Raw genomic sequence first — 71252 nt, 5'->3', positions numbered from 1 at the left:
AGGGCGGCGCCAGTGACATTCTTCTAATGCCATTCATGTGGTGCATGGGGGCCCCCCCTTCACTCTCGCCCGCGACTATTGTCCGTCTCCCCGGCCGGAACCGGAGAGAGTAGCTCCTGCCTGGTAGGCGGACAAGCTGCGAGTGGCGAGTGGAAGAATTTAACCTTTTCCCGATGTGCTGCTGCGCGACTCCGTGACCCCGCGACCTCGCGTGCGCCGTACGCAGCACTGCCTCCGCTTCCCAGAACCTTCCTTTCTTCTTACAAGGCGCCCAAAACTGGTTGCTTTTCCCCAACGTTGGTACTTGCTAGAACCAAAAATGCGTTTCCAGCCCCAGCTAGCTTTTTTTTTTTTTTTAGCGCTTGTACTATCCTCCCGTCCTTGTACATTCCCTCCTGGATGGTCTAGACACAAATCACTTCCTGCTGTGCATGCAAAACGCCCAGCGCACCACAGCCATATTCGCACTTCCACATATATGATACATGCTTTGCCCAACTTAGAGCCCTGGGCGTTTGGTTGTGAGTAGCACCTTATGGCGCGTAATGCATTCCCATTAAACAGAATTAAAATATGAGAAAATTCATCGCAAGATATATTTCCTTGTATTCTCCAAGTAAATTACTTCTATACTAACTCCTCCCTTCTGAAATGACCAAAAGATAAAACAACTCAGCGTGTGAAAAAGCTAGGTGAATGCAAAAATACACTACTTTTGTGCAAAATTCACAGGAAGTGCACTTAAATTGCCACAAGTGCATGGCCAATTAAGGAAAAAAAAAACAATGGCAAAGGACGGAGACGCACAACAGGAACACAGGACGACGCCGTGTTCTGTGTTCCTGTATTCTGTGTTCCCAGTTCTGTATCCCCGTCTTTTGCGCTGGTTTTCTTTCTACAATCGTGAACCAATTAACTCGCCCAGCTCTCCACTCTACTGGACCAATAAGGCATCAAGCTTCACAGTGCATTAGTGTTATATCTTACGCTACATATGTTCGAATTGTTTTTGCTGCAAAACAGGTATAAGAGGTCGGCATACACGTCTTTCATTTGCTTAGGAAGAAAGCAGCGCAGTCAAGAAAGTTACTCCCTCCTGCCAGTGAAAATTTAAAAAATGCGGTTTTTTCAGCGCCAGTATAAAATCTTTGCATGCTGACGGCATGTTGAAATTTTCGTTAATGCACCGTAATAATTATCTCATGAAGCCCCAGCTCTTGTGGCCCAGCACGAAGAGTACGATGATTTATGGCAATATTTGAAGTGCATTTTTGAACCAAGTTCTTATTGCTCTAAGTTCTCCTAAGCAAATAAAACTGAAAATTGTGATAATTTTGATAATGCTTTATGGAGCTAACACTACCAGGACGGTATAAATAAACAAAAAATAAATTCTTTGATAAAGGCCTGTACGCTGCACTTGTGCTGCTCATTTATTTCACGCTGTCCATTTTCTCAGTGCAGTGTCTTCTTTGATAGGCATATTTCTGGCTCATTACATACTTTGCTTCGGTTCACAATTCTTCTTTTAGCTATATTTCATCCAATTTCCTGCCATGATCTCTATTCAAACGTAATTTGTGTAATTTTGCTTTGTCCGGTCTCCTGCAATGTTCTAGTATATACGAATGATGTGAAGACCTGTTTCAAGCTGTTGTACTATAATTCAGTCTAACCTCCTCGATCACGATCACCTAAGCCTTTCCTTATCTGTTGCCATACTTTTTTATGGAAACACTTAAAAACAAAGCACCATGATCTATTTCAGTATTGTTTTATTTGCCGATTTAATTTTTTCGAAGATAACATGGAATCCCAACTCCCCTTTAATGTCCCCGTTCTCGTCTCGAAGTCGCGGATTTTTAGATGTGCGCTCAGTATTCTCGTTAGTGCATTTGTGCTCACAAGGGACTATAACAACCAACGCGGCGAATAAGCTAGATTTAATCCTGACAAATCAATCTGTCATAGTCTCACCTATTACATACCTGCCAGGCATCAGCGACCACTTGCTAATGCACTCTGACATTAATCTAGCCACTCCGAACACTAACAAAAAGAAAAAAAATAATACGAGACTACAACGGAGCAAATTTTCAGGCGATAAATAATGAACTATTTTTTTTATCGATGCTTTCCCATAGCTTTGGTGTCCGCAGCATTCAAACCAACTGGAGCATGTTCACAGCTATAGTCACCCAACTCACAGAACAATACACTCCTGAACGCACTGCTACCACCCACTCAATAGCTCCCTGGTGTAATAATCACATTAAACGTTTATCTAACAAAAAGAAAGCCTCTACTGCATCGTAAAGTTCTCGCCAACTAGTGAGTGATCGGACTTCGTATTCAGCGGCTTCCAACATGTATGTTCAGGCGCTCAAAAGCGCTAAAAGCACTTCCACTCACATGTAACCACCAATGTCAAAAATTCTGGCGGGTTATTAATCCTTCCACCGATGATAGTTTTGCGTTATCTGACCCGTTAGGCGACCCCATCCCTTCCGACGTTTGCGTCACGATTCTTTACCGCGCAATCACTGACAACTTGACACCCATATCTGATGTATACATATGCCTACAACTCACTACTTCAACTATGTTTTCATGCCACCTATAACTGTTGCTCCTACTGGTGTGAATAAGCTTATTGATGGACTCAGTGTTCATTCCGCTCCGGGTTATGACTGCGTTACTTAAAAAGCACTGCAGCTTATTCGCCCATTATACTAACCAAACTTTTCCAGCATTGACCAGTCAACGCTGCTACTGAGTGGAAGATCGGAAAGGTGGTTACAGTCTACAAATCCGGCAGCAAAGCATCCCTTATTAATTATCGTCCCATATCCCTTACCAATACTTGACCCAAAATGTTCAAACATATAATATTCACCAACCTTGTTAACTTCTTTCATTGAACAACTTTTTTATGTCAGCGCAACATGGTTTTCGAAAACCTTACTCTTGCGAAACACAGTTAACATAGTTTACACATGCATTGCACTGTATTCTAGATCTATCATCACTAACTGACTGTATATTTCTGGATTTTTCAAAGGCTTTCGACGATGTATGTCACAACCTTTTGGCCCACAAACTAAAACGTCTGGATATTGACTGTAACTTATTGAAATGGATTGAATGTCTACTTAATCGCTCACAATTAGTTTTTGCTGACGGTTATAACACCTGTTTTACAGAGGTGTCTTCCGGAGTTCCACAAGGTTCAGTTCTTGGACCCCAGCTACTGTTCCTGATTTAACATTAATGATCCCCGCTCTCTTCTGGATTCTCATATTCACCTATTCGCTGATGTTTGCGTCATTTTTAGAGAAATAACCAACACTAACAACCTTACATTACTTCAGTCAGTGGCGGTCACAGAGAGTGGTTTTATGGGGAGCGGACAGACTGCTGTATATAAAAAAAGAAAAAATAGAAACAACGATTTATTTTATTTGCACAAAATTTCTTTTGCGCTTTGTTATTGAAAAATAAATGGCGAAAGGTATAGACGTTATACCATTACGCGAGCAATATTCATTTCGATACCAGGGGAAACGAGTCGACGTCTGAGATATCCCGCCACGACATGTCCACTAAGGTCAAAGCACCTGCCCGGACATTTCACCAGTGGGGTTAGCGGCCTTCATTTCTCAGTTCTGGGAAGTGGCTTTGTTCCGCCCTCAGGCCCCTCCTTCAAGGCGGCTGGTCGGCGCTCCTTGTCAAGCCAGAAAGGGATGGTCCCCTCGCTGGTGTCGCTGTGTCCCATGGTGGGATAAAGACATGAATGGGTAGCTCCCCCCCCCCCACACCCTCCGCCGACGAGGTTGTTGGCCACCGCAACCGCAGGTGAATGGCACCGCCGTCGCCGCCGCGCCGGCGGCATGGCAAGACAACGGTGGCGGCAAGGCAGGAACACGATACCTCGACCACGGCCGCTAGATACAAAGCGGAAAGCGAGGTGCGCTTTGCATCAAGCGGCCGTGCCTCGACAATCTCAACGAATTGTGCTCGTATAACTATCAACGTGTAGAACGTGGAATTGTGTGAAATAAAACAGCCGCTAACAAGGTGAACGTACAAAGCAGAGGACTACTTGACGAGACCGCCACTGACTTCAGTGCGAAGAATGGTGAATGCAGCTATATATGAACAAATGAAAAGTCATGCGTGTATCTAGAAAAACTTCCGTCCCACCTCACTACTACATCGATAACATTTCGTTGGAATCAGCCTCATCATATAAGTGCATCGGCGTCCACATTACTTATTATCTTAACTGGTCTCTTCATACCGAGAACATAATTGAAAATGCTAATCGCATGCTTTGCTACTTACGTCGCAACTTCTTTAACGTTCCTTCCAATTTGAAACTACTGTTTTATCAAACACTAATACGATAAAAACTCGAGCATGCAACACGTGTATGGCACCCTGCTCATGACAACTTCATTAATGATCTTGAGCTGGTGCAAAATAACTCTGTGCGTTTAATCCTTGTTAACTACAACCGCACAGCGAGTATAACTACTATGAAGTCTAATATCTGCCTCCGATAACTGACATCGCGTAGAAAAGTGTTTCGTATCACCCTGTTCCACAAGCTGTACCATCAACCCGCTCTTCGTGATCACCTCATCCCCCATACAATTTTCCCGCCGCATTGATCATGATCACAAAGTCGGAAGTATGTCATGCAACAGAAAATGCTGCTCGCAGTCATTCCTGCCGCGAACCTCATGCGACTGGAACCACCTTCCCGCAGATGTTGCCGGCACTGAAAATTATGAGCAGTTCCGCGTAGCACTAGCTAACATTGTATATTCAGGCGCTGTTTAATATTCATGTAATCAACTGTGTTTTTCACTCAGTTTTCGTATATTTACCATTCCCCCTGTGTAATGCCACTGGCTTTGAGGGGTAACGTAAATAAATAAACAGAGTAATATGCAAGCCTCTCACACAACATTCACTAATATTTCTTTCTTTCTGTAATAACGATTTGTAGACAGCCTAAAGACTCATATTTCACTGACGTGAAGGTTCATTTTTCAGTCACAGTTCCATACTGTAGAGCGCAGGATAGCGCTTGTGTTGCATCGTTCTTCTGCGTGTGTCATTGTAGGCGCTATTGTTTGTTGTCTCAAGTACTATGCACCATGTACCCCAAACAGAAGTTCGTCTAAATCTTCTTTGACATTAGCAGTTGCAAATTCAAGCCTTCTGCAGGATTTGAAGGAGGCCCAAGGAGCCGAGGACTAATTTTATGCATATGTAAATGTAAACAGCTAATCTATCTGTACTATTGCAACTTGCATTCTCTTTTTTGCTTTATGTGCTGTTCTTATATTTCGTGCCGTAGTGCTGAATGTCGTAATTTTTGTATGTATTATAGTGTAAATTGATACTGTAGTCTGCTGTCAGTGTTTTCTTTACTGTAATGCGCGATTGTAATGTTTATCTCTTATATTGTTTGGTGTACTTTCCATGTTCTTTTAAAGTACCAACTTGTTTTTCCTACGTTTAAAACTGTCATCTAATGGTCCCCTGGGCCTTGCCAAGCTGTGTGCACAGCTTTCAGCCCAGGGTGACCAGACAGATTTTTCTGGTAAATAAAGTGCATTGACTGATTTATTAATTCATTGATATGCAACTTACAAATGATTGGAAATGAGGGGAACATGTTCACAGGGCGGAAAGCGCGTGGTCTGCCAGGAAACACTGAGGTGGCCCCGAGAAGGTCCTTTTGTAAGGACATCCGTTTTGTGCCTCTTCACTAAGCAGCGACGACACGGCGTGCGCAGTCCTCGTTTTGCCCGAGCTGTCGAAGCAATCCTTGGTAAAAAAATACTCGAGGGAACAAAGTCGTGCTGTGTATGCAGATGCGATCGCCTCGTGGTTCCATTCACGGCGAACAATCATCCGGCAAGCCCGGCTCTTTCGACGGATTCAGGAAACGACTGAAAAGAACAAAAGTAAGGAGCGAAGAAAGGTGCACTGCTTACAGGTTAAAACAGAAAAAAAAACAAAGCTAAGCGCTGCACTCGGTTAACCCATTCAACGAGGCGTGGCGTGAGCTTTAAATCCGATTTCGACAAGGCGTGAGAAGTCGCTAAAGAAGCAAAGGCACACTGCACTGGGTGAATGATATAGCTAGACTAAGCGCAAGTCATAACTTCTCTAAAGCCACACTGCACTCGTTTAACCCTGCAACGAGGCCTAGCGCGGGTTCTGATGTCTGGCGCCGATTTCGACAAAGAGAGGGAACACGGCCGCGAGATTGGATGCCCGCAATCTTCCAGGAAGCAATGAAGCGGCCCTGAAAAGGGCCGTTTGGAGCAGCTCTTCAACGTCAACCTACAGCGGCGTGGCGGCGAGCAGTAGGCCCAGCGTCCGGCGAACAATGACATCGGCTTCCGAGAAGCATATCCAGGGAACGATGCTGCAAAAAAAAAGTTTCGTTACAAGCACCGCAATTTGGTGAGTCCTCAATGCACGAGAAAACTTGCGACAATGTAGTTCAGTCCTTACCTCGGGGTTGAGAATGCGCACGCCCGACAAGCGCGTCAGCGTTGCTGTCAAACGGCGGTCCTCAAAGCGCGCTTGATGCGGATCCTTGTAGTGCCGCGGCAAAAACTTTAAATACAAGCACGACACTAGCCACGTGCTACTGGCGAAACGGCGAAAGCCGCAAGCAAATACTGCACAGAAATTTCAGCTGGCTGTCGCCGACGAGCGCACCACGCACGAACGCCATAGCTGCACACGCCTCGAAACGAGCGCGCCGAGGATCACGAAACGAATGCCCGCTCACCACGCACGCACGCGCGGCGGGTGCACCTAGCGATTCCCCAGGCGCTCTAGGGAGAGGTCGAGAAAGGCGCGCTGACGCCACGTCCGGTTGAGAACGAGGGCGAAGTCAAAAAACGTCACGGAGAAGCGCATCACATCGACCAATCCAACGTTCTGTCTAGAAACGTTGGACCAATAAGCGTTTCCAGCCTGCCTTCCCGCAAACGCTTTATTCCTGACAAGGACGAGAAACAGAAGCGTTTGCGGGACGGCAGGCTGGAAACGCTGATTGGTCGATGGGATGCGCTTCTCCGTGACGTTTTTTGACTTCGCCCTCGTTCTCAACCGGACGTGGCGTCAGCGCGCCTTTCTCGACCTCTCCCTAGAGCGCCTGGGGAATCGCTAGGTGCACCCGCCACGCCGCGCGTGCGTGGTGAGCGGGCATGCCGCATTCGTTTCGTGATCCTCGGCGCGCTCGTTTCGAGGCGTGTGCAGCTATGGCGTTCGTGCGTGGTGCGCTCGGCGGCGACAGCCAGCTGAAATTTCTGTGCAGTTCTTGCTTGCGGCTTTCGCCGTTTCCCCAGGAGCACGTGGCTAGTGTCGTGCTCGTATTTAAAGTTTTTGCCGCGGCACTACAAGGATCCGCATCAGGCGCGCTTTGAGGACCGCCGTTTGACAGCTACGCTGACGCGCTTGTCGGGGGTGCGCATTCTCAACCCTGAGGTAAGGACTGAACTACATTGTCGCAAGTTTTCTCGTGCATTGAGGACTCACCAAATTGCGGTGCTTGTAACGAAACTTTTTTTTTTTTTTTTTGCAGCGTCGTTCCCTGGATATGCTTCTCGGAAGCCGATGTCATTGTTCGCCGCGGACGCTGGGCCTACTGCTCGCCGCCACGCCGCTGTAGGTTGACGTTGAAGAGCTGCTCCAAACGGCCCTTTTCAGGGCCGCTTCATTGCTTCCTGGAAGATTGCGGGCATCAATCTCGCGGCCGTGTTCCCTCTCTTTGTCGAAATCGGCGCCAGACATCAGAACCCGCGCTAGGCCTCGTTGCAGGGTTAAACGAGTGCAGTGTGGCTTTAGAGAAGTTATGACTTGCGCTTAGTCTATCTATATCATTCATTCAGTGCAGTGTGCCTTTGCTTCTTTAGCGACTTCTCACGCCTTGTCGAAATCGGATTTAAAGCTCACGCCACGCCTCGTTGAATGGGTTAACCGAGTGCAGCGCCTAGCTTTGTTTTTGTGTTCTAACCTGTAAGCAGTGCACCTTTCTTCGCTCCTTACTTTTGTTCTTTTCAGTCGTTTCCTGAATCCGTCGAAAGAGCCAGGCTTGCCGGATGGTTGTTCGCCGTGAATGGAACCACGAGGCGATCGCATCTGCATACACAGCACGACTTTGTTCCCTCGTGTTTTTTTTTTACCAAGGATTGCTTCGACAGCTCGTGCAAAACGAGCACTGCGCACGCCGTGTCGTCGCTGCTTAGTGAAGAGGCACAAAACGGATGTCGTCCTTACTAAAGGTCCTTCTCGGGGCCACCTCAGTGTTTCCTGGCAGACCACGCGCTTTCCGCCCTGTGCACATGTTCCCCTCATTTCCAATCATTTGTAAGTTGCATATCAATGAATTAATAAATCAGTCAATGCACTTTATTTACCAGAAAAATCTGGCTGGTCACCCTGGGCTAAAAGCTGTGCACACAGCTTGACAAGGCCCAGGGGACCATTAGATGACAGTTTTGAACGTAGGAAAAACAAGTTGGTACTTTAAAAGAACATGGAAAGTACACCAAACAATATAAGAGATAAACATTACAATCGCGCATTACAGTGAAGAAAAAGAAAACACTTTGACAGCAGACATACAGTATCAATTTACACTATAATACATACAAAAATCACGACATTCAGCATTATGGCACGAAATATAAGAACAGCACATAAAGCAAAAAAGAGAATGCAAGTTACAATAGTACAGATAGATTAGCTGTTTACATTTGCATATGCATAAAATTAGTCCTCGTCTCCTTGGGCCTCCTTCAAATCCTGCAGAAGGCTTGAATTTGCAACTGCTAATATCAAAGAAGATTTAGAAGAACTTCAGTTTGGGATACACGGTGCATAGTACTTGAGAAAATAAACAATAGCGCCTACAATGACACACACAGAAGAATAACTATGCAGCACAAGCGCTATCCTGCGCTCTACAGTATGGAACTGTGACTGAAAAATGAACCTTCACGTCAGTGAAATATGAGCCTTTAGGCTGTCTACAAATTGTTATTACAGAAAGAAAGAAATATTAGTGAATGTTGTGTGAGAGGCTTGCATATTACTCTGTTTGTTTATTTATTTATTTACCCCTCAAGGCCAGTGGCATTACACAGATGTTAGGGTGGGCTAGTCTAAAAGGAAAGTAAAATAATAGAGCCCGGCCCGCACCGCTTAGAGCACAACGGGCTAGTGGCATTACACAGGGGGAATGGTAAATATACTAAAACTGAGAGAAAAATACAGTTGATTACATGAACATTAAACAGCGCCTGAATATACAATGTTAGCTAGTGCTACGCGGAACTGCTCGTAATTTTCAGTGCCGGCAACTTCTGCGGTAAGGTGGTTCCAGTCGCATGAGGTTCGCGGCAGGAATGACTGCGAGCAGCATTTTCTGTTGCATGACATACTTCCAACTTTGTGATCATGATCAATGCGGCGGGATACAGAAATTGTACGGGGGATGAGGTGATCACGAAGAGCGGGATGATGGTACAGCTTGTGGAACAGGGTGATACGAAACACTTTTCTACGCGATGTCAGTTATGGGAGGCAGATATTAGACTTCATAGCTGTGCGGTTGTAGTTAACAAGGATTAAACGCACAGAGTTATTTTGCACCAGCTCAAGATCATTAATGAGGTCATGAGCAGGGTGCCATACACGTGTTGCATGCTCGAGTTTTTATCGTATTAGTGTTTGATAAAGCAGTAGTTTCAAATTGGAAGGAACGTTAAAGAAGTTGCGACGTAAGTAGCAAAGCATGCGATTAGCATTTTCAATTATGTTCTCGGTATGAAGAGACCAGTTAAGATAATAAGTAATGTGGACGCCGATGCACTTATATGATGAGGCTGATTCCAACGAAATGTTATCGATGTAGTAGTGAGGTGGGACGGAAGTTTTTCTAGATACACGCATGACTTTGCATTTGTTCATATATAGCTGCATTCACCATTCTTCGCACTGAAGTCAGTGGCGGTCTCGTCAAGTAGTCCCCTGCTTTGTACGTTCACCTTGTTAGCGGCTGTCTTATTTCACACAATTCCACGTTCTACACGTTGATAGGTATCGTGTTCCTGCCTTGGTGGTAGTGGTTTATTTAAAAAAAAAAGGAAGCAAAAGAGTGTTGCCGGCTGCGGCAATTGCTATCTAATATCTTAAGCACCCGAGCTGCAGCCGGCGGAAACGACAGGGAAAGGGAGAGGATAGTAAGGAGAAGTATAGAGGGGAGCGACAGCAAGAAAGGACAGGGGAGAGCTTTGTACACTATTTACAAAATACAAAAGTAATCAAGTTCCCGCCACCGTTGTCTTGCCATGCCGCCGGCGCGGCGGCGACGGCGGTGCCATTTACCTGCGGTTGCGGTGGCCAACAACCTCGTCGGCGGGAGGGGGGGGGGGAGCCACCCATTCATGTCTTTATCCCACCAGGGACACAGCGACGCAAGCGAGGGGACCATCCCTTTCTGGCTTGACAAGGAGCGCCGACCAGCCGCCTTGGGGACTGAGGGCAGAACAAATTAAGCCACTTCCCAGAACTGATAAATGAAGGCCGCTAACCCCACTGGTGAAATGTCCGGGCAGGTGCTTTGACCTTAGTGGACATGTCGTGGCAATTATCTCAGACGTCGACTCGTTTCCCCTGGTATCGAAATGAATATTGCTCGCGTAAACGTTAACATTCAAAGATTGAGTAATGGTATAACGTCTATACCTTTCGCCATTTATTTTTCAATAACAAAGCGCAAAAAAAATTTTGTGCAAATAAAATGAAAAATCGTTGTTTCTATTTTTTCTTTTTTTTATATACAGCAGTCTGTCCGCTCCCCCTAAAACCACTCTCTGTGACCGCCACTGACTGAAGTAATGTAAGGTTGTTAGTGTTGGTTATTTCTCTAAAAATGACGCAAACATCAGCGAATAGGTGAATATGAGAATCCATAAGAGAGCGGGGATCATTAATGTTAGATCAGGAACAGTAGCTAGGGTCCAAGAACTGAACCTTGTGGAACTCCGGAAGACACCTCTGTAAAACAGGTGTTATAACCATAAGCAATAACTAATTGTGAGCGATTAAGTAGACATTCAATCCATTTCAATAAGCTACAGTCAATATTAAGATGTTTTAGTTTGTGAGCCAAAAGGTTGTGACATACATCGTCGAAAGCCTTTGAAAAATTCAGAAATATACAGCCAGTTAGTGATGATAGGTCTAGAATACAGTGCAATGCATGTGTAAACTATATTAACTGTGTTTCGCAAGAGTAAAGTTTTCGAAAACAATGTTGCGCTGACATAAAAAGTTGTTCAATGAAAGGAAGTTAACAAGGTTGGTGAATATTATATGTTTGAACATTTTGGGTCAAGTATTGGTAAGGGATATGGGACGATAATTAATAGGGGATGCTTTGCTGCCGGATTTGTAGACTGTAACCACCTTTCCGATCTTCCACTCAGTAGCAGCGTTGACTGGTCAATGCTGGAAAAGTTTGGTTAGTATAATGGGCGAATAAGCTGCAGTGCTTTTTAAGTAACGCAGTCATAACCCGGAGCGGAATGAACACTGAGTCCATCAATAAGCTTATTCACACCAGTAGGAGCAACAGTTATAGGTGGCATGAAAACATAGTTGAAGTGGTGAGTTGTAGGCATATGAATACATCAGATATGGGTGTAAAGTTGTCAGTGATTACGCGGTTAAGAATCGTGACGCGAACGTCGGAAGGGATGAGGTCGCCTAACGGGTCAAATAACGCAAAACTATCGTCGGTGGAAGGATTAATGACCCGCCAGAATTTTTGACATTGGTGGTTACATGTGAGTGGAAGTGCTTTTAGCGCTTTTGAGCGCCTGAACATACATGTTGGAAGCCGCTGAATACGAAGTCCGATCGCTCACTAGTTGGCGAGAACTTTGCGATGCGGTAGAGGCTTTCTTTTTGTTAGATAAACGTTTAATGTGATTATTACACTAGGGAGCTATTGAGTGGGTGGTAGCAGTGCGTTCAGGAGTGTATTGTTCTGTGAGTTGGGTGATTATAGCTGTGAACATGCTCCAGTTGGTTTGAATGCTGCGGACACCAAAGCTATGGGAAAGCATCGATAAAAAAAAATAGTTCATTATTTATCGCCTGAAAATTTGCTTCATTGTAGTCTCGTATTATTATTTTTTTTCTTTTTGTTAGTGTTCGGAGTGGCTAGATTAATGTCATAGTGCATTAGCAAGTGGTCGCTGATGCCTGGCAGGTATGTAATGGTTTGGTTTTGGTTTTATGGGGTTTAACGTCCCAAAGCGACTAAGGCTATGATTGACGCCGTAGTGGAGGGCTCCGGAAATTTCGACCACCTGGGGTTCTTTAACGTGCACTGACATCGCACAGTACACGGGCCTCAAGAATTTCTCCTCCAAAGAAATTCTAGCCGCCGCGGCCGGGATCGAACCCGCGTCTTTTGGGTCAGCAGCCGAGCACCATAGCCACTGAGCCACCGCGGCGGCTTAGGTATGTAATAGGTGAGACTATGTCAGATCGATTTGTCAGGATTAAATCTAGCGTAGTAGCCGCGTTGGCTGTTATAGTCCCTTGTGAGCACAAATGCACTAACAAGAATACTGAGCGCACATCTAAAAATTCGCGACTTCGAGACGAGAACGGGGACATTAAAGGGGAGTTGGTATCCCATGTTATCTTCGAAAAAATTAGATCGGCAAATAAAACAATACTGAAATAGATCATGGGGCTTTGTTTTTAAGTGTTTCCATAAAAAAGTATGGCAACAGATAAGGAAAGGCTTAGGTGATCGTGATCGAGGAGGTTAGACTGAATTATAGTGCAACAGCTTGAAACAGGTCTTCACATCATTCATATATACTAGAACATTGCAGGAGCCCGGACAAAGCAAAATTACACAAATTACGTTTGAATAGAGATTATGGCAGGAAAGTGGATGAAATATAGCTAAAAGAAGAATTGTGAACCGAAGCAAAGTATGTAATGAGCCAGAAATATGCATATCAAAGAAGACACTGCACTGAGAAAATGGACAGCATGAAATAAATGAGCAGCACAAGTGCAGCGTACAGGCCTTTATCAAAGAATTTATTTTTTGTTTATTTACCACGTCCTGGTAGTGTTAGCTCCATAAAGCATTATCAAAATTATCACAATTTTCAGTTTTATTTGCTTAGGAGAACGTTAGAGCAATAAGAACTTGGCTCATAAATGCACCTCAAATATTGCCATAAATCATCGTACTCTTCGTCCTGGGCCACAAGAGCTGGGGCTTCATGAGATAATTATTACGGTGCATTAACGAAAATTTCAACATGCCGTCAGCATGCAAAGATTTTATACTGGCGCTGAAAAACCCGCATTTTTTAATTTTCGCTGGCAGGAGGGAGTAACTTTCTTGACTGCGCTGCTTTCTTCCTAAGCAAATGAAAGACGTGTATGCCGAGCAAAAACAATTCGAAAATATGTAGCGTAAGATATAACACTAATGCACTGTGAAGCTTGATGCCTTATTGGTCCAGTAGAGTGGAGAGCTGGGCGAGTTAATTGGTTCACGATTGTAGAAAGAAAACCAGCGCAAAAGACGGGGACACAGAACTCGGAACACAGAATACAGGAACACAGAACACAGCGTCGTCCTGTGTTCCTGTTGTGCGTCTCCGTCCTTTGCCCTTGTTTTTTTTTTCCTTAATTGGCCATGCACTTGTGGCAATTTAAGTGCACTTCCTGTGAATTTTGCACAAAAGTAGTGTATTTTTGCATTCACCTTTTTTACACGCTGAGTTGTTTTATCTTTTGGTCACTTCAGAAGGGAGGAGTTAGTATAGAAGTAATTTACTTGGAGAATACAAGGAAATATATCTTGCGATGAATTTTCTCATATTTTAATTCTGCCTGATGGGAATGCATTACGCGCCATACGGTGTTACTCACAACCAAACGCCCAAGGCTCTAAGTTGGGCAAAAAATGTATCATATATGTGGAAGTGCGAATATGGCTGTGGTGCGCTGGGCGTCTTGCATGCACAGCAGGAAGTGATTTGTGTCTAGACCATCCAGGAGGGCATGTACAAGGACGGGAAGATAGTACAAACGCTAAAAAAAAAAAAAAAGCTAGCTGGGGCTATAAACGCATTTTTCGTTCTAGCAAGTACCAAAGTTGGGGCAAAGCAACCAGTTTTGGGCGCCTTGTAAGAAGAAAGGATGGTTCTGGGAAGCGGAGGCAGGGCTGCGTACGGCGCACGCGAGGTCGCGGGGTCACGGAGTAGCGCTGCAGCAGCACATCGGGAAAAGGTTAAATTCTTCCACTCGCCACTCGCAGCGCACTGCAGAGCCGGCAGCCTTCTCTCTTGTCCGCCTACCCGGCAGGTTCCGGCCGGGGAGACGGACAATAGTCGGGGGCGAGAGCGAAGGAGGGGGGGCACCACATGAGGGGGGGGGGGCACCACATGAAAAGCATTAGAAGAATGTCACTGGCGCCTCCACTACGGCTCAGCTTGTACTATTCTGGCGCAGTGCTGCGTTTCGCCGTAATCGCTTGTCAGCAAAGTGAACACAGCACCGTGCCTTCCCGTGAATAGTACAAGCAGGGACGTCGCGGCCACATCGGCATTCGCAGTATAGCGCCGCCCTGTCGCTTATTTGCTCGCTTATCCTCTAACAAGTCAAAAAGTCTTCCTGTTATGGCACGCCATCCATGGCTTACGACACCACGTCTGTCATTCCCCTTCATACTTCAAGCGTTTCTCTTGCTATGGAAGTATTAGCCGTTGCGGCCACCAATTCAAGCAGCGAGAAAAATTTCAGCGCCGCAGGATTCGTAATGAAAGAGCGCCGCTCTTGTTTCGATCAAGCCATCATCAATGAACAACTTGCATATTTAGAGTGATAAATCTATACCTTTATGCGTTGTGTCTTGTGTATAATCCCAAACTGTGATCTGGAATGCGAGGTCAAAATTTGAATGTCATTGAAATAAACTCATTTTCCTGAAATTCTCTTTTTGTGTCGTCGCCGCTTTGCAGGTCGGGCCGAGCACGAGCGTGCTCAGGGTCCTTCAGTGTCGGGCCGGGCTTCCTGTCGGTAGGTTAAGTCCCGGGCCGGGCGCGGGTTCGAAATTGCGGCCCGTGCACAGCTCTATTCAGAAACCTAATCACATTTCCTTTTGTGAAAAAAGAGCTATGTGCAGAGTTTAAATGGTGCAAGTATGAAGCTACAATGAAGTCAATTACCAAACACATCGAAACATCAGTTGTGATGCCTGAAAAAAGATGTACTGCAACATATAAATACTCAAGTCTCGATAAGCAGGAATACTGAAGGGGAATAAAAACAGTTTTCTTTTGTTCGGGCTCACGCACCTGCTACAAACATATTCTTTATACATAGCAATAAAACTTGAAATAACTGTTTAAGAAGCCTTTTGGTCAAAGTATAGCTAAGTATGACTGAAAGGAGTCCGCAAGAAATGCACGGAAGCAGGCATGCAGTGTGACAGCGCAGCGCGACAGGTGCGCTTTTTAATCTCGCGCGCGCACTGAAGAACATGGGTTTATGGTTTATTGGGGTTTTAACGTCGCAAAACGAGTCAGGCTATGAGGGACGCCGTAGTGAAAGGGGTTCGGAAATTTCGACCACCTGGGGTTCTTTAACGTGCACTGACATCGCACAGTACACGGGCCTCTAGAATTTAGCCTCCATCGAAATTCGACCACCCCGACCGGGATCGAACCCGCGTCTTTCGGATCAGCGGCCGAGCGCCATAGCCACTGAGCCACCGCGGCGGGTCGAAAGACATGACGGGGACACGCCGAGGAGGCAACGCTGCAGTGCACGCTGCCTCCTCGCCTCTCGGCTCCTCGCGAGCAGCCCCGTCCGCTGACGAGCGGTGGCGGGGGAAAATCTAGGGAAAACATGCCTGTCCCCAACCGGACATGACGTCATTAAATATCACGTGACCTATGACGTCACGCGTATGACGTCATATTTTTTTGATTAATCAGCGTTTCCAGCCTGCCGTCCCGCAAACGCTTGTCGAGAAACTGGCCGCGCGGGGGAGCTGAACGCAGCCTCGACGGTGGCGGTGCCTGGCGGGTGCAGGGTGCCTATATCTTGGTGCTCATGCTTGCTGGCGGCGCTACTGTACTGACACTGACGTTACCGTCGTACTTTGGCCGCTGGGTAGGCAAAATTGTTTCGAGCGGGCGAGGTTAGGCTTTGTAGCGCGAGCGCACGGGATTCCTGCGGGTCAGCCGTTGCATTGCACGTGCTGGTGTCTAGATTTGATTGTTACAGTCCGGCGACACCTCTGCGGCTTTTGCAGGCGAGGCCTGCCCACTCGCACGTCACGTAATTCCCTTTGTAACCATCACCGCGACCATAGTAGCCTCGACATATGAACGCATACCGACATAGTAGCGTATCATTCTTTCTTTCTTTCGCCTGTTTTTAGATGCGTGTGAGCATTGTGCGCCGTAATATCCTCGTACTGCCATGAACTCTGGCTACGTCCGCGATTCTTTGAGTTTGGAAAGAGAAGGTAAAGTCAGGGAAGTCGGCGCACAAGCCGTCTGGTCCCTGTCGTCCTGTAAGCCTGGTAAGCTGACACCGCCACTGGCTGTCGGGTGCGTCTAACTGCGGCAGGCGAATCTTGCCTGTTCACCGCATTTCTTTTTACAGGCTTTGGCGTCGACCAGCTCCGGGACAACTGCCTTGACACGTACTGGCAGTCGGATGGGCCTCAGCCGCACCTAGTCAACATCCAGTTCAGGCGAAAGACAACGATCCAAGGAATCTGCATCTACGCAGACTACAAGCTTGACGAGAGCTACACTCCCAACAGGTGCGTGGGTCTTGTCAGTATGCCTCGTTTACGTCCTGTTACAAACCACTTATTAACATCTCCTCATTTTAGTTCTTTATCTAGAGTTTTGTTTGCGGTAGCTGTGTATTCGTGGCGGCATGCTGCGCGATAAGGGAACTATAACTATACATGCACCGATGGGCGGGCACAAGTGTGAAGCTCTGTGTGTGCAATCCTTTTGCGCTAGCAGAAATGCATGACAAAAAGAAGGTAGAAAACTTTAGGGCTCGTTCAGGCAGAAAGTATTGTTTTTGTTTGGCTGGTAATCAGCATTGTAATTCAGGCTAGTTCGTTTCCTGCTTTAATTTCCACCGCCTCCTTTTGCTCTGTAATACAGCACGCATGGTTACAGCAGCAAAATGAAGTTTACTGTGGGCTGTTTGCTTTTCTGTCTGGATGTCTCAAGCAGTCTATATTGAACTCGTGCTAATGACAACTTCATTGTGGTATTCATGTTAAAAGGTCTTAGCTTCAAGTGCATTTGCATAATGACTTGTGTGGCATGTGTGCTGGATATTGAAAGTAGTGTTGGAGGGAACAACTTGTTTCCATGGTACAGCAAAATGCAACGTTGTTGTAGTTGCTTTATTTTGCCATCAGGGTCGTTGCGAAAAGGAAGCTGTGTACAAGATTCTGTCGCGGATTGATGGACTGCTGATGGACTAGGCAGCTATGCAAAGGAGCTAAGCAAGGATGAGAGACTTTTGTCTACATATTGAGGACCTTTGCTGCCTTGTAGCTAACGCTTTCCTCCTGTGTGGCTGTACATGTGCAGGTCCATTCTGAGGCATAGGCAGGCTATCTTGGTGAAGACTAAATATAGAGTTAAATTTTGTCTGTTTGCAGCAGGAATAAAAAACCTTAGCTGGTTGAAAATGCCGTGGCTTAGCAAAGAGGCTTGGCACACTAAGAAAACATAGAACGTTTAGTGCCGCATAGATGATTGGCACACTCTGTATGCCAGATTGTTTCATCAAACCTTGGGTTGTGCTGATAACTCAGTTTTGGAAAGCACTTCTGGTCACATGCTTGTCGAGTGTAGCAAGTACAGGCTGCTCACACCACAAGAGGTACACAAGAATGTCAATACCTAAAATAAGGCACACTGAAGAGAGTTTGCTAATATTTTAGGTATTGACATCCTTGTGTACCTCTTGTGGTGTGAGCAGCCTGTACTTGCTACACTTGACAAGCATGTGACCAGAAGTGCTTTCCAAAACTGAGTAATCAGCACAACCCAAGGTTTGATGAAACAATCTGGCATACAGAGTGTGTCAATCATCTATGCGGCACTAAACGTTCTATGTTTTCTTAGTGTGCCAAGCCTCTTTGCTAAGCCACGGCATTTTCAACCAGCTAAGGTTTTTTATTCCTGCTGCAAACAGACAAAATTTAACTCTATATTTAGTCTTCACCAAGATAGCCTGCCTATGCCTCAGAATGGACCTGCACATGTACAGCCACACAGGAGGAAAGCGTTAGCTACAAGGCAGCAAAGGTCCTCAATATGTAGACAAAAGTCTCTCATCCTTGCTTAGCTCCTTTGCATAGCTGCCTAGTCCATCAGCAGTCCATCAATCCGCGACAGAATCTTGTACACAGCTTCCTTTTCGCAACGACCCTGATGGCAAAATAAAGCAACTACAACAACAATGTTGCATTTTGCTGTACCATGGAAACAAGTTGTTCCCTCCAACGCTACTTTCAATATCCAGCACACATGCCACACAAGTCATTATGCAAATGCACTTGAAGCTAAGACCTTTTAACATGAATACCACAATGAAGTTGTCATTAGCACGAGTTCAATATAGACTGCTTGAGACATCCAGACAGAAAAGCAAACAGGCCACAGTAAACTTCATTTTGCTGCTGTAACCATGCGTGCTGTATTACAGAGCAAAAGGAGGCGGTGGAAATTAAAGCAGGAAACGAACTAGCCTGAATTACAATGCTGATTACCAGCCAAACAAAAACAAAACAAACACACCACAAGAGGTACACAAGAATGTCAATACCTAAAATAAGGCACACTGAAGAGAGTTTGCTAATATTTTAGCGGCTGTGCGCTCTATCAAATTTCTAATTATTAGTTTATTGTACCACAGTTCTGATGCATACTGCTCCTAATAACTGTGCTACATGCATACAGGAAATAGCAGTATATGCTTAAGGACTTATAAATTTGTTAATGTCATTATTTTCGGAGTTAATGCTACGCATCCACATTTAATGTCATAAGAAAGTCACGAGGGCAATGACTGCAAGGCAGTCACAAATTTCACCTGAATATTCACCTAAATATAAACTGTTCTAATGAGCGCAATATCTCGCCAAAGTCATCCTAATGTAATAGAAAATTGTTTAGCAGAAAATGCTCCTGTTCTTGATAAGTGTAAAAAGTCTCCATAAAATTGCGTGTCAGCGCTCAAGTCTAGAGTGTCTATCAGAAGTGGTGGTAAAAATGCACCCTTCACATCGAAAATGCAGTAGGGATGCCTCATGTGACTGAAAGTTATGAGTTAAACATTTGCTACTGGTTAGGAAGTTGTTGCTAAGAAAGTGCCATGCTTTTCTGTGTGTGGAAAGAGACGGAAGTACGCATTGCTTGGGCGAATGAGTTGTGGCAGACTCGGTAGGTCGCAAACGGCAGTAAGGCTAATGCCATGAAATTTATGCATATGGCACCACGTGAATGCCTTTAAAACTTCAGGCAGTAGGCACTTAATGGCATAATGGCATTAAATTTGTCCTTGTGACATGGGTCTAACAATGTTATTGCCCGTTATCATGAAGTGTTGTTGATGACGATGATGAACACGTTTATTAAATCCACAATGCCTTAGTTGAAGGGAAGGCTGATTGGGTCCCTAGTCCGGGACGCCGTTGGTGAAAGCCGCTGCCCGTGCTCTGGCGACGAGGGCTCGTTGTTCCTCGAGGTCCGAGCTGGACAGGGCCGCCTCCCAGCCCTCCCGCGTTGGCTGATTTATGATGTCAGTGCTGTCATTTTTCTGACAAGCCCATACCATGTGGTACAAGTTTGCCTTCTGGCAACAAAATTTGCACTGTGCCAAAAAGGACTTGGGCTCAATGGCGTGAAGCGTAGCTGGGTTATTGAAAGACATAGTTTGTAGCCTGCGAAGGTGACATTCCTCTGATTTACTGAGACCCTTAGCGGGCCTCGGGCGTGTCTGCCTTTCAAGGCGCAAATGTTGCAATATGTCTGAATATGTCGTTAGCGGAGAGGGGGAGCTAATGTTTAAATCTTCTAAGACCCTGCGGCTGATCGTAGTTGTGGCCAGTCGCATTACCTGGCTTGTAAGATGGGCGCTAATCAATTCATCAGCCGTGTTGTTTTTGGCCAGGGATCATGCATACTCTTCTGCTTGCAAGCTTAATTTCGTGATCTTGAGCTTGCGGTTATGTTTTTGCCTTTTCCACCGCCGTGTGAGACTTCTTCTGGCCTCCCATAGATGTAGTAGGTGGTTGTCAATGGCCGGGACTTCTGATGTCTGAAGCGTACGTGTGAAGCGGTCCCTGACTCTCAGCAGCGACTCAGCCCACTCCTCGTACTTTTCAATGGGCGCGTTGAGCGTAGAGTCTTCCGCCTGTCGGAACAACGACCAGTCCGTGAGCCGTGCATTCCCTCGCGGTCTGCGATGCTTATTGTAGTCGAGGCAGATCTTGAGAATGCAGTGGTCACTCCCTAAGGTCTCCTGCGTGTTGTGCCAATCATAGTTTCTCGCTCCTTTAACCAACGAGAGATCTGGACATGTATCTCTCGAGACACTGTTGCCAATCCTCGTGGGGGCTGCGGGTCAGTAAGAATAGTCAGTGCTAGGTCCGATATGGCCGCAGCGAGTCTCCTACCCTTAATATCCTCCTTACTATATCCCCACATGAAGCTATACGCGTTAAAATCCCCCACAATGATGAGAGGTGCACTTTTTGCCAATTGCACGGCCTTTTGAAAAATCTCATCGAAAGACTCACCCCTGTTCTTCGGTCGACTATAAATGTTCAACACATACGCACTTCTGCTAGTGCGTACATTCGGTAAAAGCTGAATAAATGTATGTTTGACCTCAGTGACTAACTCCAGCTCAATTGTCACAGCCGTGCAATCCTTATGCACCAGAATGCAAGTGGATGAGCTGTTTTGATGCGTGCTGTATGGTCTGAGTTTGGCTTCCGTGTTCACGTCCTGCAGTGCAATAATATCTAGTAATTTATCCAACGAATCTACATATTGCTGTAGCGAATCCCTCTTCTTTCTAAACCCCCGGCAGTTCCACTGCAAAATCTGCAATTTAGGAGGGCGGGCCATGTTGAACACTAAAGGAAATCGCACTTCGTGCGTCCGCCCCGGTGTTGGGCGAATCATCAGCTGCAAGCTGCCTATTAGTCACGCGGCCAGTTAATTTTGGAACCTTCGTCCGCGTACAGTGGAGCCTCTGAGCCAGAAGATTCAGTGCTGTACCTTTGAGAGAATGGAAGCGCAATCTTGAGAGGACATGGCACATCTCCCTTATTTCTGAGAAAAGGTTTTTCTAACAGTCCAGCATATTGGTGGTTTTTGAGAAGAGGAAATGGCGCACTGTCTCGTGTATCTCGGTGGACGCCTCAACCATAGCTGTAAGGGAAGGGATAATGGAGGGAGTGAAAGAAGAAAGGGAGAAAGAGGTGCCTTAGTGGAGGGCTTCGGAATAATTTTAGCCATCTGGGGATCTTTAATGTGCAATGATGTTATGGAGCACATGAGTGCCTTTTGCATTTTGCCTCCATTGAAACACGGCTACCGCAGCCGGCTTCAAACCCTGGTACTTTGGCTATGCAGCCAAGCATCCAGCATACAAAATATGATGCAGATGCACAAGGTGCCTGAAGCAGAGCACTGGAGACAAGATTTAAAGCTGAGGAAGGAGTCTCATTTCGCTGTGGTTCAGAAAAAGCAGCTGAAATCGGTAGCGGTCGTGCTTACAATCCTGTGCATGAAATGTGTTTAATGGGAACAAGAGCAAGCTCAGTGCAAGGATGCCGAACACGTACTGGTGATCGAAAACACGCGCTCCGTCGGGACAACCTTCAGTCTGCAGCTCGCCTATCCAGTTACTACTCCACTGAGTCAAATCAATAGATCTACATTCTGATGCATAAAATTATCATAGATGATATCGCACGTAAAAGGCGACAACAAACGACATGACAGCGCAGAAATCTACTTAGAAGTGCCGGTTTCCAGTCCGTACACTACCTGGTCGACTACCCTCTGATGTCACGTTAACGAGTAACTGCGCACAAGATAACCGCAGTACTGTCTGGAAGAGTGAAAATGTGAGTCGTGACGCACAGCACATACACTCATACTTTAGCTGATGGAGCACAACAACGGCAGAAGCGAACACTTAAACATGCGTTCTACACGCGGCGCCAGTGCGACCTGCAGTCCCTCGGGCCGCGCACGCCGACAGATGGCGACTGGTGTCGAGAGTAGGAGCGCGCCCGCAGCCTGCGTGCGAGGGTAAAAAAATCTGGTCTATAAGCCAAAGGAGTGGCATAAATGCAGACTTCTCAACTTGCAACTCTGCTTTCTGGAAAAGTCTGTACTTAACCAACAGCCTACAGTATTGAGGCTACACAGCCACTATGGAAGTAGGTGGCTGGATTGTGTACTTGTGTTAATGCTATGTTGCTTATTTTATGGCAGCAATCTTGCAATCAGTAATATACAGCACAATGGCCTGCTATAACACACTGGTATATGCAGCATTGTGTTTACACTTGCTCCTTTTGTGCCTGCTCCTGAGTGTGTTGTTGCTTGTGGTTGTGCACATCTGGGAGACAGAATAATCTATGCTTTCCGGTGGTATACAGTCTACTAGTGCTAGTCAGAGTGTCAAGCACATCTGTGGGCGTTGTGTGGTCCATGGGAGAACTGCACGCAGCTATTGCCCCAAGAAAAAGGGTTAGAAAGTAAAAAAGATATAAAAGCCCTCATTACCATTTGGTGCTTGTAGGTTCAGTGTGGGCACCCAGTACAACATTGGTCATTGGCATGTCATACTGGGCAGTCCTAAAATAGCTCACGGGTCAAATACCATCTCTGATTGCTGTGGTCAGCCACAACTCAAGAACAAAGCGGCAGATGTTCATAAAAGGAGGCCCTCCAGCCAGTGTGTCCACAGATTTTCATGTCACCACGGTAAATCCGATTAAGCCGTGGCTAACACCCTTTCATCTGCCAACCCCTGTGATTGGTCACTAGTATCTTTTAAGGGGACACTGAGGAGAGCACTATTAATATTTTTTTTTTATAGTAAAATCCGATAGTTCGGCATGTCATGGCTTTGTTGCCACTTGGCCGGCAGCGAAAGATGCATTTATTTCTAAGAAATTTGGATTCGAAGTTGAAAAAGTTTTTCCTGCCGCTCTGATTCAAACTTGGGATTCGTCTATGACGACAGAGGTCTAAGAGACGTGAAACATGACGTGCACATGACGTAACGCAGACTCCGTGATTTCTGGCTGCCAGCAGTGCGGCCTAGCAGCAGCCGAAAAGAAAGCTACCGCCGGCCGCACGTTGAAGGCATCTATCGGCTATTGCGGCCGTCGCTACAGTCGCTTCGATTATGTTTGCACTGGCGTTTCGCCAGCGTTACGATGGATCTCGTTCTCGAAGTCGTCAACGAAGTTCTCGCAAATAGACACCTTTAGCATACCGTGTACCTTGTTACCGCTAGCGGAATACCGGGAGCCCGCCTACCGCCGGAAAACAGGCGCTGATTTGTCCCGATGCTTCAGGAGCGTGCGTAGCAGCCGGGCACGTGGCGCCATCTGGCGACGTCAAGGAGATTTGCTCATGCATTGGCTGCGCCTCAGTGATGCATGGTTTCTCGGTTCCTGGTGTTGCTAGAACCATTCGTTCTAGCAACACTATTTTGTCCTATGATCTCATCACGCTTGTACTTGCGAGTTTGGCCTGTGGCGGCGATACCTGTATTTTGGTTCTTGCTCTTTTCTACGTTACAAGAGCTTTGTTGTCAGTATGAGTGGCGTTTTTGTAATCAGGAGCTGGTATTCTGTCGATACAAGCCAACTTCAATTTCTCCTCAGTGTCCCTTTAATGGGATCAACCAAGACGCCATGAGAACCGGTCGATGCCATGGGCTTGAGGGACTCCTTTGAGAGGCATCTGCCACTTTGTTCTCGAGTTGTATCCGACTACAGATGCATTCACTATAATACCCTGTTCTCTCTCTCTTTTCTTCTCTCTTCTTTTGTCCAGAAAAACTAGCTAAGGTAGGTGACTCCTTCGCGATGCTTGGTGCACCATAAGGCTATGGCCAGCTGGATTGGGATTTAAAAAGAATCTCCTGCAGTTAACGCATTGACATGCATAAAAATTTGGAAACAGCAAGCACTTTTGCACATTTTTTTACTGACCCCTTCAAACATGGTAAGCTATAGACACGCAGTTAAATGTGCAGTTGCTTTCTATTAGTAACAAAAATTCTGGGCCACTGCACAGATTGCAAAAAGCTATACTAGGTCATGTTTCACACATTCAGAACAACACCACAGAAACAGATGAGAGACAGGTCGAACACACACATAAGTTGCCAACTTTCAACAGTTTTTATTTCAGAGACATGCATGCTTCTTATTCCTTCCACAAGAAGCCAGTCGTAGACTTGTGACACATTTTATACAAAGCGGTGAGCGCTATGTAACCACTAACAGAGGCATGAAAAAAAAAACTGCAGTATAATCACTGCTTTTTCATTATAATTCACTACAATGCTTAAGCCAACCGACATCAAGTGTCAGAATGACAGGGAATGAAGGAGCAGCAATTTATATTTGCAGTTTTTCTGCACATCATGTGACCTCTACTAAGCTTTGACATCACAGTGTTGTTAGGCTGTTGAAACCGAGAAATCATGGGAAAAGAATTCACTAACAAGTTATTTACTGGTCGTCGATGCATACCGCATGGCATGTGTATTAATGTCTAACGCATCATTTGAAAGAAGAAAACACGCAGGCAGAAAATTTGCCATCTGTATTCCTTTAAGAAGTGAATATTTCTTTTGGTTTACAGGATTTCGGTGCGTGTGGGGAGCAGCTTCCACGACCTGCAGGAGCTGGAAGCCGTTGACCTGAACGAGCCCACAGGCTGGGTGCACATTGCAACTAGAGACTCGGCTGGTCGTCCTGTGCGCACTTTCTTCATCCAGATTGCTGTACTGTCAAACCACCAGAACGGCCGGGACACCCACCTGAGACAGATCAAGGTGCACTCACCTGTCCAGCAATCCTGTGTCTGTGTGTTGCCAAATGTCAATTTCACCAGTGTTGAGTGCCGCGCCTTCAGCACCATCCGCTGAGACATCAACTTGAAGGCTGCCTGCTCCATGGAACAGAACTTGATGGCATCTGACACAGGGTTCTTGCGCATTTTAGCTTCTGGAAAATAGCTCTTTTCATATCAGTTTGAATTTCAGTGTATTGGTTACCCTTCCTTTGCATTGGTGCAGTTTTTGCTAGAACTCAAGCACAATGGCTGAAGACTTGGAAACTGAGAAAGGAATTATTGTTGCATTGCTGATTGCAGAAAAAGGAACCATGACGGTTCATCAGTTGGAACGGGAGTACAAGTCCTCTGAAGGTCGTGGTCTTCCATATGCAAAGTTTGGTTGTGCTAACGTTCGCGAGTTCTTAAACAAAATTTCTGATTCCGTGAGCCTTCGGCGTGACTTCAGCGGGGAAGAAATTGTATCTGCGAAAGTGAACCGCGATGTTCAGCACATTAGTCGAATGGTCCAGCAGCAAAAGCCAAGTGCGGCGAAGCACAAAAAGAAGCAGGCAAAAATATATACATCATCACAGAGGGGAAGGTCATCAAGAGGACGGCCAACTGGAAGAGGACAAAGCAGTTTCCACGTGGGTACATGGCAGCCAATCACGACGCAGGTTGCACCGCAGCTGTCTAGTGCACCTCGACATCCGCCAGCTTCTTCTGTCTTGCACCAAGAGTGTGGCTCAGCATCATCTACCTCGGCATTACTGCCTAGCCCACCATTACTGCCTAGCCCATCATTACTGCCAGGCCCAACACTGCTGCCTTCGCCTGCATCAACACCTTCAAACGGTGAAGGTCCATGTTATGAGAGGTCCAGATTTTACAACTATCTGTTCACAGAAGCCTCTGCTGAAGCTGCATTGCTCGGCAGTTTGACTCAAGGCATTAAGCGTGAGGTGTCTCAGGAGGCGCGTATGTCAGTTCCTCAGGCTCATCAAACCTTGCAGCCAGTTCCAACCACTTCCCCACAGGAACAGCCAAATACCAACTCTGTGTGCCAGCCTGCGTCTGCAAAGAAACGTGAATATTGTGCACCTCACAACAGCCTTGTAGACAGGTGGAAAGAAGAAAGCAGTATGTCCTTGCCTACCAATCACACCACTTCATTTCCTGTAGCTTTTGCCGCCTTGCACTGCCAAGCTGGTGTGAGGCCTTCTTTGCTAAGCCATTCAATTATGTTTAAGCCTGCAGAGAAAGGTGCGGTGTTTGGCAGTGATTTTTCTGAAAAAAAAACTGTATACAGTGTGCTAAATCCCAGTGCTGCCACGTATGAGCCGCAGCCTTGTAATCTCGATCAAAGAGGTACGACTGATGATAGACTGGATGTCAAAGAGGATGTTGCATGTAAAGAGTTTGCCGATAAGCAAACGCAAGCCATTGTCACTATTGAACTGAAAAACAAGGAAACTTCAACAGGTGATTTGGCTGTCCGTACTCCAGATGCTTTTTCAAACTGTGTGAAGGCTCTTTTAGAGGAGCATGCCCATGGTTTAGAGATTGAAGTGCTACTGAAAATGTGCAGGGACAGAATGGGCAGCAGTGCTGACTTTATGCGTGATAGGCTCCCTCTTGAAATGGTGGGTGATATACTTGCTTCTGTCTCGTCAGTGGGTGTGGTTTGCAACTCTGAAGGGAACTGCACAATCAAGTTGCTCGACAGCACCGAAAAGCCACGTACACCTGCCACTTTGCCTGATGACCTCAGTGATGGACTGATGTCGGTTCTTTTTGACTACCCTCAGGGGCTTGATGTGTCAGAACTGCTCAGCTTGTATGAGAGGCGGTTTGGCAGACACGACTACATCAGCACTCACGGTGGGTGCCCAATTGACTTTGTGCGAAATGTAGTCATCGCACTCCCTCACACGAGCCTCACGTCGCACGGGGGTGGGAGTTACACTGTGAAGCTTTACAGAGAAAATCCGCCAGAGCAGCAGATGTTGCACTTTGGAAGGTCTGCACCACTCTCCAGTGCCGATGAATCGGACACTTCGGAAGACACAAGTGCTTATTCTGTGCAAGCAGTGCCCAAAAGCCAATCATTTTCTGTTGCTTTGGGAGAAGTTTTCAGTCCGTCAGAGTTTTATATTTTGATTACTGAGAATGACTTGTTCTCTAAGCTTGACGCTTTAATGACAGAGCTAGACAAGTTTTATTCCACAACGCCTGCAGATTTCTACTCAGTGGACCGCAAGAGTATAAAGCCAGGTTTAGTCTGTGCTGCACTGTATCCGATCAACGGGAAGCCAGTCTGGCATCGGGCGGTTGTAAAAAGTGTCAGAGCCCGCACGATGTATGTGTCATACATTGATTATGGGACAATAACACATGTGAAAGTGCAGGACATTCGAAGACTTCGGCCCGACTTTTTGGAGCTCCCTGCCCAGGCGATTAAAGCTTCCCTCGCTGGTGTCCAACCCTCGAATGCTGATTCATGGCTACCGGCTGCAAATGATCGCTTTTTAGAGCTTGCCAGGATGGGGCAGTGCACCTGCTCTGTTGTGAGTAAGGAAGAGGACACTTTCATCGTAAAGCTAGAGCAGACTTCAGGCAGCATTACTTATTCTTTTGGGGATGTTTTGATCAATGATGGCTTGGCAGTAAGCACAGAAGAAGATGACTGCAAGAGCTTTGTGCAAACATGGGCCTTATCTGAAGGCCACACTGCTGATGTGATCTCTTGGAAGTCAGTGGAATACATGTCTGGACTAGGAATTTCAAAGTTTTTTGGTGAGCAGAGTGATGTTGTCTCGGAAAAGCTTGCAGAAAAGCGAATCTCTTTTCCAGTGGTTGTTTTAGACAAAGGATGTTATCCAGAACTTCATGATGGGATTTGCTGTTCTGAAGGTGTTCTTAGCAGTGAAAGCATTTGTCTCTACTATTTGCGCAACGTTCCAGACATTCTAAGAGTGTTGGAGCACCCATCGAAAACCTTGCAACGTGAGCTAGAGAGCTTGTCAGTGTCTGGTTCTGTGTCCAGTCTTCCGGCGCTTGTATCTCCAAACGGAAGGGAAGATGACTGTGGCTCCAGACAATCGCTCCAGAAAAAACTAAAGGCTCTTAAGAACAAGAGAGGGGCTCTAATAATGTCGGCATATAAGAACCATGATAGTTCCATCTCACCTGACCTGGAATTTGTTGAAAAACAGTTAGCCTCTGTCCAAAAGCTGCTGGACATGAACTCTGCCTCCCAGGCTGAGGAAGCAGAGGAAGCATCGAAGTCGTCTGGCAGTGATTTTAAATCTCACTCTGGAAGCAGTGCTACTAACAGTTCGCGAAGTGTCGTCGACAAATTCCAAGTCAAATTGCTGGAAGCACTCATGTCTGCAAAGTCTAAGTGAATGACTTTTGCAGAATCACTGTTTGGTACTTCTGTGGTTTTTTTTTTAGCACATTTCCTTCCTTTCGCTGTTTCCTTCAATAAATTTTTGTGTATCATTCTGTACATTGGTCTTGTGAATAAATGTGTAAATAATCGCCTTTCTGTCTGATTAGCTCTTTTGTAAAATGAACTCTGGCTGGCTTGAGTGAAATTTTTGATACTTAAAGGCCTTCTGCAATGCACGTCACAGGATGGAATCTCAGCGAAACAATCTGGCAAACGTGTACTCAGTAGCAACTACTATAGCAAAACTGACTGAGAGCAGTCTTTCTCTAAAGTTGAGTTAGTCTTTGTTTATGGTCTTTGTCACTTGATGCCAGTAATGTGCTTTTCAAGAAGCTCGACTTGCCTGGAAGCCCCAGAGATGGTACACCTGTTTGCACACCATTTGTGCCAAAGTTTATTATTTCAAGTCTTTTTCTTGTTTGTGTATGGCATGGTCTGTGTGGCTAGGCAATACTGGATGCAGCCGCAGAAGGCTAGTAGTGGCGCGTGACCACATTGGCTGTGTTTGTGAGTGGCTGTTTGTTTTCCCACCTGCTGTAGTTTCGTCACGATTGACGTTACGGTCAAATGAATATTATGAGAACAAAAGTAACTGCGCAAAAGGACGGGACAAGAGAAAGAGAACCACACGGGACAAACGCAGACTGACAACTGATTTATTCCACCTACTCCTCTTTCCTTCAGCAGCAAAGCGCATGCGCACCAACCACAAAAACAAAAAACAGAAGCGACACTCATCTCGTGGAATCAAGGAACTCGAACTCCTTGCGGTACAGGTGTACTGAAGCATCGCTAATGCACTTATCAGGCCCTAACCTCGCGATTTCCAAGGCCTCGATAATTTCTGGTTCTTTCTTATCCCTCGAGCGTCCGATAATCTTAGTCCTATCGAAAAGCGGATTACAATCTCTGTCATCATGCTTGCAAGTGTGACAATGCTTAGGCAGATGCTGCCCCCTTGAATCTTCTAAGGAATTTGCGTGCTCTAATAATCTAATGTTGACCTTTCCGAGTCAGCCTTTCCGAGTTTTAATTTTACCATTGAACTTCCTGAAAACTCTTGTTTGCAATTCTTAGATTTAAAATTATTTTTTAACGATCCTGACCACCTCTGCTGGGCGTACATGCCTAGGTCGAAAAAGGCACTCTTACCCTTTAACTCGTGCCATTCGAAGCTGGTCAAGAGGGGTATTGTATCAACTTGCCTCAGGGCTTCATTAGCCAAGTCCTGTCCACATAAAGTTCAGATTAGCTTTGAGGCTCAGGTTGATCGCCTTAGGTCTGCTGGTTTTCCGCTGGCCCTTCAGGCTGTCGCTGAGTCCCTGTTGAAGTCCTTCCGCCCAAACTCAAAAACTCTGGGGGCGGATGCACAGGAGAGGCGGAAGTATGAAGTTATGCCCTATGTTCACAGGGTCTCGCACGGCCTCAAGAGGGTCGCCGGAAAATTCGGCGTTGACGTCATTTTTTCTGCACCTTGTAAGTTGTCGCGTTTGTGCAATTTGGCGAGAAAAGATAAACAAAAGAAGGTTGAGTGTGGCATTAACCACAGGAATAAGTTCGTCCAGTGTACATGCAATGTAATTTACCAGATTCCCCTGAGTTGTGGTAGGTTCTACATAGGGCAAACTGGCCGCTGCGTCAACATTAGATTATTAGAGCACGCAAATTCCTTAGAAGATTCAAGGGGGCAGCATCTGCCTAAGCATTGTCACACTTGCAAGCATGATGACAGAGATTGTAATCCGCTTTTCGATAGGACTAAGATTATCGGACGCTCGAGGGATAAGAAAGAACCAGAAATTATCGAGGCCTTGGAAATCGCGAGGTTAGGGCCTGATAAGTGCATTAGCGATGCTTCAGTACACCTGTACCGCAAGGAGTTCGAGTTCCTTGATTCCACGAGATGAGTGTCGCTTCTGTTTTTTGTTTTTGTGGTTGGTGCGCATGCGCTTTGCTGCTGAAGGAAAGAGGAGTAGGTGGAATAAATCAGTTGTCAGTCTGCATTTGTCCCGTGTGGTTCTCTTTCTCTTGTCCCGTCCTTTTGCGCAGTTACTTTTGTTCTCATAATGTCGTACCAACTAGCCCCTCACCGCACTCTTCTAGAAATAAAATAGATTATTACAAAATATGACCCCTGGTTTACAGGCAAATAGTGCAGTCTGTGGAGTATACTTTTCATTTCAAAGCCTTTCCTGAAAATCTTTCTGCGAGATAAGTTTTCTAAGTAAAAAAATGGCTGCTTAGCTATTCCATTGGAGCTAGTTTTAAAAACAGCTTACCGTTTATGATGTTGCATGATATAATGGCATGACTTAGTTTCCAAGAGGACCTATTTAACATGATAAGAGTTAAAGGTGCACTGAAGAGGAATCTGAATCGTCTTTTTGCCGCGGGAACTCGATCTACACGTTCTGAGCATTCTTAGAAACTTCGATTTATTGCCCTGTGTGGCTGATTTTCCTAATTAAATCGAATTAACGTCCAGCTCCCGCTTTTTTTTTTTAATTCACCCTCGTACGGTGGGCGGAGTCGACCAACGCGTGGAGTGCCTTGCAGCCAGCTCCGTGGAGGCTTTGCTTTCGCTTTATTTGTTTTTTAGTTTCATTCCCAGATATTATAGCCGCGAAATAAGCCCGCAGAAATAAAAATATGCGCGGACAATTTGCTTCTACAGACTACTACGTATTACTCCGCCGATGGCAGAGCGGCAAGCCGCCGCGGGACTGGCTGAAAGGCACTCCACGCATTGGTCGACTCCACCCACCGTACGAGGAAGAATTAAAAAAAAAGGCGGGAGCCGGACGTTAATTCGATTTAATTAGGAAAAACAGCCACACGGGGCAATAAATCGAAGTTTCTAAGAATGCTCGGAACGTGCAGATTGAGTTGCCGCAGCAAAAAGACGAGTTCAGATTCCTCTTCAGTGCACCTTTAAAGGCCCCACTGCCCAAAAGATCCGGTGTCTGTGTGGTCGGCACTGTGAGCGAAAAAATCACTGGCATGGCTCTGGCAGGTGGTCCCAAGCGAGCAATCTAGGAGGCAGCGAGGCACGTAGGTCACGTGACCTCGCGGCATCATTGCAACCTGCCCACCGTGGCAGTCGATGATTGGTCGCTCGGGAAGAGCAGTGTGGGCCGCATGAAGTGCACTGCTAAGAGCACCTGCCATTGCAGGGCAGTGGCACATTGCTTAACCGTTGCACCACTGTGCCAGGAGGGGTACGAGGACTCCCAGGGACCTAGGAATGTAAAGTAGAGAATGACCAATTCTACATATATGGGAATTAACCCATTACATTATCGCTTCATATTTTTCATGAATTGCATGCAGCTCACAAGAAAATTGTTGCAGTGAATAATATGGCAAAATACACACGTGCCATTTGGCAAAAAGTCTACAAGCAGCATGCTATTCCTTCCTGCAGTATGTATTTGGTACAGATAAACTCCGCCAGATTAAATTGACATTCATTTTGCAATACCTGACATTCTGCACAGATTTCTGCACATTGCTTTTGTGCCTTTTGAATTTACCATGCACTTGAGTCAATCTGCATGTATGGGTTTCATTACGCGTACCCTTCAGTCCAACAATGTCCACTGCAGTTCGTCCTTGCTCCAGTTCCTCTTCCATGCACTTAGCATGCCTGTGTCAAGCTCTCATGGAAGAGAGGAGCTTTAACCCATTTGCTTCTGCTGTTTTGTCTGCAAGGGCACAGCACAGCCTGAGTTGCTGGAAGGAATCGACATTAACTCGAGACGATTACAAATCTAGAGCAAGTAAAATCTTTCTTTGTGAAAAATCTCGAAGCATTCAGGTGTGTGAAGTGCAAAGTGGCCCTTGTCTCACTCCCGACAGCTTTTGATGTTTTTTTTATGGGCTTTTCATTCCAAGCATTTGTGTAATGCTCTCTGCTGTGCTCTCATATTTGGCGATTAAAATGGTGTAATTGACATGCCTGTAGACGCGTGGGATGGAGCTACATCCGGTTCCCAGTACTCTTGTTTCGGGACAACACAGCCACTTGAAAATCTTCTCGAAGAGATAAGCTGTCCTCTTGGTGTAGCATCCTTTTTTAGACTCGTTTTGGTAGAATATGTGGCTGACGTTAAACAGCCAAATACATCATACTGACATATATTTCCCTGCAAGCTTTAGGATTTCCTAGCCGGGGCTCAAGCTACGTTTTGAAGTGCCAGGCTCGGAGTCGAGTCAAACCTCGCCTTGCAGATCAAGTCACCGCTTTCAGTTTCATCTAAATATATTGATTATTCGCAGTCTGCATCTGCCTCACTGCCAAAAGGCAGTGCACGAATTTCAGCACCCCTGAAACTTCGGTCTTCGTGCAACCTCTTGGTCATGTTCAAAATTTCGGCGAGAGAAGAATTCTTTCCTTCTATTTTCCGTAAATTTTTGGGTGCGTTTCTTTCTTTAGAGTAGTACAGAAGACAATAGTGTATGTGAGTCATGGAGTGAAATTTATTTATGCCAAATAAATAATTTATAATTTAACTTTTTTTCATGCCATTTTGGTTTAGCAGCTGAACGATGGCTGTGATGTCACAGACGAGTTGAAGTCGCGTGAGTCATGCAAAAGTTGCTGCATCATTGCTGCTTGTTCATTTTTTGTGATTCCAACTATTAGACAGACTTGTATAAGCGTTGGTGCGAATTAAAGGGAACAAAGCAGTGACCATACTGCAGTTTTTGCCTGCCTTAATGACCTCGCATAATCTGACGTCACAGCCGTTGAAACTGAAACATCATGAACGAAAGGAATTCAATTACAATTTAATCGCGGGTTGTTTGCGCAGTCCATATGGCTGTCCTTGTTTTCTAATGTGCTGCACAATTAAAATTTGGTGTCTCTACTCCTTTAAGAAACCTGCTGATTGTGCATCATGAAATTCGGTGCCAACAAAATATTCTTCATATGCAACTTTAGCTGCATTCGCGAAATATATTGACCTTGTGAAAAAGTCATTTTCAGTATACACATGTTTCTAACTGCGCAGCAGAATTGCCCACAAGACAGGAAAAAAGTGCAGGGCCTAGTTCCGTTAACCACTAGAAGATGGTTTATAGAACAATTCCAACTGGGACCAATTCAATTCTGTATTGGTTCCAACACGAACAAGCTGGAACCAACTGGGAATTGTTTCACAAACCATTTGGACTATTCTCTTTAAGGTTCTCTCCAGTGCCAGTACAGAAGTCTGCTAGCCTGCACTGCGAAAACTCCCACCACGGATGCCCGACCTGTTTGGGGGGCAGAGATGTGGTGCAGTGCTGAGGCTTCTGGGAGAGAAATGTAGTGCACTTTCCCGGCACGTTCCTGCCTTGTAAAGAAAGCCTTAGGAGCAATGCAAAAGGGGAAAGCAGCTGGTGAGGATCAGATAACAGCAGATTTGTTGAAGGATGGAGGAGAGATTGTGCTCGAAAAACTAGCCACCCTGTATACGCAATGCCTTGTGACCTTGAGCGTACCTAGAGCTTGGAAAAACGCTAGCATTATCTTAATTCATAAGAAAGGAGACGTCAAGGACTTGGAAGAATTACAGACCGATCAGCTTATTGTCTGTTGCCTACAAGGTATTTACTAAGGTAATCGCTAATAGGGTCAGGACAACCTTAGACTTCAGTCAGCCAAATGACCAGGCAGGCTTTCGTCAAGGATACTCAACAATAGACAATATTCACGCTATCAATCAGATGACAGAGAAATTCGCGGAATATAACCAGTCCCTATGTATAGCGTTCATTGATTACGAGAAAGCATTCGACTCAGTAGAAACCTCAGCAGTCATGCAGGCATTGCGGAATCAGGGTGTAGAAGAGTGTTATGTAAAAATATTGGAAGATATTTATAACAGTTGCACAGCTACCATAGTTCTCTATAAAGTGTAAGCAATAAAATTCCAATGAGGAAAGGTGTCCGGCAGGGAGACACGATCTCGCCTGTGCTATTCACTACCTGTTTACAGGAGGTATTCTGGGGCTTGAAATGGGAACAGTTGGGGATTAAAGTTAATGGAGAATACATAAGTAATCTGCGATTTGCTGATGACATTGCCTTGCTAAGTCACTCAGGACATGAACTGCAAAGCATGATCGATGAATTAGACAGGCAGAGTAGAACGGTGGGGCTAAAAATTAACATGCAGAAAACCAAAGTAATATTCAACAGGCTAGCAAGAGAACAGCAGTTCGCAATTGATGGCACGGTGCTGGAAGTAGTAAGAGAATATGTCTATTTAGGGCAGGTAGTGACAGCTGATCCGGATCATGAGAGGGAAATAACTACAAGAATAAGAATGGAGTGGAGTGCATATAGCAGGTTCTCTCAGATCATGAATAGCAGTTTACCAATATCCCTCAAGAGAAAAGTATACAACAGCTGTATCTTACCGGTACTCACCTATGGGGCAGAAACGTGGAGGCTAACAAAGAGGGTTCAGCTTAAGTTAAGGATAACACAGCAAGCTATGGAAAGAAAAATGATAGGTATAACGTTAAAAGATCGGAAGCGGCGGAGTGGGTGAGAGAACAAACGCGGGTTAATGACATCCTAGTTTAAATGAAGAGGAAGAAGTGGGCTTGGGCAGGGCATGTAATGCGAAGGGAAGATAACCGCTGGTCCTCAAGGGTAACGGAGTGGATTCCAAGAGAAGGCAAGCGTAGCAGGGGGTGGCAGAAAGTTAGATGGGCGGATGAGATTAAGAAATTTGCGGGAATACGGTGGCCGCAACTGGCGAAGGACAGGGTTAATTGGAGAGACATGGGAGAGGCCTTTGCCCTGCAGTGGGCGTAGTCAGGCTGATGATGATGATGATGGTGCAATGGACCTTGTAGCATGTATGCTTCTCTTTGGCTGAACAATAAATCGTTGCATAGAAAGCTAATAATATATAGCAATAGGTAGCTAGGCTTTACTACAAGTTTGTGTGTGTGTGTATTTTAATGCAATAGCATTAGAAGCCTCATAAAAAAAAAATTGTGTCTCATATTTTCCAGGTTGCAGGTAATGTGGAGGAAGGAGGGCAGGGAGCACCCTGGGGTTTCACAAGCCCCAGCATGCGTGCAGTCACATCTGGCAAAGACATTAACAACATTGAATGCTATCGCATTGTCAGCAATGTAATTAGGTGTACGTGTGAATTTTTCTGCAAGTGGTTTTGACTGCTCTGCTGCGACAAGAGCGATAACTTATTACAGATTTTCGTCGTGGATGTGTCCTAGAGGGCACCGCTGGTCTTTGCTGGAGCCCAGGTGTTGTCCGGCCACTATCCTCGTCTGGATGGTGGGGTCTGAGCTCGAGCTTGAGCAGCATAGCTTCCCACTGCTTGAATGTAGTTGTAGACTGTGAATTGTCTTGGCTTAGCAAATCGTGATAACAGTTAGTTCATATCGTTGCAAGTGGCTATGTTAACTGTCGGGTACCTGTGGGAAAGTATTGGAGAGCTGTCTCTTGGCCAGTTCCCTAGCCTTGGAGAGAGACTTGTGTGCTCTTGGATATTTAGTTCTTTGCAGTCTGTAGTGCTCTAATAATTCCCTGTAAGGGATAAGAAGGGCCGCTAGAAGCCCCCCCCCCCCTTTCTCCCCTAAGTGACAAATTTTACATGGGAGAACCATTTGAGAAAACAAGTCCAAGAAATATATGGTTCATAAAATGGGATTGCACCCCTTCCCCTTCCTACAAATGTTCAATCTCGGAGTCAGTGCCGTGGTTCATCCAAAGTGCAATGCCGTCCATGTACAGACTGAAATTTTTCCTCTCTATGTTCTAGTTGCCTCGGCCGGGAGCTCGCACATGGCCGTGCACATTGTCGATTGGAGAGCAAGACTGGCACCCCCGCCAGATCCCTCATTACATAATACGCAAGCAATTGCTTGGAGCCTACTCCGTACTTGCACATTCTCAAACCTGGTCCTGGTAATTATATAACCATATTTTACCGGACGTTAGATCAGATGGGTGTAAAACTGCAGGTGGAGAGGGTCCCTCGACCATATAATTTGGAAATGCCCCCATTCTTCCAGGGGGGGGGGGGGGGGGGGGGAATTATAGACAACAAAGAAACCTGGGAGACCCTGCTGTGAAGCCCAGACCCTGAGCTCCAGCTCCTCCTCGTTCGACTGGCCGAAAACACCGCCAGGGTACAAGACCTTCCAGCCTGCGTCTAGGCGGCGCCCTCCGCCCCTTTGGCCTTAGCGGTCTTAGCTGCTGTTTTGACTGTAGGATGAATGAAAGGGAAAGTGCACGGGCCTGCCCACTGGCTCGGGCTGAGCCACACTCGCTGCCACGTGCAGATATAAGAGAGTTGAAAGATGTGAGCGGAAATATTGAAAGAAAAGACGCGCGTCACAACCTAGCCTTAGCGCCGGGGGCCAGTACGCTTTTACTGTTGGGCAATAAAAGTTTACTCACTCACTGACTCCGCCCATTCCAAAAGCGACCCATAAATCCGCCTCTGCACGTATGTTCATCATATTTCCCGTACCAAGCGCTCGGTCCGTTAAACCTCGCGGCATAACCGAGCTGCATTTTTGGAGCTCGTAACATGCTCTTAATTACCACCTGAGATTGCATTGAAGCCAGAGTCAAAGCAATGGTCATCTCCTCCGCTTCCTTTGTGCGTAGTGCTCGCGTTGGAATTTTTTTATGTAATCTACGACAACCGCAGTAATGGAACAAAAACTGCGGAGGTCGTATTATCATCATCATTGACGGCGAGCTGGAGTTGCGGCGGCGCTCGTGAGCATGCTCCTGGGTTTGTTTTTGACAGCTAATACACGTGCTCACCGTAGCTATGCCGTAATAGCGCCGTGGCAAAGTGGCAGACCCGTTAACTGTGGGAAACTGCGCTGTAGCAGAAACCACTGGTGGGCTCGGAGTGAAAGCAGGTTGAAGGCGAAGATAAAGAAATGGTGACATTGCATGGCTGTATGGAAGCAGTAGCTGAGCGGTACTCATCGAAGATCGCTGTGGTGTACGACGATGGCACGGAGAAGACCACGCACACGTATTTAGAGCTGTTGCGTCGTGCACAGGAAGTTACTCTATTTATCAATGGACTCGGAATTTCGCCCGCTATTATAGCTTGTCTATGTAAAACAACAGCCAGTGTCGTAGGTCTCATTTTAGGGTATGTTGGTAGCATCAGCACTGACTGACTGCAGTTTTTGTGTGAGAAGTGCCGCTAATCCGTGCCGTGAATTTGCATGCGCAGGGTGTTGAAGTCCAACTCTGCGTTCGCTTTTCTGGCGTTGCAATGTCCCGAGAAGAACATCAAAACGCTCACGAACACCGCTATGAAAGTTTATATATTGGGAGAACAATCGCTTTATGAAAAGGTATGATTACGTCGCCACTTTTGTCGTTTTAGCATCCGCTGCCTGTTGAATTTTCTCTGCGTATGAATAGACTTGAACCCTGCCTGCATTGTTCATGTCTTGCATAAAACTTCACCGTGAGTAATCACCCATGTCGCATTATCGATGTTACGACAACGAGAAATTGATTTGAAGCGCTGGAATGTCTTCCATTGATATGGATAAGAGCGTTGTCACCACCGAGTGGTAGCCAGTGGCATTATGTAGTAGCGAACACAAATCTTCTCTTGTAATATTTATCTTAAGTGAGCACCCAGCCCGAGTATGATTTTTTTTTTTTTGTCGCTGGCTTATGCGAAGGCCATTATGTTTTGAAGGCCTTAACGTTGTGATTTTTGTTTTTTTGATGTACATGAATGGAGCATAAAAGCTGAATAAGTATCTGCTATTGATTTATTACACATCAAAGGTTCTTGTTGCCATTTCAGTGCAAATTCTCCACGAATGGTGAATGGACAATACTCGGCACCCTTTGGGACAACGCATTTGTATTGGCAAGTTTTAATGGCAATGCAGCCAAGCACCTTGACAAGGCCACCATATTTACAGAGCCACAAATGGCATATGTGATGTTTACATCAGGGACAACTGGTGAACCAAAGGCAGTCAGAGTGCCTCATGAATGTGCCTTGGTCAACGTCCAACATTTACGGTAATGACTTGCGTGTTTACAGCTGCCTGTAATTTTATTGAAATCAACTGGCATCGAAACAAGAAAACTATCCTGTTCATGAATGGGGTGAATTTTATTGATTACCATAAGTTCCAGTATACAGTCTGCACCTCAGTTCTCGTTAGAAGAACAATTTTTTTCCTGGATTTTCTGCACTTAGTACATAACTCGCAGGGACTAAGTACAGTCAGCAAACCCTTAAGGGCACCTAAACACTAATGTTTATATTAGCTTTCAGTTTTCTTTGGTGAATATACTTCTTTTTGCAATTGTCATAAAATATTACGCAGTTACTGAACCCATGATGATTAGCAGTGTCCGTGGCTGTCGTAGCGCACAAGACGCATTATTTCTGTATTGAGAGAAAGGGCTCGTCTTCATTGTCTTTGTCACTGTGGAGAAGACGTGCAGTGTTCTCAAATGGTGACAGCTTACAACTAGTAATCATGCTTGCTGTCATGTGATAGCAAGAAACGCAACTAAAGTGCAAGTTTGACCGTAAAGAACCTCTTGAGAGTGAGAATTGCGTTAGGCAAAGCACATTATAATAGGTGGTTTTAAAAGAATACTGTATATAGGGGACTATGGAGAAGGGGGGGGGGGGGGGGGGGGGGGGGGGGGGGGTGCAAGAGGGGTGGTTACTCCCACATTTCAGTGGAGGTGGCACTCCCCCCCCCCCCCCCCCCCCCCTCTTCAGCTGCTTGTATCCAGGTCATAAGTTCTGACAAACACTTAAAATTCTAGGACATTATTGTCATCAAGCACAGGTGCGTTGAGCTAGGTGGCTTCGTAGTCAATCATAAAGTCATTTCAGTAGCATAAAGCAATCCTGTTCCAGCAGAAGTCATTCATTGACTGACATCTTTTATTGAGCATGGCTAGCAAAATTGAAACAGACTGTGCGCAAACTTTTCTAATGCAGTCGATCACTCCTCGTGTGTACACCTCTGTAAAGCTGCCCATTTCAACTCGCTAACAAATACACCTTTGACTGACTGATTTATGGGGTTTGACGTCCGAAAGCAACTTAGGCTGTGACCTTGTAGTGGAGGGCTGCAGATAATTTCGACCACTTGAGGTTCTTTAACATGCACTGGAAACACACAGTACATGGGCCTCTAGCATTTCGCTTCTATTAAAATAGTACCGCCGTGGCCAGGATTGAACCTGCATCTTTTGGGTCAGCAGCCAAGCACCATAACCACTGAATGGTGCAAAATAAGGGAAAATATAAATAAAATAAAATTCAATAAAAGTTGCAATAAAACATGGATTAAATAACAAAACAAACTCAAAGTCTTGCCTCTTCCCACTACAATAAAGTGCCTGAGTCCTTGACTGTATAGTACACACCAGTATATATAGTTTGTGCAGCATAGAATTTTTACCTTTAAACATGTATGATTTCCGGACTGAATACCAGAAGTTTTGATACATAAATTTAACAGTTTAGATTTAGATACATAGATTTAGACACATAGAGCAGCAATTAAGAACAAATAATGTTAATTTGCTCCAAGTGGGTGAACTATGTTGAGCTCAGCATCAGTAGCTGTGTTTTGCTGAACTTGCAGCATTGACATGGATATGTCTGGCTCAATTTAGACAACTTTACATGCACCTTCATTCTTCTCGGATCATCATAAGCATGTCATGATATTTTTGCTTCGGTTTAGAGGTATAGCCTTTTGGAAACGAAATATCCATGTAATTTCATGAATGACATGTTGATTAACATGCTCCATTGTTTGCTGTAAAAGCATTAATTCATTGTATGCAGTTAGCTTATGCCTAGCAAGGGCTGTTTTCTTAATAGAGCAGCTGCGAAATGTGTTGCTGGTGAACAAAACACAGTCTAGGTACAATTCGGCATTAATTAAAGCCACTAATGTGTTTCAGCTGAAAGAACACCATCATTACCTCAGTGAAAAAAAAGCCGGTGTTACAGATTTGTTTTTCACTTTAAGATCAGTTCGCTGAGCATAAAAAGGCATGTTTATTGTTGAGGAATTCACAGTTGGAAATGAAGGTTTTTCTCCCGCCACTGAGTTCAAACTCTTGACGGTGATGGCGTTCAGTCTGAGGGACTCGGTGACCTTCTCTGGCTGGAACTAGATTGCAGTGCGATCTATCCTTTGAGATCTACACACACAAAAAGTAAAGTATCTGACGCTGTTACAATTTGCTGGGGGTGGCCAGTGACGGTAACCTGTCTTTCACTTTACAAACTTTTCTAGTTTATAACAGCTCTGTTTAAATGAAAGTAGCCTCTCTGTCATAAGAATGCATTAATCAATCGGTATAAGCCAATTCAATTTGTCCACGGTGTCCCAGTAATGCCAGGGCAGTGTGCTTGTGAGTAGTAACTGCTGGCCCATGCACTGGTCCTCCAGTAGCATACCTAGGGCACTGAAGGCACTTGAAAACAAGTGTGACAATTATGAGGTATCAGGAAAAAGCGAGAGTGGTTGATAACACCAATCTGGTGCCCATATAATATCAAATCTCAAGGTTGCCACATAGGCACCACCATTTGGCCTGGCAACAACTCTACTCATATATGCAGTCAGCTGAGAATCTTTGACGCAGCTGCTATTTGTATTTGTCTCTTTTGTACCACTTATGCACTGCACTGAAATTTCTTGTAAAGTGGGAATGCAAGTAAGACACTATTTTTTTGCCACAGGTCCATCTTCCATATCTCCGAAGAAGACATAATATTTCAGGCAGCACCGCTGACATTTGATCCTTCTGTGATAGAAATCTTCCTGGCTCTTACATCTGGTGCACAGCTAGTTTTGACTTCTGAGGCTGTTAAGCAGATTCCTCGAGCTGTTACGCAACTTCTAGTTGACAACTTGGTGACTGTAATTCAGGTAGGATGTTGGTTACACTTGTCTTCTTCACATGTGCTACCAGTTTTCTTCTCCTTTCTTATTCGGGTGTATAGCACGTAAGCACGTTTTAGAGTGATTTCCTTTGGCCACTATGACTGTTGAGGTTGATGAAAGCATGCAAGAAGTCATGGGTAGGAGTAGCACATATTGGGAACAATTCATACAATGAAGTTGGTGCAACTGGCTAGGTCATCAAGGACATGCAATGTGTCATGGTAGATCAGTGACAATTGCAGTGTGGAAGTTTTACTTCTTGCTGAGCACGCCTGCGATTACTTCTGATGACACTGTGCAAGTGGGGCTATTGATATACTTCCATTCAGTGCTTCATGATCTCTAAGCAATGTTCTGGTGCAAACTGAATTCCCATAAGTCAGCCATTTGGTTGGTAATTCGTAGCTTTGCAGGTTTGACAACAGATGAGGGAACAACTATTACAGTCAGAGCAGTAGCTAAGCATGTGGCATGTGGCTTATGTAAACGTTCATTCCTATTTTGATGTGAAAGTGAATATGTGAGAAAGATATATTAGTTGTGCATTTTACAGTTAATTCTTTCTAGCCTCATGAAGCAGAAAGTTTATAGCACACTGAACAACAAGCTCTTGTGCAAGAAGATACAGATCCTAATAACATTGTTATAATCTACAATTTTATTAGGAGCTGCTGTAGACTATTATAATACACTGTTTTTGTGTAGTAGTTGATACAGTACAGCTAGATACATGTGTCTTTACCTGTATTGTCTCCTTTCTTTTACCTCCCTTACTACAAAATCTTCACTGCTCCCTTACTACAAAATCTTCACTGCAAGCTCTCAGTCTGACTAATGCTATGCAAAAGAAGGTTAGTGCCATAATGTTCAGAGATGCTTTGTTCAGTGGTCGTTCTTGTTGTATGAAGTACTATGTTCTTAAGTTGGCTGTGAAAAAAACCTGGCGCCAACTTGTTGCTTTACAGGCAACACCGAGTTTTATTCGCAGTCTTGGTGCTAGTCGCATCAGAGAGTCGCTACTTAGTAGCGCTTCGCCACTGCGGGTCTTGGCATTTGGGGGAGAAGAGTGTCCCTCTGGGGCCTGCATAAATTCCTGGAGACAGCAGGGAAATGGGACAGGAATCTACAACCTGTATGGAATCACTGAGGTGTCCTGCTGGGCAACATGCCACAGGATTGGTTCTGCAGACGTGGGGCATGTATATTCTTTTTTTTTTGTTTTGTTTAAAAATGAATGTAAACACACTTTTTTGTTGCCTGTGAAAACGGCGTTAACCAGCGATTTCACTGACATAGCTAACTGGTTCACTCCATCTGTATAATCTCTTGCACCTTCAACACATGTTGTACTGGTGTCTCAAGGACCTGCTTGCATATTGCTCATTGATTCAACCGCAAGCTTGCTTCTTGATGCTGTGCAGCCATCCTTGATCCATAGTTGTGGGATCAACCCTTAGAAAAGTTGAAGCATAGTCAAGCTTCAAATCTTTTATTCCGCTGATTGCCAGAGGCGCACTATTCTATGCTCAGTGCTTATAAACAGGCTGCAGATGTAGCACAAACAAGCGTTACAGGAACGTAGTCATGGTCACTTGACATAGAAGAACATTGTTGGTGTATACAGTTCGCGCTGACAATTTTGCATTGTCAGTGTGTATGTGAGGGTATAGAATTCAATATACAATGCTAAACTATCTACACGACTCGTACTGCTTGCTCTAAGCTTAAACTTAATTAAGGAACTTTATTTCATTTAGACGCAGTGCATCACTTGCAAATTGATGGCCAACATTTTTGGCTACTTGGTAAATGCGAAACCCTCCTTTTAGCACAGTAGATTTCAAAACTGAAAGTTTTAAACTCGGCTGCATTGCCATCACATGACATAGGTGCTGACAAGACCAAGAACATTTAGGATGACTTAGAAAGAAATTGCACTGTTTGCTTAGGGTCAACCAGGCCCCTCTCTGTATAGGTACCGGCAGCCACTGCTATCTTAGCTCCGGTGATAGAATGCAAGGCGGTTTTTAGGCGTCTTGTCAGGTAAACGTTTCGACATTGAAATTGAACTTTTTTTTTTTTTTGAGGAACGGAAATGGCACAGTGAGTGTCGCACATCTTGGTGGACACCTGAACCACACCATATAGGAAGGGGGGAAGATGGGAGTGAAAGAAGAAAGAGAAAAAAGTGCCATTGTGGAAGGCTCCGTAATAATTTCGACCACCTGAAGATCTTTAACGTGCACTAACATCGCAAAGCACACAGGCGCCTTTGCGTTTCTCCTCGCACCAAACGCAGCAGCTGCCAAATGATATTTGCGTCTTTCGTCAAAAGCGTTACCAAGAGAAACTTTAAAACATTATTGTTTGTTGTGTTATGCTGGGTTAGGTTTTGCAGCACATAAGCAGTCAAGACTAATGTGCCAAGCACGAAAAACATTAAGCATGAAGAGTCTTTGCAAGTCAAAGACTCATGATTCAGTTCATGATCTGAATATGAGCTTGAGTGAGCCCGAATGAGAAAACTCATGAGCGAGTCCGCCTACCTGTAGGTGTTTGTGACTGAGTCGCTTTCATGTACAAGTTACGCACGCTATACTCCTCTGATTTCGCGTTATTATTCTTGTGATGTGATGGAGTATAGAACTAGGTTATTATTTTTAAATGCCTGTAGACACCAAATTTTTGCTTTGGGGTTTTCTCATTTCAAAGGATATGTTAGACATTAATATACATTGATCACCCAGTGATATTCACCTGTGACAACAAAACTGAATTTCTTCTTGATGCTATTTTGGTTTCAGCTTCACCAACCGAATGATCGCAGTGATATATAGTTGGTCTTCAGATAATGTGGGTAACAAAACAATGGCAATATAACTGCTGGTACATTGTTTGTTGTCATTCCATCTTTTCAAGCAGAGTGGTTTATGTATTGTCGTGAATTAAAACTACATATCAGTGTTTACATTGCAGTTTATTTCATGCCTCACGTGACCTAAATGCCAACTACACGTCACAGCAGTTGTTTGATGAAACTAAAACCGAAACAGTGCGAGAAGGAATTCAGTTTTAAATTCGTTAATGGTCGTAGGTGAATACCACGTGATGATCCATCTCAAACTCCTCATTTGAAAGAAGAAAACACACAACTAAAATTCGATGTCTACAGTCTTTTAAGGTTTTTGTTATATACTTAATTGCATGCCGTTATATACTTAATTGCATGCCATCTAGTTTTTTAATGTCATGTTAATGTATACTGGAAGTGTGCTATACCTGCTGCTTTCCCAGGGCTATTCCTTTGGGGGAACCACTTGATGGAACACTGCTGGAGGTGAGAGATGACACTGGCACCGTCATCAGTGAAGGAGATGGCACACTTTTCATCGGTAAGCTCTTCTGCAAAAAATTGTGTTCTGTTAACAAAGGATTCTTGTTAGAAAAAACCTTAATTTTGCTTTTTTTTATTGTCAATTAGTAACCATTTTATCCTTGAAATATCATAAAAAAAAAGAAAATGGCTATTTTATGCTATTGTCAAGATGAGCTACAATTGTCCAGTTCAATTTGGATTGCTATTAGTTTTGTTCAGGACATGAAATCACAGCCTGTTGTTGTACACACATTGACGGTGTTGAAGCAAAAGCTTATGTATTCAGTTTTCTTGCCATTGTTTACTTATGTGACATGTTCCAAGAATTTAAATTGTCAGGTGTTATGCTGCTTGAATCTCATGTAACTGGCAGTGCACTTCATCTGAATTTAGGTGGATCTGTGCGACGCTGTTTGGTTGGAGACGAGAAGTGGGAACATCTGGACCCCTGCCACATGCGTGACTCTGGTGACGTTGTCCGGAAATCTTCGAATGGCCTTACATTCCTCGGCAGGAACGACTCTGTCTTTAAGTACCATGGCAAGAAGATCAATCCTGCACACCTTTCAAGACGGCTCCTTGGTACTGAAATGATTGAGAGCTGTTACTGCCACTTCTGCGCAGAAGAAGAGGTGCTGTTTTTCTTTGTTGTCTTGTCCTCTACTTACGACATTGAGACTGCAGCCCCTCAGTTGAGACAAAGACTGGAAGGTGAATGCCAGTGCCCGTTCAGGGTTGAAGTGGTTCCTAGCTGGCCTCTTACTAGTCATGGTCAGTATTTCTGTTCTCTCAATTGTGTTTTTTTATTGTTGTATCTTTTGTTCAACCAGGTGCTTTTATAGCAGCAACTCAATTATGCAGTTTGCAGTGATTGCAACTTCCTCAGGCTGTAAATCAGCTCGCATACTATGGCTTCTGAACTCAGTACTATGCTTCCTCTGTGTAGCCATATATTTGTTTGTGAACTTGACATAACCTTGCCTAGCTGCCATATTAGCCCTTGACAGAGGTACCTCTTCGTACCTGAGGTAGGAACAGAGCAACTCAGAATTGGAGGACAGGAAAAGTCAGTACCTTTCAGTCAGTGTCACAGTGTTGCTGCGGTCGACATGCTGCACCCGGGCACTTGGTGCAATTACTAATGCATACCAGTTTTTGAAGTCCCTAGCCCACTTTGCAAATGTGGTGTCACGTACAAAGGTCTCCTGGATACATGATTGGCAATACAGGTGTATAGATTCAACGTGCACTAAGGAAAGCCTGATTTAACTATCGTGTATTAAGAAGGAGAGTCTGGCTTTCACATCCACAAGTGTGGTCTTGGGCCACTGACAGATAACAAAGCTATGAGGTTCGGTTTTTGGCTGCATGCACTGGTGACTTTTGTGCCTGATAGCACCTGGAATAGTCACCAAGCTGTGTGATGAGGCTACCAAGGGCGTCCGCAGAATTTTTTGCAGGGGGGGGCCCCATTGGTTGTTGGCGCCGGAGGGGGGGGGGTATGTTCGTAGCAAAAAGGCACTATTTGCGGAGTAAATTTATTTATTTATATACAAATAAAATAAATAAGTAAAATACACACATGAAAGAAAAATTACAAACAGCAAATTAAAGCGAGGCTAGGAGAGATACATTGGAGTTTATCAACGAAGAAACAATTAAAATTAATAAAAATGCAAAAAGATACTATCACTTCGTGGAGAAGAGTGCTCAGTCTTGCTGCATACGGGTTCTCGACACACCCGGATTGATGACCAGCACACAGCACAATATGTTCACAAACACGCAACGACAGTCACTCAGTCAGTCTTCCTTGAACAGAAACTGTAGACGCCTCGGATTTTTCTGGGCGAATTGCGTGATGACACTGGTGATAAATTCATTTCTGTGCTTCATTACACGCTCTCGGTGCACACTCATCATACAAAGGCCGTCCAGTCTGTCGTTTGTCATCGTTGAGCGTAGCCACGTTTTCACTCTCCTCATTGTACTGAAGGAGCGTTCGACCATACAGGTAGTAACTGGCAAAGCCAGAGCCACCTCAATGGCTTTTGCAACACCAGGGAAGAATGTCTTGGCCTGATGTAGAAGCTCGCAGTAAGTTATTTCTGATGGGTCCCCAGTTTTGTTGCACCACATCTCGTACCAAGAGATGGCCTCTTCCTTGAAGTTGTCGATGCCGTAAAAGCACTGGAGTTCTTCGGCGAGAACAGCGAACTCAACACGGCTCAAGTGCTTCATTTTTGATGGATGCAGCTGGAGAAGTTTGAAGCTCCTCTCATTGCTTTCAGAAAAGCGCCGAGCTAAAGAAGCAGTGAGGGAGTCCAAGTACGGCACATATATTGCCACACGGTAGTATTCCTCTGGCGACTGAATCCCGTAGTTGTCTCGGTGGGCCTGACGAGAGACTTGTCTTGGTACAGATATCACCACATTTAAGTGATTGGCTGCCTCCCTTGCTGCATTCATGATGTTAGAGAACTCCTCTACAGCGTTTGTCCGGTGGCCGCGAAAAATACGTTGTAGCTCAGTGATGTGGCCATGCACAGAATGGAAGTCCATGGATACACCTTGCAGAATGTTCGTAGCTGGTTCGAGCCGAGCGCTGTACTTCGCTACAATATGCAAGCAGACGATGAAAGATGAGCTTGTTGTTGCGCAGTAGAGGATGTGAGCTCGTTGTCTAGTTGCAGCGTTCGAGCATGATTCCGTGGACGCGAGCTGCTCGAGTGCTTCGACTATGGCCACGTAATGCTGAGAGAAGATCCTAATAGACTTGTACTTTGCAGACCATCTTGTCTCACACAGCATCGGAATGTTGGGCACCAATTTTCTCCGGAGCACGCTCTCGCGGAAGAAGTTTATGGTTTGTTTGATTATCCCAATTGTGTTTCGAATTTCAGAGACGTCGTTCAAATCGTTGATGACGAGATTTAGTTTGTGACTTGCACAGTGGAAAAATAGTGCCTTCGGGAACTGTTTTTGTATAATTTTGTTCACTCCAGCTTCTTTTCCAGCCATTGTAGAGCATCCATCGTACCCCTGTCCAACGAGGTTCGAAAGAATCAGTCCGACATTCGTCAAAAGCTTCAAGATTGCCGCGGCGATGCAAGCGGAGTTTAATTGCTCCAGCTCTACAAATCCCAAAAACTGCTCTCGAACGCACACTTCGACTTCCGCCTTGTCAATAAAGCGAACGCCTATAGACATCTGCTCTTTTCCTGAAATATCTGCAGTTTCGTCAGCAAGAACGGAAAAAGCAAACGCTTTGTTAGTTTCGGTAACTATCTGCTCTCTCAGGATGTCGCCACAGATTGTGATGATCTCGTTCTGGACGCGGACAGAAGTGTACTTGGCATTGCCAGCAGAAGAAGCGAAGTGCTCCTGAAGTAGAGTATCTCCAGCTTCTACACGAAAGTCAAGCAGATCATTGAAGACTCCACTATCGGACTGCTTGCCGCGAATCGGCAAGTCATGCGTCGCGCAAAAGACAATGGTGGAAACTATTGGAAATAGTTTCTCACGGTTCCTTTCAACTTGCGCGTGCAGTGCTCTGTTCAGCTGCTGTACAACGGGTAGCTGCTTGCCTTTCATCACATCCATAAAGTTCTGTGAGGCCGTCATTGCCTCCTGGTGCCATTGGGATTTTACGTGATCCCTGCACGCCTCGTGCATTTTTCTGTAGTTACTGAAAGCGCGCACGATAAAACTACCTTGAGTACCCCGGTGAACACGCGGAGGAAAAATGACGCAAAAACGACAAAAGGCGCCTTTCGCTGTCGCTGAGTACGCAAGCCAGGGGGCGTAATCTCCCAGCCACTGATGTCGAAAAGGCCTCTTTCCAGGTGTTACATCCTTCTTAAAATCATATGTGACATTTGGCGACCATGGCTTAGTAAGAAGACGTAACTTCAAAAAGTCCGGTATGCCAGTGAGTTTAGCTTTGCCTAGAAACTCTCCTAAGTCATATTCTTGAGGCAAGTTATTTGTTTTCTTGATGTTGTCTCCGGACTTCGATCCCAAGCAAGGAGAAAGGGAATCGTTTCGGCTTACTGCGTGACCGGAGCTCGCTGGTGGAGTTCCTTCCATGGAGACGACGACGCCGGCTACTGTCCGGTGATGAAAGGTTGCATCGCTCTGGTCAAATCCGGACTTGAATCCCAAGAAAGGAGAAATGGAATCATCTCGGCCTGCTGCATCACCTGAACTCACTGTTGACAGAGTCCCTTCCATGGAGTCGACGACATCAGCTACTGTCCGGTGATAAAAGCTTGCATCACTCTGTTCAAATGCTACACCGTTGTCACATGTCACACCAGAATCTGCAGGGGCGCATTTGGATAATGCTTCGTCAGACAACCGCTGACGCTTGAAGAAGCGTCGAATATCCATCATTCGGGACCGCGCGAGACAAAGCTGGCTATGGAGTTCCTCGGGGTTGGTAGTGTTAAAAATATATACACATTGATTGGAAAAACGGTTGAATGCGTACGTTGAAAACAAAAAATGACTATGTATGCAGCGAAAACTTATTTACAAGATAAATGCACGCTCGCAGCTTCATACACCTCGCTCCATCTTGCTCGCGCAACCGCACAGTCGAGTATTTGCACACACACTACTCGCCGCTCGTCGTTTTCTCGTCCGCTGTCTTGGTTGTTCTCAGCTTCGTTGACAACCGGCCACTAAAAACACCGAAGCACAAACGAAGAGGCGCGCACACGCAAGGAACGCCGCGCGACTTCCGAGGGGAAGGGACACTCGCCACTCCGGTCGGAAAATTTGTTTTGTGTGTTTTTATGAGGTTCAGAGCCCCAAAACGACTCAGGCTATGAGGGACGGACGGTCTCTTTACCATGCACTGACATCGCACAGTACATGGGCGTTGTTGGGATTTGAGGCCCAGCCAGAGGTGACAGGCGAGCCAGGCAGGCGCCATCGGGCTGCCTTGACCAAAGGCGCTGGTTTCCGGAGAAGACGCAAGGAACGCTGGTGTGGGGGCGCCTCTGGAGACTGCGTCGCCGTGAACAAAAGCAGCTAATCCCCTTTGCCGAAAATTCTGAAAGCGGCGCTTGTACCGAACTGCGCTCTCCCGTGGATCGGAGGAGACAGCGAGCGGCGGCGGCGCCAACTCATCGCCCGCTTGCCCCTGAGCAGTCCGACAAAGCGGGGATGGACACGGCTGATTTGTCCCTCCCTCCTGAAGAATTCATCGGTGGCCGGGGTGTGCACTGTCTGCCTCCGTGTCGCTATCTCTCTAGAGATCAAAGAAACAGGCACACATCTCAAGACGGCTCGAAACACATGCTCGCCGGTGCCGCTGTATGTCTGCAACGACGCGTCCCCGGACGCAGCACTTTGCAGATGTGACCCAAAGCGTGGAAGCAGGGCCGCTTTTACTCTTTTGGCTGAGCGCACCGCCGCCCCTGACGTGCGGCCATCACTCACGGTTCGAGTGAGTGATTTTCCAGGGGGGTGCAGCCGCCCCCCCTTGCCCCCCCCCTCCGGACGCCCATGGAGGCTACTGTTGCATTTGTTGCATTTTGGATTCTTTAGGCACTGGGAGAGGCTGACTTCTTTTTGTCCGAAGTGCCTGGAGTGCCAGGAGGATGGCAGGAGCTTTTCTGCATGGTTTGACAACTGTTGTAGTTGCATACACAGAGGGACCTGGACATTTTCCCTGGGCCTGCATTCCCGATTCCCAAATGTGGCAGAAGCATTTCTTAGGAAGCAGATTGGAGAACGCATAATTGTTTATTGTCAAGTGTTCGTCAAAATACTGTGTGATTTAAATCAATTCACTTAGCTCCCCTGAATGTGTTCCCTAATCATGCAGATGTCTTTGTAGTGTGAGGCATTCAGACAGGGCTTTGCATACCAGAGAAAAATGCAGCTTATGACTGGTGCTGCAGCGGGAAGCTCCAGATTGGGCTAGCTTTACCAGATCTTAACTTTTAAGGTGAAAGCCTTTAATGCCTCATACTGTCGTGACCAAGACGTGTTAGCAAATGTGTCCGTGTTTCGGATGCATGCCTTATATGGGCATGTGCCAATCAATAGCCAATCGATACTTAATCGGGTGCAATCGAAAGATATCGGAACATGCTATAAAGGGATTTCATGATTATATCATTGTACTTAATGACTAAATGACTAATTGGTAACTAGTAGTAGTTAAGAAGTGGCATGTGGGACTGTGCACTGTGCCTGTACCTTAACTAACACTAATTAATCAGTGTACTAGTTAAAGTTACATTAACTATAACTTGCCTTACATTAACTAGTATCATTAAATGTGCAAGTCATGCTTATCTCTCATTAACCATCATTAATAGATGTTTCTAGACGTTTCATATGCATTGTGTCGAACATTCTAGAGAGTTCCATCACTTGAAGGGTGAGTGACAGGACATGATGGATGGCGTTAGAACAATAGTAAAAACCAATTAGCCTAATTAACCTTTCTAGTCAGACCACATAAATAAATAAAACCGAGTGGGAAATTGGTCGAGTTGGGGAATCGAACCAGGGTCTCTAGAGTGGGTGCGAGACGAGCATGCTAACCACTCCACCATGCCAGCTCGATGGTTCGGAATGAACAAAGGGCATGAACAAAGGTGCGTCTAGCTGTTCAATCCCATCTTCCTCTCTTCCCTTACAGCGAGGTTCAGGTGTCCATGGAGATATGCAAGAGAGATACTTTTCCTTCCCTCAAAAACCAATTTACCATCGAACAAGGTGTAGAGCTGAATGGGCGATGGCATTCTGTGGACTCCCTGGCAGCGTTGCAAGACGCTGTCACGTTCCACTCTTTGAGGCGAAGCTTAACATCTTAACCACACATCAGTGACACAAGCAGCAACACTGCGCTTAAGGCTTTCGCCTCACCGCACTTTAGGTCGACAAAGTGCCCCCCTGAATTTTTTTATGCTTCGTCATCTGGAAAAATTCTGATTGGCTGGCAGGCAGTGACGTTATCATTGACATCACCAGGGCATAGAAATGTCATTGGCTGGAGGGACGTGATGTTACTGTACCGGAGAATGCCCATTGGCTGTAGGGAAGTGATATCACTGGGCAAAAGTGACGTCACCAGACCAGGTTTTTCTGCGTGAAGCCTCCACCTGCTATCCAAGGCATGTGGCAGGTGGTGTACGGAAAGAGGCCGGGTAGATCATTGCTCAGGAAGAGCAACCTGGGTCTCACAAGCCCTTCTGGTCACTTCTGGCAAGGGCATCTAGAGCACCAAATGCTTTTGCATTGCCAACACATAATGAAATCGGGTGACCCTATGTTGTTTTGCCCATATCAAAATGCTGGTGCTGTCGCTAGCGGCTGAGCTCAGCAGGAGAGCTTTGCTCTTAGGCCAACTAAACAAGAAACATCGCTTGGTCAAAGGCTGCTTGGTGCTAAGCTTTACTCGTGCTTCACATGCTTTTCTGCTGCTGTGGAATGTGTGTCTGTTTGTCGTACTAAGCATCGTCATATACGGTGGCCTAGTGATTTGAGCATACACCTTATGCGTGGGAGGTGCGTAATTTGATCTGCAGTTTTGCTGGGTGTTACCAGTTTTTGCTGGGTGTTACCAAGCTTTCTCCTGGCATGGTGCTTGGTTTCTTTGTAGTGAAATGCTTCCTGTACACCACCTGCCACATGCCATGGTTGACAGGTGGGGGAGTCACAGAGGCTAATCTGGTCTGGTGACGTCACTTCTAGTCTACCTCATGCAGATCTAACATGTTGGCCAACGTGCTCTTTGGCTAAGCTGCCCATGCGTCATTAAAAAATCAGTCATCACCAAGCATCCTCAGATTACTTTTTCAAGTGGTACGACTCATCTGAGCCCCTCTCGAGTGAAATACCTGGTTATCCCGCAGTGATATCATTGTTGTTTCTTTCTTATTTTACAGGAAAAATAGATGTTGAGGCCTTGGTTGCATTCCACAAGAAGCGAAAGCTGCAAGATGCCATCCCAGATGTTCGCTTGTTACTGGCTAAACTTTGGAATGTAGGTCCCCTTTGAAAACAGCAAACTGCGCATTACAAACATGTGTTCACATTTGTTTTCATCCACATTTAAGCACCAGTGTAAACATTCGCTGCATGTCACTTTAGACCGTTCATAGCTGGAATTCTATTACCAGGGTTGCATGTTGATTGAGACGCAAAAAATGTGCAGCATTTGTTGCAAGCAACAAATTAACTGCAGCGCTCTTCTGTCTTCCCTTTTTGTCAGGAGTTTTCGACCAAGAGTGATTGCCCTGTGGTTCCTGGAGACATGACATTTGTTGCTGCTGGAGGGAATTCACTGGGTGCCGTGAGAATTTCACAGGAGCTTGAGTTTGCCTTGGGCAGATCACTGCCACTCCTGTTGGACAAGATCCTGAACAACACGTTTTCAGATGTTCAGGCATACTTGGCATCTGTGGCAGAGAAGAGGAAGTTGCCTGATGACCAAGTTCAAGCAAAACGTGCGAGATTGGCGCCACCCACAGCTGTGCAGACCGCTACATCTCCATCGGCACGAGTGAAGCGTACTTCTTGTTTTACCTGCACGACAAGATTTGGTACTTGGCATCACTGTGGCTGTGCCGAGCATTGCCTTGGACCAAAAGTTACAGGAGCAGGCCAGACGTATGCCAGACCAGTCATTTCTGAAAGGTGGAAATACAACCTTGGAAAGTGCATTGATGCATCTCCTCTCATCGTCAGCTATCAGAGGTTTGTTTTTACATTACAGGTTGCATTGTGAATATTGCAAATCATGGAATTTCACTACAGCAGTTCGAAACCTATTAATTGCAAAGTGTCACCGTGTGTTTAAGTTTTTGTTGGCTGTCTTAATCGCGAGAAGACATGAGCAGAGCAGCAGGTGTTATTTTATGTCAAAAGGAGGGTGAAGTAAGGGAATTAGTAAAATTACATGGTTCATTTCAGCTCTGAAACACCCACCACAAGAAGAACATGGACGGCATAAAACAGGCATACCTGCTATTAAGTTTGATACACAACAGAAAGGCACATATGCACATGCGAAAAAGCATTAAAAAGAAATGACAAATTTCACAATCCTTGTGATTATTCACATATCGTTTGCAGCCCCTTTCCGTTCATATGTGCTGAATTTAACATGCCAGTGAGTTTATTTAGCTCTGGGAAATGGTAGTGGTGTATTGAAAAAAAAAAAAGAAAGAAAATCAACAGCCAAGTCAAACAATAGGAGCATTTTACTGTGAGGTTACGTTTCTTGTCTCTGTGTTCTAATTGGCTAACGTTCAGCTGATATCACTGGACAAGTTTAAGTGTAACCCTTGCCCTTTTTTTCTTGGCTTTCTGGTGTGTCCTGTGCACCGTTTGTTTCCAGTTTCGCAGCTTGTTTTTGTTGTGTTGGTAATAGTGTACTGAGGACAGGAGGCTACAGTCAACAGATTTGAATTCCTTTTGCTACTGCAGGAGCCTGTAGACCCACAGAAGTTAGATGAGCTTCCACTTCATAAAATATATCTTTTTGACTAGTGTCAAGCTCATTCAGGGCAGTTTGACTTCGTGTGTTATTTCTGCAGTTTCAGAAGTGTAGCTAGGTTTAGCTCCTTTTCTAACCTCTTCTTCAATCTCGGAAAAATCTTGTCTTTCATTAGCACTTATAATGAAAAGAAAGCTCACTCAAGTGCTAACACATTGAATTACACTCTTTTTTTTTTTGCTTTTTATCTGATTCATTTTTTTTTTTTTCATTTTCTGAACAAGCTCTTTGTTAATATCTTCAGCAAGCCTTCAAAAGAACACTGAAGACAAGTAGAAATCGCAACTAATCACATAGAGAACACTTTAACCAAAACGGAGCTTTTGTAAGCTATTAAAGACCAAGAAACGAAATGCAGGTGTCGCCATCACCGGCCGATTTCGCAGGTAAAATGCATTCTTTGACACTGATTTTTGGGCATGGCCCCCAGAGGCCACACTACACTGCCATTCACTTCAAAGATGTGGCAACCCACCCTTTTCGGTAAGGATGTCGCGATTCGACTTGACTGATTGGAAGATTGTTAAACCCAAATTTTTTAAAGATAACTGCGCCATTTGCTCCCAGACAACCATTGGCATAGCCATAGAGAACCAGAGGATCAATTTTTTCTTCTCCATGTCCGTTTAGGATGATTTGAGACTCTTTCTTCATGTCTCATGTAAATGCCTTCTACAGTGTCGAGTGAAAGGTTGTAGGATGACACCTGGCCACAGCAACAAAATTTCACTGGAGCAAATGCAAAAATTGCCTGGACATTTACCCCCATGGTAATGTGAATTTCAGCGAGAGCTGGTGTGTTGCAAAATGCTCATGTCAGTTGGAGTGTTTAGTAATCTCTGTAGGGGTGTGGGATGCCTACTGTGTTTATGCTGCTACACTCACATTAGTGCCACATGCACAGTGAATGTTTTTTGCTAAAAACATTGTAATAACCAGCCGTGGGGTTGGGGAGGTAGGTAGGGGTGTAGGTTAGGGGTTGCTCATACACACAGTATGCACAGTTATGCATGGTCATAGCTCACTCACTGTGCTTTTAGCGCGCTGAACACCCACCTTATTTCTCATTGGACCGTCCATCACCAGCATGACATGCGCAGCAAGGGAAACATATGATGGGAGAGTCTGAGAAGAGAAAGAGGGAGAAGAGTGGATGGTGTTCGATTTCCCTTATGTGCCATACACTGCTGTCATTGTAAAAGTACCCGTATGCCATGTGATGTCAATGCATGTTAGAGAACACCCCAAGTGGATCATACCATACCACAACATACTATATACCACGCCATACCCTACCGTACCATGCCATACCATACCATATACCATACCATACTATACCATACCATACCATACCATACCATACCATACCATACCATACCATACCATACAATACCATACCATACCATACCATACCATACCATACCATACCATACCTTGTCTTATGTAGCTGCTAGAAAGTTAGTCTTGAGACCTGTTGTTCTCTTTCTGGTGTAGGGGTGACACGCTAGTGCTAATAGGATCCCACGCAGGACGCTTTTGTGCCTTAAACGAAAAGTCTGGAGATTGCTTCTGGGAGATTTCAGTTCCTGACCGGATAGAGTCTTCAGCTGGCCTGTCAAGCTGCGGGGGATATGTTGCCTTTGGTATGTGCCCCATGTTGCTGCATTGTCTTGTGCTGAGAGTGGCCTTTGCAACTGATATAAACAAAACTAGGCCAACTCGGCACCATATAAAAAAGCATGATGTGGACAGAAATTGTACTGCGTGATTAGGCAGCATAACAGTATGCAACCTGTACTGTAGTTGTACAAAATAACTAACAAAATGAAACCTATATATTGAGATGAGTGGCAACCGAAAATGACATGATGGCTAGTATATCCTCAATAATTCGGATTTCAAGGGACCGGAAGGAGTGGCTATCCGAAGGTCAATTTATAGAATGGCCCGTGCCCCGGGAGAAAAAAAAAGCTGCAAAAAATGCGAAAATGGACCATGCAATAGGCGATATTTTTTCATGATCGCTTGTCCTGCCAGTGGCACGACTCTCTCTCCATTCGAGAGACCCCCCCTTCCACCGAGAGTTGTATGAAGGCAACAGGACAAGTGCCATGGGCTTGGATGTCAAGTATATAATGCATTGTGGAATTATCAAACAAAACACAGCATGCTTTCACATTGTGATTATTTGAAGTGGGTGATTGGCCTTCTTGTTTTTATCAAGTGTGTTATGTGGAAGAGCCCACTTGCAGAATTCGCATAAGGGCTGAGCTTAGCAGTGTCCGAATGTGACCGGTCCGCACGAGAAACAACTGAAAAGAAAGCAAAGAGGACGCCTTTATATTGTTTTCCTGGCACTTTAAACTCGATCTTCTGATAACTTGCCCAGGTATTGTGATATGGGTGTCTCCTTGTTAGTCAGCAAAAGTTAATTGAACTCCTGCAGTTGATCTTTTGCATACTCATCTTACATATGCCAAGGATTTACGTATGTTAATTTTAATTTCACTTTTTAAACCTGTCACTTAAATTAATTTAATTAGTTAAGTCCTTCTCTCTTATGCTTGCCTAGGAAAACATTACGTGTTCCTTTTTCTGTAAACCCTTTGACGTGCCATTTTTTTGTTTCCATCAAAATAAAATATTTTTTCGCCTAACTGGTATGTCCAGGCCTTAAGAAGGACAATTTCTTAGTTTTCAGTGCAAATACTATCAGTTGATTTTTTGCAGGGATGTGCGAAATTTTGAACAAAGTGTCATAATTGATGAAAATAGCGACATTGAAATGCTGTGACTTATCAAATAAACACTCGAAAGATTGTGGAAATAATTTGTATTTCAAAGGTGCACATTATGCTTGAAATTGCAAAAAAAAAATGGTGTTACTACTGGTGGAAAAATGTCTGCACATAAATGGTGGACAGTGTGCTACCCTGCTCACTGTTTCACAAAATATTATTTACTGCGTTCGCTATGTAGCATAAAAGATCACCTTATTTGTGATATGAAGGATGTAAGATTCCCCAAAAACTAAGAAATCACTGCTAGGTGCAGCCCACTCACAAAAAGCTGCGAGTTGTACACAGTTGTGTACATTGCATGTCAAAGGTTGCCTTTGTGTCAGGATTCCTGTAATTAATATTACTGGAAATCTTTCCTACTGCTAAAATAATTTAGTATTTTCCTGATAAGCTTCGACTTAGTTAGGTTGGTGCCAGCATCAATGTTTGCTTTGAGTGGATCTAAAAATCAACGGATAATTGCTCTCGTTTCTTGTGTTCTTGTGGCTTAGCTTGAATGGTGCTGTTGTATTCTCATGCCTCATGTGCTCGACAGGCTGCTATGATCATCGCATATACTGTGTTGACATTGTGAGCGGAGTTGTCAAGTGGACCCTAAGCACTGGTGCTGTAGTCAAAAGCTCACCTGCTACAAACAGGACAAACAACTCATTTGTCTGTGGCTCCCACGACAGATATCTGTACTGCGTGACTCAAGATGTGAGTAAATCACAGTTGATCTCTTGTTGAAAACTGTACATCTTTATTCTTTGAAAGCGAAAGCTTTACTGGCCTAGTCAAGCCAAGGTCTTCCGCGTTGCAGTTTGACCTTCAAGTAGAGGAGCGGTGGAGGTGGGGCTTGTGGAGTTGTGACAGCCACATGACATATCTTCTCTCATTCCCTCCTTTATCCCTTCCCTTAAGGCGCCGTTCGGGTGTCCGCCACGATGTGATAGTTGTTAAATTGAATTCAGCGCAAAAAAAAACCGACAAGGGACAAAGAGAGACACACTGAGATGTGATAGTTGCTGTGCCATTTCCTTTCCTCAGAAACCAAATCAAACAAAACAAGTGGCTGCCAGTGTTCATTGGCATTGGCGTTGACAACATTGTAGAGTTAGAATCAGTTGATTTTGACAAAAGGAAAGGCGCAACAACTGGCTGCTTGGGTCATTGGACACCTCAATCTCGCTTCCATGTAGGTGGCATGGCATTGGTGTCCACCTCCAAAAACCTGCTTGTGCTCAGTATTCTATGCATGCTAAACTACTAGCAATTTTTTAATTTTGGTTCTTTTTTCTTTTCCCTAAGATTTCTCAGTCTTGCACTTTTCCACCTTCAGTTACAGGGGCAGCACTAGCTTCTATAGATTGAAATTTCGAAATGATTGATTTGATTGTCTCGTAATAAGGATGACTCTAGGACAAATTTTTCTTCACCTGCGAGGTTTCTGTGAAAGCTGTATAAGCTTTCCTTTGCAGCCATACGGCTGCGCTTGGGTGAGTACTAATGAGTAATCACACCCTTATTACAAGTTTACTGCACTTTGGGGGATTCTCCTAAGTACATTGGAGTACAGTTTGTTGTTTGAAATCAGTGCCTGTGTCCACGCATTGCTTTCGAAGAAAAATCCAAATCTGACAGGTCCAGTCTGCTTTCCTGGAGTGTGCATGTGTTTACTTCCCGGTGCGCTGTCCCCTTTCATATTGGATACTCAAGGTTTGTGTTCACAACATAGCGTAAAGTGTACTCTTCAGTGCAGTTACAGCATTATCAGGCACAGTTTTTAAATGCAGCTAAAGTTCGATTCAACAAACTATTGCACTGTTGTAAGGGGCACCATCTTGGCTGCTCACATTCTATCGCCAAGCGATAGAGCTAGTGCCGAAAGAGCCCCCCATTCACCTTGCTTTTGCTTGCTATCTCAAGAAGCGTATCCAGCATCGCAAGCCGAGCTTGGGCCTGACATTGAAGGAACGCTTCATTCAATGGAATTAATACTGTAACCTATTAAAGCTGCTTGTAAAATGTGTTTGTCTTTCTTGCTGTAATTCAAGCTAGTGCTTCAAAATGAGCTTAGTTTTGATTCAAATTCAGCTTTAAGTGGACTTTTTTTTGTTCAAAGATGCCAGAATTTACCCTTCAAGATGCAGTGAGCACCTCAAAGGCAGGAAACAGAGGCCATAGCAAACAAGTATCAGCTGCCATGCATTATGTAAACGATCAGCACCAAAAGATCCTTGCGCAAGTGGCCGAAGCAGCTGAGTCCGGCCTTCTGTGAAGATGGATTGGATTTGGATTGGATTATGAGGTTTAACGTCCCAAAGCAACTAAGGCTATGAGAGACGCCGTAGTGGAGGGCTCCGGAAATTTCAACCACCTAGGGTTCTTTAACGTGCACTGACATCGCACAGTACACGGGCCTCTAGAATTTCTCCTCCAAAGAAATTCTAGCCGCCGCGGCCGGGATCGAACCCGCGTCTTTTGGGTCAGCAGCCGAGCACCATGACCGCTGAGCCACCGTGGCGGCCTTCTGTGAAGAGCTTTGATATTTATTAGCAGGGAGCCTGCCTGGACAGCTTTCTTCACCAAGCAATGGAGTCAGTCATTTCCAAAGGCGTGCGCAGGGTTCTCTGTTAGAGGGAGCAAAGTTTAACCGCAGCAGCCCCTCCCCACTCCCTCTCACCGAGGCCCATGCAGTCAAAACACAGCGCATCAGTGAGGAATAGCTATAAAACTAATTTTCAAAACGATGGAATTGTAAAATGTACAAAATATTATTGAGCAGTAGCTTTTACTTTCATGTGTAATATCGCTAGGGGAAGGCAGTCCCTGCGCCACGGTGGCATCAGTGTAACAATGCACTTCCAAAGGAATTTTCATTCTGTCTAAACTGCAAAAAATATGCGGGACATTGATCTTTTGTTAACTGCAAAAAATAACCTGAAAAGATTGCCTCAGAATGACCCGGCAATTAAGCAGCTCTTGTAACGCAACATCATGGGTCCTCGGCTGCCAGTATCATCAAGTTGAGTTGAGAATCTGTAAGCAACAGGTGGGATTAGCCTTGCGGTTTCTGCCGGCAATTGCTCCACCATGCCAGTATCATCAAAAAACCTGCATGGCCATAACACTGCACTATAAACAACGACGGGATAGGTTCGACAGAGTAAAACTATGAGGCGGACTTGGTGCCCCCTTAAATGATTAGAAGAGGGGCACACCCCCCTGTGTGCACCCTTATGGTTGTTTCAATATCCCTAGCTGTTCCATATGTGCAGGCAGCATAAGTCACTGCACTGGTCCTGTTCATAGGGGCACCCAAAATACTTGTAGAAATGCATTCCTGGGGAGGTTTTGCAGCTGTTTGAGCAGCCCACCACATAGCAGTTGTTTTTTGACATCGTTGAGACCTTATGTATAGCAAGAGCTCTGATTAATTGCGACTATCCTTCAGCACTCATATCATACAATATCAAACAAAATCAGTTGCCAAAAACTACCACAGTGTGAAATCTAAGCTTGAACAGTGCAGAAATCTAGCTGTGAGGCACATTTATATGTGCCTCTGATAGAGATTTAAGGCCGCTCAATTGCTGTGATGTAATGCCTAGTTTAGGAAATGTCACTTAGGTAGATACATACCAAGAAAAGTGTAATTCTACAAAGGTGTATTCACAAATCCTCAGCTTTTCTGCTGACTCATGCTTGCTGTTTGATCATGCAATGAAATAATGACACGTGAGAACTTCTTGGTATATGTGTCTCCTAGACTGGAAGCCTTCTGTGGAAACGGCGCCTGTCGGAAGGAAGCATTTTCGCATCTCCATCTGTTTCGTACAAACCGTACCAAATATACGGAGCAACACTTGTTGGTCTGGTTGCAGCACTGTGTCCCGTAAGTATCTTCAATAAAACTTCCGTTGAGCCTAGTTGGTACATGATGTTGTGAAGGTGTAGGTTGCGCAACCACGGGACAAACCACGAAGAAAGACACAGAGACACACACAAGCGTAAGTATCTGACTTGCCACACAGCTTCCAAGCCCTAGCTTTCTTAAACTTGCACAAGGTGTTATCTGAGCTGAAGAAAATGCAGTCAAGTGAAGTTGCATGCATATGCACTTTATGTGCTATGAATAGTCTGCTAGAGTCCATAATGTAATTCTGGTGCGTAACCTATTGCTGAGCATGCATTGGACGTGTCCCTTCCTGTCAATGTATGCCACACTTTTGTTGCTCTTGTGAGTGAAGGCAGAAGCATAAAAGAATGCATGCTGCTTCACACAAGGTGATTACATTTCGTTCCAGCTTGATGATGTAAGTCGTGACCACTCTAATCATGAATGGCCGAGATACGGCTCCCATACACAGGTTTCAAGGATGCACATGCCATGAAAGCAAAGAAATATTTTTCAGAGAATTTATAGCCTTTGCATCCCAAGGACAGTGCAGGCCATACTAAAGAGAGGTTTTGTGGGATTGCATTAAGCTGTTGCTAAGTCAAAAGTTCATCTTTTAGATATTTGAACCATGAAACAAATATGGCAGCCCTGCACGGCTGCATTGTAATGGTTACAGAGCGAGGTCTTCTTTTGCTCTCAGTTTTAACCATGTCTTTCTGGGGTAGCAACTGTATTATTCTTCTTATGTGTGCCGTTTGTAAAAAGTGCATTGCTGAATATGCTGCAGGCAACAGGAGCAATGCTGTGGACGTGCAAACTTGACAAGCCGATCTTTTCCTCACCCACCATTTGTGACACTGGTGTGGGTGTGTGCTGTGTTGATGGTAAAGTTCTCCTCCTCAGCCACTCGAATGGCAGCAAGGTGAGCAGTTACAGTGCTTAATTTTACTTTGCAAAAGTCAAGCTGTTTAATTCAAGTTGGAAGTAATTTTGCAGCAGAAGATGCTAGATATTGGTGACTAGTGAATAATTTTAGTTAGGACATTTATAGCTTTTTATTTTGTTTATATACTGGGTTCTTATGGCCAGACTTCGAGAGGAAAAGAACTATTAAAGGTCTAGTATCGTCTGTCATCAAGAACCATCTTATTTAATGACCTTATTATGTTTATTTGAATTAAACGTTTGGCACCACTCCACATCTTCCACATTATCTTGTTTCCATGTTTTGTGAGGGTTTTGACTGGTCTTTTTTTTATTTACACAAATAGCTGTGGGTCACCGAAGTTGCTGCTCCAGTCTTCTCTACACTCTCGCTGACCAGTGGTTCTGGGGACCCATCTCTAGTTGTCGGCTGCCACAATCAGTGCGTGTACAAACTTTCTGTTAAAGATGGATGCATACTCTGGCAGGCTCACCTCGATTCACCAGTCTTTTCGACACTGTTCTGCCCCACTGACAAGCCATTTTGTGTTGGTGCGACCACCAAAGGAACTTTGTGCATAATTAAAAGTGAGAGCGGAGAAGTGCAAACCTCGCACTGTTTTGACAATGAGGTGTTTTCGTCACCAGTTCTGCTTGAAGATCATATTGTTGTTGGTTGCAGAAACAACTACGTGTACTGCCTGGTTTTAGAGAGTAAATGTTTCCGCTGACTATAGAAAACCTTTGTGTGTCAGTTATTTGGCAGCAAAAAGCATTCACTTTTTAAAATAATTTTTGCATTTGCATCAGATTGTGGAAGCTGTTCTGCTTTTCTTTCTGCTGTTGGAGCTATCATGGAAGGTAACAAAATTTTCTAAATGCGTTTAAAATATTTGTTGAAATCTGTCTTTTACAAAGAGGTTAGAGTTCCAGTTGCTCCCAGCCTAGTGCTCAAAGTGATGTCTTAAAAATTCATTTATCTATACTTGCTAACCACGTGGTCATAGAAAGCAGCAGTTTGATCTTACCTGTTGCAAAATTTTACTTCAAAACCTTCATGGAGGTTAGCCACTTCGTGGAGGTGAGTAGATAGAGGTGCCGGTTGGAAGTGGCAAGTAAAAACTTGTCTTTCATTGCAACTTTATAAGCGCTGAAATGTATTGCTTGCTTTAGCTTTTAATTTACCTGTCAGACTTTTGTATTTATGCAGTTTTGTTACTGCATGCATCTGTTTCATTCATTTATTGCTATGTGACAATGAGATTATTAGTCATCTCAAAGGTCATGTGTTAATTTACTCGCCTCTGGCGTCACAAGTCAGATAACCTCCAAGTTTTGATCCAATGCTGGATTTGAAGATATACATGGGCCACATAAAGAGTTCCACAGCTGGTATGATCAAACAGCTGTGCACACAAAGTGGCGACGTGCCACTGCATATTGCCATCAGCTGTTGAAGCTGTGGCACACTCGTTTTTGCCGTCTCATTACATAATGCTGCATGTGTTCTAATAACATTGAAGTAAAATTCTAGTAAGTTGAAAGTCTTTGCAAATGGTGACCACACAGAATGACCGTCTGCGGAGTTACCATACATCACAAAACTATTCAAAATGTCATTGCTTCGGCACTGTTGCCTATTTGACTCCATACAGGCATCGAGATCGGAAAAGGGCGGAGTGGGTGAGGGAACAAACGCGGGTTAATGACATCTTTGTTGAAATCAAGAGGAAGAAATGGGCTTGGGCAGGGCATGTAATGCAAAGGCAAGATAACCGCTGGTCCTTAAGGGTAACGGAGTGGATTCCAAGAGAAAGCAAACGTAGCAAGGGACGGCAGAAAGTTAGGTGGGCGGATGAGCTTAAGAAGTTTGCGGGGATACAGTGGCGGCAACTGACAAAGGACAGGGTTAATTGGAGAGACATGGGAAAGGCCTTTGCCCTGCGGTGGGTGTAGTCAGGCTGATGATGATGATGAGGCATCAATTGCAGTAAGCTCGAAAGTTTGAGAAATGGAAACTTATTTGTATAAAAGACAATTGGGATCAGTTATTGCTCTTTAGCGAATTCTGCATTGCTATTCACAATCACTGGGTATGGTTGTATGTGCAAGCAGAAATTCAGTCACACTTTCAAGAAACTGTGATTAAATTTTCGTTTTGCATTTCTCTAGCCAATGAGAGTGCAAGAAGTGATACGTCATGTTGTTTCATGTTTTTCCGTACAATTTTCGGGCCATCCCGTGACTCTTGTGTTGTATGCATACGAAAACTGTGGTATCAGGTGCCTGCAAGAGCCACATATATGTGGTTATCTTGCGAAACACCTGCGGCGACAAGAGATGTGTTTACAGCGTCGGTGTGTCTTAACAGATAAATGCTCTAGCAACATGGTTGTACATACAGTTGTATACGGCGTGACTGGTTCGCATGCGATGGCAGGCCGGTCAGAGTGGCATGCTGATATCTCTTACGCATATGCCGTTGCCGAACTAGGAAGGATCATCATAACCTGTGACCACAGAGATGGACAGCGTTGAATTTTGGGTTTTGAAGAATGCGTGTTGGAGGTAAGTCAGCACCATGCGTTAGTCTCTGCGTTAGCTGTACCAGCAGGGACTCTGGAACAGGGGAAGAAGGGGGGCAATATCCTCCCAAAATTTTGTCAGCTGTTTACGCTCGACCAGATTTCTAACAAACCCTTCAATTTTGCGACATTAGAAATATAAAGCATAGTGTAGCTGAGCTAGTCAACTTCACACAGTCAGTTTTAAAAGTCTTTTTTTCAGTAACCTTAACCAGTCATATCTCTACTGAAGTCACTGATTGACTGCAGAGCCCCCTGTTCATGAGCATGATTAATAGAATGGAAACAAACAATGCGTAAACTTTCTTTTAAATGCAGTCGTTCACTTCTCGTGTACGCATGTTTATAAAACTGCCCATCTCAGTACAAGTTTTGTATACATTAAACAAGTACACAGCTTTGAACATTACGGAACAAGAAATTATAATAAAAAATTGGATGAACAATATAACATTGAATAAAATAAAAAAAACTCGAAGACTTGCCCCCACCCCCGCATAGAAAAATTTTACGAGGTCCTAAGCTAGCAGCGGTCCTTCATGTACCTGTGTGTTCATGCGAAGGCACTGACCAGTAGAGCCTGTTTATTGGCGCCGTGAAGCTTCAGACAGTGCTAGATGCCTCTTCTCGGAACTCATCGTTGGTCTGGGGATAACCGTGTTTATGGATGAGAATGGCTCAAATACAAATGTGAAGGCCTTTTTTAGCTCAACTCTCATTGCTGGGCGCCCACAGAGACGCCTGAACAGAGAGAATTGCACTGAGCAGCGAGCGCCATATATCCACTGACGCAAGTCTCTCGATAAAAATGGTGCTATAATTATCTTGTTTCTTCCCAAAACTGTGTTAGAGTACGTATATCGGCCGCACATACTGATTGTTAGAGCTATTTATAGTGAGCGCTTTGAAGTATTCGTTAAAATAGGTTGGTTGAAATAGAAGGAGAAATTTCTTCAAGAACAAACTTTCAGCTATGGTGGACATTTATATTGAAAACCAGACAGATTAATTACCTAATTAGTTTAAATGCGCTAATCAACTCAGACAAGACAATGCCATATCAATTTTTGGAACGAAGAAAGAGCCGTTAACGCCCTGCAGTGCAGAGGAATCCTGCTGCTTTTTCCCATGCAGAACTGAAACTGAACACATGCGGCATGCAGGAAGTTCACTGCAGATGATGTGTTGTATGGCCTAGAGCACTGCACGGGCCTCAATTTGAGGCCCAAGCCTGGCCCGGGCCCGAGACCTGGTGCCCGAGCCCGGCCCAGGCCCAGGCCCGCGGCTTCAAGCCCGGGCCCGGCCCAGGCCCGCTAAATTATCGCTCTAGCGAGCCCGGCCTGGCCCATCCCGCTTCACAGTAACGCTTGAGGTATACTGCTCACTGAGCAAGTAGACCGCTACTAGACCGATAAGAAACTGTCCGACAAAGGTTCTGAAACCACAATTTGCAACAGCGTAATCATAGTGCGGGAAACAACACAGGACAAACACGAGACGGGACATGCGCTTGTCCTGTCTAGTCTTTGTCCTGTGTTGGTTCCCGCGCCATGATCACTCTGTTGCAATGAATTACCAACCTGCCCAAGCCTATTCTGTTCTGAAGACCACAATTTGGCTTCCAGAAAGTTGGTTCTTTTTAACCCAGAAGGAAGGATTTGCTCGCCAGGCCCGTCTTTTGGACAGTGATCTCTTGTAGGTGCGCAAAGATAAACTCTGAAGTTCCGAGAGTCAAATAAAAAGGGCTGCAGACGCGCGTAATAGACTACTTTGCATTCCCCCATAATTTTAATCGGTTATATTTTGCCGCCTGGAAGTATAAACATTAAAGCTGCCTAGCAAGCAGGGGGATGACATTTGTTTAGTGAACACGATCTTACAGGTTGAACTCATAGTCGAACTGGTCGCCTTTCAGCAGAAACGAAAAGCTAAAAGGCTTGAGTATTTCACTGTGTGTGCTTTGAAGATTATAAGCGTCCTAAACTAATATGTTCTTCCCGAATGCATTTCTAATAGTGTATGGATATGTTTTGGGATGATGAACGATCAATGGCTAATTAATACCGGTTGAATTTTACTCTTACTGGTGTAGCAGAAGATAACGCGCAAACCATACGTGATAACTTACAGGGCAAAACACTTGTCATGACAACAAGGCTGAAGAAGCGGGGAGGGATAGATGTGGTTATGAGATGAGATTTACAAACTCTCGCGAGCTTTTGTGGCTATCTCATTTATGAGACGTTCCGCTCAGCTGATCAAAAAGAAAACCAAACGCGCTTTAGTTTGTGAATTTTCTCACATGAGAAAAATATAGCTATGAAATAAAAGCTATGTTTTGGGGGCTTAAGGGCCCAAGGGGAGTCAGGCTGTGAGAGACACCGAAGCAGAGGGCTCCGGATCATTTCGACCACATGGGTCTTCAACGAGCAATGATACTGCAAAGTACATGGCTGTCATGCTTGCCGCCTAAATAGAAATGCGGCCGCCGATGCTTGGAGCAAATCCGGGTTCCCCGACTCAGTAATCAAGCCACCGCCACTAAGCCACCGCGGCGTGGAAATCAGGAAATAAATAAGTCAATGAATAAAGCATAGTTTTTTTCTCAACGCGCACTATAACCCATAGCTCATCCGTGTCGCTGCTCTAATGCCGCAGTTGTGTACTTCACTCTGCAATAGTGAATGAATAATCGGACACCAGCCGTTTCTGTGCGGACCCAAGCCCGACTCGGGTCTGCAGCTTTAAGCCCGAGCCCGGCCCGAGCCCGCAACGTCAGACCCGGGCCCGGCCCCAGCAAAACAGATCATGTCCCGGCCCGGCCCGGCCCGCGGGCCGGGCTGGGCCCGGGCTTTCGGGCCGGCCCGAGCCCGTGCAGTGCACTAGTATGGCCTACATCACCCAATTCGAACTGTGCATGCTATTATACTGCTGCATGCATTTCGCCTTGCTTTGTCACTTGGTGCAAGAAGAAAGGACAACTAAGCAAAAGAAAATGCATGCTGCGGTACAGTAGCACGCGCATTTCAAATTGGGCATCATAAGCCAAACAAAACTAATTGAATGACATGTCAGAATAATAACTGACGATTTAGAGGTTTGTGGGACGCTCCACAATATGGCAATGAAATTTTCGCCCTGTACGCAGTAGCATAAAAAGTTATGTGATAGCATAAGAGCTTGTCAGACCATAAGGCGGCGCGGAGTGTAGCAGTTGGGCGGAGTATGAAAGAAAAGAAACAAAAAACAGCCACCGGGATTCGAACCCACGGCGGCTCGAACAGATCAGCTTTGCAGACCGCTGTATTAGAGTTATTATGTAGGTTCCGAGAGTTTCTCGTTTATTTTCCGTGCGCCGCTCGCGCCTCTATTGGCCAAACGCAATCACATGGTTGATAAAGCATCCATGCAATGAGGAGAAGGCTACAGCCCATTGGAACGCATACACTTGTGCTTTGGTCATTTCATTTTGTCCGAATGCCGATGTTCATTTAAAGTTATGACTTCTGATAAAAGCACGTAATTTTTTAACAAGTGATTGCCGATTGTTAAAAGGAAAACGCTTGTGACTTGTGGCTTTTACAATAGATGGCGCCACCCGTCCACATGGCGCGTATTTTGTTCGTAACTTATTCGTGCAGCCAACGAATTACTATTAAGTTCTGCCGTTCACCGCAATAATATTATGGCTAGAATAAAATTTGGCAGCAAATATCAAGCGGAATGAGCCTGCACTCGCTCTAACCGCTGCACCAAGTCTGCTTCCTACATACAAGAGTTGCGGCTTTCCCTCATTATTTGGATGCTTGGGACAGCAATATGGCGGATGTATGCGCAATACTGGGACCTCTGCTACAGTTAACTATACCTCCACGCTGCATTAGACCACTACGCCATTGCCACAGCCTTTCATTCCGCTTGTTAAACCACGTAAACTGTCAGTGGTTGGATCCTGACCACGGTGCGTTGCAGTTTCAAACAGGAGAGACCTATTGACGTAATTAAGTGATAGTCATCTCGCACTGTTCTTGGATGTCGTTGTTTTCACCACATTCCATCTGTGCACAAGTCAGTCCAAAATCAGCACCTGGGTGCTTGCACGCGCAGACCGAAATTTGAACGCGAACTTTGAACAAGCAGCAGAAAAAAAGCCGCTTGGGAGCGCCATCTCGCAGGCATGCAGCAAATCAAATGAAACGGCGGGAGATTTAACCAACAAAGTAAATTCTTACTGGTGATGCATCAACTCTGTGCTATCGAATTATGTAACGGGCCTAGCGCTGAGCGTGTCTGAATTTTTTTCATTTGATTTGATTACTTAATTTAACGAAACATATGCATGGTTTAAATTGCGCACTCTTATATCCCGGTATGTTTTTTTACTTTGGCTAACGTTATCTGGGGCACCTCGGGCATAATCATCATGTGGTAATCCGTTACGGCCGCTAAATGATTTGTCATTGAATGATGTTTTGGTTTCGTTATCAACAATCGAATGATGGCTGTGTCATCATAGCTGGGTTCAGGTCGCATGAGGAGTAAGGGTCAATTCCGATATGTGCAGACGGTCATTCTCTACTATATATTCAGAGATCCCTGGGATTATGTGCAAAAGGTAATTCTCTACTTTATATTCAGAGATCCCCGCGAGCCCTCGTACCCTTCCTGGCGCAGTGGTGCAGCGGTTAAGCGATGCACCACTGTTCTGCGATGGCAGATGCTTCCGGCGATGAGCCTTATGCGGCCTAGGTTGCTCTTCCCGAGCGGCCAATCATTAATTTAACTGCCACCTGCCACTGCGGGCAGTTTTCTCACTATCCGGTGGGCCGGTTGTGATGACTCCACGAGGCCACATGACCTATAGGTGGTCCACCTGCCTCCTAGGTTGCTCTCTAGGCACCACCTACGAGAGTCGTGCTCGTGATTTTTCGCTCATAATGCCGACGAGGCGGACAACTGCAACGCCGAGTCGCCGACATCGGATTTTCAGGACAATGGGGCCTTTGCAAAACATCTAAAATAATCGCTGATGCGTCGTTTGTTGTTATTCCAGCTCTTGCAGCAGGCTGGCTTCAGCCTTGTAGTGAATGGAAACTATATGTATCACTGCTTATACACTGCAGTTTTTTTTTTTCATGCCTCATGTGACTGAAAGCTTGACGTTATAGGGATAGATTGGTTGATGAATCGAAACAGTATGGGGGGAGGGGACGAGGACCTCGGGACATTCACTTTATTTGAAGCCACGTTGCGCGATACTCAAAAGTAAACGCCATGCACATAATGTTCAGAGTTATGAAGTAAGATGAAAATAAAAATGTGAAAATCGCGGTGCGCATGTGGTACCGATAGCGTTAATCGGTCCCACAGCGGTTCCTCTTGCCCACACAGATCGTGAGCGGTACGTGGGCACCACTCACGGTCGATCACAGGGAAGAGGTACCAGGAGAGGTAAAGAGTGCATCAAAGTGCTACGACTCCAAGAAACATGCACCCCAAATACAACATCGGGCGAGGCACAAGCGCCAGCCCTACGATAGTATGGGACGAAAGACCAGGCACCCTCTACATCGATGCAGCAGGGGCAGAAAGCGGAGCATTGACAATCGCAGTCACAACCTCATTCGGAAAGCTGGTAAACTGTGCAACGATGGAAACCTAACTCCACACACACGCCGAGGAAGCGGCAACAACCCTGATGGCTACTAACCCAAAAGCTATAATCATGAACTCGCAAAATGCCTTTCGTAATCTCACAAAAGGAGTAATCTACACCGGAACTCCTTGACTAAACATCCCCCAAACTTAGCTACAGACGTTTGGTTCCCGGGCCACCTGGAACCACCAGGAGGAAACGAAGCCGCTCGCATACCCGAGCCCTTCTTTACCGGGCGCCCCCAGGTGACACCACTGACTTTGAGGACTTGGTTGCCTCAGGGTCATACGTGCCATGCTACACACTTTAGAAAAGCTAGGCAGACATACCCCCGCCACGCAAAGCACTAAGCAAGGCAGAGGGACATACACTCAGATGCCTACAGGCAAGCACTTTCCTCACATCAATCTATACAACAGCAGTGGTACCCTACGCTACACACCCCGCAGCACCCACACTGTGGAGAGGTAGCTAATCTGCACCACATGATTTGGGCATGCCATTTCAATCCCTACCTACACCCCATACCCAACTCCTCCAAAGAGCAATGGGAGGTCTTCCTACCTAGCGATGACCCTGAACACCAGCAAGGACTGGTAGCGAGGGCCAACGCGGCGGCCTCGACCAATAGACTGCCGGACTAGGAGGTGCACCCAACAACCTCTTCAATCGTCTTTCGATTTAATAAAGAGTTTTCATTTAGTCATGTGAAAGACCACACGACATACATGTAAAGCCCTGCTTTAACCAGGCCGTTCGAACCTGCCTGCGTGGACTAGGGTTAGCGTGTCTGATTCGTAACGCAAATGTCCAGAGGTTCGATCTCTGACCACTAATGCTCTTTTCTGCTCAATT

General features: G+C 45.2%; 3 protein-coding genes and 1 long non-coding RNA gene across 9 annotated transcripts; 3 read left to right on the top strand and 1 right to left on the bottom strand.

The window, feature by feature from the left end:
• Positions 1–5619: 5619 nt before the first annotated feature.
• Positions 5620–6911, bottom strand: LOC149372292 (uncharacterized). The gene is made up of 2 exons (XR_016292316.1): positions 6538–6911; positions 5620–6448 (listed from the first exon to the last, which is right to left on the bottom strand). It is a non-coding gene; the product is annotated as an uncharacterized LOC149372292 (long non-coding RNA).
• A 9270-nt stretch (positions 6912–16181) lies between these two features.
• Positions 16182–25330, top strand: LOC149372291 (anaphase-promoting complex subunit 10-like). Its single transcript, XM_089566748.1, has 3 exons — positions 16182–16675; positions 16759–16921; positions 25044–25330. Exons 1-3 carry the CDS (start codon positions 16573–16575, stop codon positions 25327–25329), a joined length of 552 nt encoding a protein of 183 aa, XP_089422874.1. The 5' UTR covers positions 16182–16572; the 3' UTR covers position 25330.
• Positions 25098–63792, top strand: Aasdh (Aminoadipate-semialdehyde dehydrogenase). 6 transcript variants are annotated; one of them, XM_089566746.1, is made up of 14 exons: positions 25098–25236; positions 38514–38579; positions 38635–38737; positions 41445–41634; positions 42615–42844; positions 44944–45041; positions 45419–45796; positions 52936–53033; positions 53262–53746; positions 56043–56191; positions 57885–58048; positions 61101–61226; positions 62020–62154; positions 62504–63791. In XM_089566746.1, exons 2-14 carry the CDS (start codon positions 38537–38539, stop codon positions 62885–62887), a joined length of 2583 nt encoding a protein of 860 aa, XP_089422872.1. In that variant the 5' UTR covers positions 25098–25236; positions 38514–38536; the 3' UTR covers positions 62888–63791. The 6 variants fall into 6 exon arrangements, with proteins under 6 accessions (XP_089422872.1, XP_089422868.1, XP_089422873.1 ...); XM_089566742.1 differs by adding an exon at positions 36480–36625 and having other exon boundaries at positions 25100–25236; positions 38514–38737; positions 62504–63792; XM_089566747.1 differs by lacking the exon at positions 25098–25236 and adding an exon at positions 37428–37447.
• On the top strand, positions 25501–28784 carry LOC149372290 (uncharacterized). The gene has a single exon (XM_089566740.1). It carries the CDS (start codon positions 25502–25504, stop codon positions 28643–28645), a length of 3144 nt encoding a protein of 1047 aa, XP_089422866.1. The 5' UTR covers position 25501; the 3' UTR covers positions 28646–28784.
• Positions 63793–71252: the final 7460 nt, after the last annotated feature.

Source organism: Amblyomma mixtum, chromosome 1 (genome assembly GCF_055824585.1).
Source record: "Amblyomma mixtum isolate Tamu chromosome 1, ASM5582458v1, whole genome shotgun sequence".
NCBI lineage: Eukaryota > Metazoa > Arthropoda > Arachnida > Ixodida > Ixodidae > Amblyomma > Amblyomma mixtum.
The sequence above is the reverse complement of the archived record's forward strand: the minus strand, read 5'-3'. Positions and strand labels throughout refer to the sequence as shown.

Excerpts from the sequence above, each read along its gene's own strand:
- Aasdh (XM_089566741.1), top strand. The coding sequence starts at position 37,618 with ATGGTGACATTGCATGGCTGTATGGAAGCAGTAGCTGAGCGGTACTCA. Across the intron at positions 38,738-41,444 it reads GTCAACGTCCAACATTTACG|GTCCATCTTCCATATCTCCG; the intron begins GTAATGACTTGC and ends TTTTTGCCACAG. Across the intron at positions 45,797-52,935 it reads CTGGCCTCTTACTAGTCATG|GAAAAATAGATGTTGAGGCC; the intron begins GTCAGTATTTCT and ends CTTATTTTACAG.
- LOC149372290 (XM_089566740.1), top strand. The coding sequence starts at position 25,502 with ATGGCTGAAGACTTGGAAACTGAGAAAGGAATTATTGTTGCATTGCTG.
- LOC149372291 (XM_089566748.1), top strand. The coding sequence starts at position 16,573 with ATGAACTCTGGCTACGTCCGCGATTCTTTGAGTTTGGAAAGAGAAGGT. Across the intron at positions 16,676-16,758 it reads CCTGTCGTCCTGTAAGCCTG|GCTTTGGCGTCGACCAGCTC; the intron begins GTAAGCTGACAC and ends TTCTTTTTACAG. Across the intron at positions 16,922-25,043 it reads GAGAGCTACACTCCCAACAG|GATTTCGGTGCGTGTGGGGA; the intron begins GTGCGTGGGTCT and ends TTTGGTTTACAG.